The sequence below is a fragment of the Parambassis ranga genome, chromosome 20 (assembly GCF_900634625.1).
Source record: "Parambassis ranga chromosome 20, fParRan2.1, whole genome shotgun sequence".
In the NCBI taxonomy this organism is placed as follows: domain Eukaryota; kingdom Metazoa; phylum Chordata; class Actinopteri; family Ambassidae; genus Parambassis; species Parambassis ranga.
In genome coordinates this window covers 17781685-17853773 of record NC_041040.1, presented here as the reverse complement: position 1 = coordinate 17853773, position 72089 = coordinate 17781685, and the positions used below count along the sequence as shown (strand labels likewise).

At 39.7% G+C, this 72089-nt stretch overlaps 1 protein-coding gene and 1 non-coding gene across 2 annotated transcripts; both read right to left on the bottom strand.

Moving 5' to 3' along the window:
* Window positions 1-14318: 14318 nt before the first annotated feature.
* Window positions 14319-35590, bottom strand: LOC114452968 (cadherin-10-like). Its single transcript, XM_028432543.1, has 12 exons — window positions 35473-35590; window positions 30220-30560; window positions 24584-24878; window positions 22659-22778; window positions 21355-21522; window positions 21030-21211; window positions 20005-20258; window positions 19042-19178; window positions 18839-18960; window positions 18644-18752; window positions 17909-18160; window positions 14319-14809 (listed from the first exon to the last, which is right to left on the bottom strand). Exons 2-12 carry the CDS (start codon window positions 30427-30429, stop codon window positions 14319-14321), a joined length of 2340 nt encoding a protein of 779 aa, XP_028288344.1. The 5' UTR covers window positions 30430-30560; window positions 35473-35590.
* Window positions 35591-49372: 13782 nt separating this feature from the next.
* trnav-uac (transfer RNA valine (anticodon UAC)) lies at window positions 49373-49445 on the bottom strand. Its single transcript has one exon. It is a non-coding gene; the product is annotated as a tRNA-Val (tRNA).
* Window positions 49446-72089: the final 22644 nt, after the last annotated feature.

Sequence of the window (72089 nt, the reverse complement as noted above, 5' to 3'; positions counted from 1 at the left end):
AGTGTGCACAATATTTACATCCTGTATCGCAATGGAGGAAGTTGTGAATATTCTCAACAAACAACAGTTTGCATGCAAACTGTTTGATTAAATATCACATAACTTGTTGCCCAACTGAAACTATACAGTGCCTCTGATGTCATTTAAAAAAAAAAAAAAGCGAGGCTCAGCATAAACAAATGCTGCTCGTGTTGATGAAACAGTTTTTGACAGTCGCGAAAGCATTACCAGTGTGGGTATATATTCTTTGGGGATTATGGGAGGGGGAATCAACACAGCTGCAGTGAAGGTGGTGCTAACAGAAGCAGATGTTATTTGTTTTAATACTTACTCGGGAGGAGGGTGATGCTGCTGCTGCGGCAGGCGTCTTTGCCTCAGACTCTGTTTTATTACAGCACAGCCTTTATGTGTCTATTAATAAACCGTCTTGGTAAACATACATGTTACAATTTATCGTCTCTTTTCTTGATATGCAAACATATGTTGCCATGTTGATTCTGTTATGTTCTCAGTCGCAGTCACAACATGACAACACACACCGCTGTTCTCTAAATGTGCTAAGAGTGGGAGCTTTGTGTTGTCAAATACTACATCAAGGTATTTCCGACTGGAAAGCCTTCTGTTCTTTCTAGTGAAACAGCATAATTTGCATATGAGCATCAACATAATACATATACCCATCATTATGAAGAGGTATTCCCATGTTAGCATGCACTATTTCCCTTTTTAACAAGAAATTCCCTAATTTCCCTTAATTTGTAACACTGTGTTAATGCACATTTAGGTTCAAACAAGCGCTGGATTAGAACCTAGATTATCATCTAGGACAATTTACTATCTGATATAGGAGTATATTAGACTTAAAGAAGCTCATGTAAACACAATACACTACTGAGACCTTGGCCATAAACTCTTAGCATTCATAATCTATCCACGTTTGTCAGTTTGTGATGTGAATACACTGCTGGGTACATCTCATCTCCATGAATATAAAGGTGACCAGATTGCTCGTGTTCTGATTACTTGAAGAGATAACATATGCATTAAAGAAACATATCTGAAACCTAACCAAGGTCAGCCCTTAAATGTGCAGCATATAACGTGCTAAATTTAAAGGCTGCAGTGTAATATCTAACAAGCAATTCGATCCAGATAACAGGAACATGATGTATAGCATGTGCCAAGCGGCATCATCCGACTTATTTGTTGCACCACCTTTTTATATCCTATTTTCAATAAATCTTATATTGACAGCCTTATCATACAGCAACCTTAAACACACACACACACACACTTTTTTCTTGAAAGAGACACTTGAAGAAGAAGCACATCAGGAGCAAATATAACCCAGCGCTTGTAAACAGTAAACGAGGACAGCTCTCTCCCTCGCTCTGCAGAGATTCAGGTGGGGAGGCTCTATGCTGTTTCAAAAGTGCTGATCCTGATGTAATATTGACAGGCGCTGAGCCAGGAGAGGTCTTCGGGTCTGACACATTAAGGTCATATTACCTTCCTCCAGCCGTTCTGCCTCTCTGACTGAGCTGAGTGCTAAAGATAGCACGTTGCCAATAATACAGAGGCCCAAATGTTGGCGTGTTGATCATTAAAAATTCATGGAGCCTTAATGTTAAACATGACAAAGGACAATGGACCAATATAGGTTTGGCACATATGTGTCGGCAGAACAACCTCTCTGTCACTGTCGGATTGAAGGCTCAGTACAGTACACAACATCAATACTTAAGGCGTAATTGAAACGAAACAACAATGTTGATGTTGCTAAACAAATGTTATGATTTTTTTGTTTCATATCCTTTTAAAGTTGAACAAACTGTGTTATTGAAGCATCAGGGTAAAATTCAATATATCTTCTTGGCAGCATAAATAATGCATCACAGGCTCTTAGGGTAAAAAGGAGAGGAGGTTATAAATATGAAACATATGAGTTGTATTGACAAGACCTAGCCAACCTGGCACCCGTCATCAGCAAGATAGCTTCCTGTGAAACAACAGATAAATGTCCTCTATCATCTCTGCCCTTTATCGGACCTCTGGGGGTCGCATGTGTGCGTGTGTTTTGTCAAGGTGAAATCCGCTAGGCTTTTGCCAGAATACAACTTACCATGATCACCTTAGTGTAATTTCATTCTTTCTTTCCTTAAAAAATAAATAAAAATAAAATAAACAGCAACCACAGTATGTTTTGGGAATATTGAGTGATGGGCTTCATATGTTTTCCTTATCACAAAACGCCCTCTGTAATAACATTTATTGATTCTCTGGACAGTTTTACCCATGAGTCTTTTTTAATATAGTAAACAACATCAGCAGCCAAATGCAGACAACTATATATTTTTAATATCATATCATATATATATATATACATATATATATATATGTATATATATATATATATATATATATATATATATATATATATATTGTTTTAATTGGAAGGGAGAATTCAGGAGCTGCCACGGTGTTTGAACTGCCTTCAAGAGATAATTGTTACCTCAATCGATGACATTTCATTGCTCAGCCCAGACGATTCCAGTCACAGAAGCCGAGAACTGCTTTACTCAGGGGGGGACATGTAAAGCCAGATTAATGGTCCACAAACCAACTGTAGTTACAGAGCTCAGTGCCTATAACTCATCAGATAAATAAATAACTGCCTGTCTTATGAATCAGAAAATGCTAATAGGCACAGTGTAAATTGCGGACAGCAAGCTTGTCTGAAGACTGGAGTATTTCATTGAACGAAGGAATTCCTCATACGAACTGCAGGTATCTTCAATGTTGTCTGTGCTCTAACTGTATGACACTGAACTCCTATTTTTGACTGGCATGTTAAAGATGGGGGTTTGACATCACCATCACTGACATGCAATTTCCGTATCTTTCAGTGGGCATTTGTAGTTACTGTGGAGTGGCTGTAGTCATTTGTACGTCAAAGATGTGAAGTGATTCTTTTGTGTTTTCATGTCAACCATGTGACAAGGATACAGTTAGAGACAAATTACCCCCCCCCCCCCCCCCCCCAGTGAAAATATAATCCTTCTTAAGCATTATCCAAACTGTGTTTTCACAGACTTTCTAAACACATAGGTTGTATTCAGGAGTTAAAACATATTAGTCAATTAGAAATGATTTTACCTTGTACACAGAAGCACATTTATTTCCCAAAACACAAAAGTGATGATGTCAAAATAATTAGCTCCCTGATGCTAATGTGTGTCTTGAGGCATCTCTACGAAATCCAGGTCCATTCTTGAGGCATGGATCTTGGTCTTTAGTACACTCCACAGATTGTCAATCAGATTTAAGCACAGGCTTTGTGCCAGTCAGTAAAGTCAGTCAGTCTGCTTTATTCTTTCAAGACAAGATTCTATTTGGATTGCAGGTGTCTTTTCTGCAGAAGTGAAGTTTTTATTGGTCTGCAACCTCACAGTCCATTCCTGTGCCTGACTCAAGTGACTTCTGTGTCTTCTCTGACTCTTCAGTGTCTTGGCAGTTGCACTAGGGCTCTTTAGACATATCTCTTACCAATGCAGAGCCGTCTAAATGTTTCTCCTACCTCTGCCAGTCGTCTTCTACACAGTTTGACTCTCTTTGAACTTCTTGATAATACCTCTCATTCCAGTTCTTAAAACTTGGAAGTGCTTTGATGAACTTGTACATCCTTCTTCTGCTTTGTAGACAACAATACTTTTTTCTGATGTCTAACCTTATTTCTTTTCCCATGATACTTTCACAAGTGTTATATAAATTGGAACAGAATATAACTACAATATTACAATTATTTAGTGTTTATATGGTGCCTTGATTGTAACAAATGATTGAAATACAAAAATAAATGACATCAGTCACCAAAGAGTCTTGGACTGAACTGACTGATCCAAACACCTACACTATCTGCTTACTTTGCAGCATGCTACTGAATTTACTGCTCATCCCTGTCTCCTTTGCATGATCCTTTTAGAATGAAGATCTAAGTTGTTCTCACATTTAGTACACTTATCATGACTTTATAAGGTTACCAGTCTCATGAGCTGCAAATGGTGCTTTTTCCTATTTGTGATACCCCGCTGTCTCTCTTTTGTCGCTCTTCTGTCATTGCCAATTTCGTCATTGAATCCTCCCGCTGCTCTCTTGCCTTTCTCAAGCTGCTTTCTCGACATTATCCTGGCACTTAAACTTGCCACCTTTTCCTCTCTCTCTCTCTCTCCAAGAAAGCCGTCAGAAAAGAGAACATAGACTTGACATGGTATTTTCTAAATAGAAGGTGCATGGACTGAGTCTTGAGTCTGAGTATTCATATATTTGCACCATTTTATTGTAAAACTTTGAGGTCAAGGATGGATATTCATTAATATTCATTAGTACACAATATTAGAATAATGCCAGATACAAGCACTTGTTGACATGGACCATATGACTCTGCCATTGTGGGCTGTGCCAGCAGAGGTCGGGAGGCGGAGTACATGAGTGTGGTGGACAGCTTCATGGAGTGTTGCGGACAAAACCACCTGCAGCTGAATGTCACAAAGACAAAAGAGCTGGTGGTGGACTTCAGGAAGTACCAGACAGTCCCAGACCCGGTCAGCATCAAAGGTACCAACGTGGACATTGTGGACAGCTACAAATACCTGGGGGTCCACATTGACCGCATACTGGACTGGTCCACAAACACTAGGGATGTCCCGATCAGGTTTTTTTGCCTTTGATTTTGAGTATCATAGAAACATAGAATCATAGAAACTGACAGCAGAGATGGCACCAGAGGACTTGGCAAGAGAACTAGAATGGAGCGGTGCGTGCCGCCAGTGAGAAGGCAGAGAACTTCACTCGTACAAGGCGGACTCTCTCTGAGAGCAGGTTCTATACATGAGCATGTTTAGTGTTGTGGTGAATTGTGGCAAAGTGTTGAAACGGTGTTGTGCAGCTTCACAGCTCTCTGTGTTGCTGTAACGTCCAAGCCCTGCAGCGCTGTGACGCATCGTGGCGACGCAGACAGCGAGCTGACAGTGGTCTGCTTAGAACATCCCTTTAACGTTACACAATGAGTTAAAAAAATAAAAACTACCTGTTGATTTGACACATTTTAAGACAGAAGCTGTGGGCCATATAAAGTCCGACGGCCTTTATACGCTGCGACGCATGAGTGACGCCTTTTGTCATCCAGTCTCTTTGGCAGCGAGAGGGAGAGAGAGAGAGAAAGAGAGGAAAACAAACCAGCATGCAAATGTAATTTATCGCAGCCGAAAAACTTAACTTATCGTGCAATTAATTGATTTATTGTTTATCGCAACAGGCCTAGTCATAGCCACCCTGCACAGAAGGCGTTAACTTTGAGAGCCCTAATAAATATATATCCGAGTCCTGATCGGGAGGTAACATCTGATTCCGATCGAGTCTGAAATCACGTAATCGGGCCCGATTTCCGATCACGTGAGCGGATCGGGACATCCCTAACAAACACTGAGGCAATATACAAGAAGGGACAGAGTCGCCTGTATCTCCTAAGGAGACTCAGGTCCTTTAACGTCTGCCAGACCATGCTGCAGATGTTTTACCACTCTGTGGTCTCCAGCGTCATCTTTTATGCTGTAGTGTGCTGGGGCAGCAGGATGAAGACGGCCGACACCAACAGACTCAACAAGCTCATTAGAAAGGCTGGCTCGGTACTGGGAGTGGAGCTGGAGTCTGTGGTGGAGGTGATGGAGAGGAGGATTATGAGGAAACTCCTCAGTATTGAGGGGGTGCAGGGGGTGAGTACGTCTCACCCCCTGCATGACACACTGCTGTCCTACAGGAGCACATTCAGCGGTAGACTGAGACTACCGAGGAGCAGCACAGAATGACACAGGAGGTCCTTCCTGCCAGTGGCCATCAGACTGTATAACTACTCCCCTTCCTGTAGGGAGAAGAGCTAGATGATCATGTCAGGCATCACTGTCATTCCCTCCACTAGTCTATATTTATGTTTACTTAGCACCTTACATCTCCATATTTGTATCCATGCATCATATATTGTGCTCATACTGCGTACTGTACTCTGCTTTGGATTATAGTGACACTTATACTCTTATACTCTGTACTTAACTGCATTTAATGTAACTTGATACCTCTGGCACAAGAATTTGTTCGGGATTAATAAAGTTTTATCTTATCTTATGCAAACTGCAGTAGTTGGTTTCCCGAGTGGAGCAGTGAGTCACACTTGTGGGATGATCCATGATTTATTATTTTTGCTGTTGCTCATTTCTAAACATCACATATTAAATGTAAGTAAATATACACAGGACATTTTAATTTGTAAAGGCAGCTACATTTGCTTTCAGATTGTTTGACAAATAAGGCAATGTAGAGATGTCATGGTGGATTGTGAGCATTTTCTAGATTAAGGTGATTACTAGATCTTTTGACAAAATACCTTATTGTCTACTCAGAAAATATCATAACACACTTAAGGTATTGTCACATTGTGATGCACAAAGTACACGTTAGCATCCTTTTTTAACATGCATGATAAAATGTATAGATGTAAAGGTTCACCACGTCATCCTCCACCTCTTACCTCATATTGCTAACCACCTTGTGGTCCTCATACTGCCTCAGCCAACACAATGTGACACTACCCAGCATGTTACCAAAAAGGCCTGGACTAAGACTGCAGCCGCATGCAGTTCATCAGCCCATGATACCAATTGAAAGTTTTTCCAAACTCTTTCATCCATCTCTGGATTGTAACTTTTGACACGGGTAGACGCTGAACACCCCAAGGAACCTGCGTTCCGAAGCCGAACAAAAAGAAATGTCAGTGCATAAGCTTTGGGCTTTGTATCTCAACAAAGTCAAAGCTTTGAACCTTGCCTCTATCGTTTGCCAACCTTGGGATAAACTGTATCTTCACACCTGGGTAGAGTTTTCTCAAGATGATTTTGCTTGGGGTTTATCTTCAGTGATTGGAGCACATATGTATAACTGTCAACTGCTTTATGGCTAGTTAGTAAGAAGAGAGTGTTGTATTGTGGGATGTCTGTGTTGAGCTACAGGCAACCCACGGAGCATTTTATCTGGCTGTGCAACCTGGCCGGATGGCATTCTCTTGGCATGCCATCCTTGTGACTGGCCACTTGGCTCATAGCCCAGGGATATTTGGCTCACTGTGCATAGCAGAATCACCCCATCCCCCTAATTCCCTTCTTTACCTCTCTCTCTCTCTTTGACTCTCTTCCTCTCTCGCTCTCTCTCTCTGGCCTCTTGCCTAAGGACAACTGCAGTGCTTTGTGTGGCCTAGCGGGTCTCTGTATACTGGCTTCATGGCCATGGCTTGGTAGGAAGACAGTGCCATGATAGCTACAGACAACCACACAATTATACAACATAGCCAGTCAGTCACTGCAAGGTGGCTTTTTGCAATGCATGAGGCCCTATCAGCTGTGACTTACCAAGGCACGGGTGTAATTCAATTGTAGGGATGGCCTTGGGTGGTGCAGAATCAGGGGACATACAACAGCTTATTATCCACCTCTCTGACTGTCTATCAAATTGATAGCTCACTCTTAGTGGCATCTCATTGACATTGTGTTGAATGTCCTGTGTCTGCCCTGCTTAATTGAACACAGAATTACCCTATTTGGACACGCTTAGCAGAATGGAGCTTAACGAACGTAGAAAATAGAAGATGAGATCAGAGCTGACCTCTGGAACACACTCCATACACAAAAGCTAGAGGCTGCAGTCACAGAGATTATCTGAAGGGGGTGGAATGAACATTTTGTAATCTGTCAAATGCTGGCGATGCGAAATACACAAAATTAATGGGCACTCCTAATATGCTGTGTTCTTTGCAGAGACACTATATTTGTTGGGGGGAAATGAAAAAGCATAAGAAACTGTTGCTGTAATTTCAACACCCCTTACGTTGTATGTGTGGTGCTTTGTCATTGTTTGGTAACTGCACCATTCTCTTAATGAAGCGTGAATTCATGGAGGTATACGTTAGGTCACGAATGCTTTGATTCAAAACTGCACTCCACTGACAGTAGATATACATCACGCCTGACAAACAGCTGTCATCCATTAAAGCAATTGGAAATGTGCTTATTTGCTTTCTTGCTGAGAGTTAGATAAGATAATCAATACCACTCTCAAGTCTGTACAGTAACTACTGGAACTGCTGCCAAGAGGCTGTTGGCCAAGCAAAAGGCAGGGAAAGAAAGCCAGGCGGGCTGTGTAAAAAGGTAATCAAATCTGCCTCTGAACAACACTAAGGCTAATGAACTTAGTGTACAAATGATGTACACACACACATACAATGCTACTTTACTAGATGTTTTATCTATTGCCTTTTTATCCACTAAGTAACCATTCTGTGACATCACTCCATTGGGTTTTTTTAAAAGTACATTTCAGTCTGTGTCTGAGGCTTTGGCTGTGACCCCTAAGTCTGACTCAATTCCAGGCTAATCCTAATACAGGCAATGACAGTGAGCACAGGTAGAGGGCAGTAGCTGTGTAAGCATGGAGTGTAAGATCTCAGTAGGCACACACCTCGCTTAAAGTATGTCAATAAAGGTTCTAAGTCATAAAGGGCATTTTCATTCCAGAACTTGAAGCAGAAATGAACAGGACGGGACAGGAATGGGGGTTTATATGTGGTTTATAGGAACTCTGTGAAACTCACTTTACTATAGCTGGAAATGGCCCAATACTTACCTGAGTTGTTATACTGACTTTAATTAGTCTAATGTCAGGAGTCTTTTTTTTCTCAGCTCTTGAAGATGTAGGTTGAGTCTCCATATGTTAAATATACATATTTTGTGTGTAAACATAATGCAACATATACTTTGAATTTTAGGTTAGGTTTTTTAGAGTTTTTTTTTTTACAAATTAAATTCAACATCACTCATCACTCAGTGATGAGTGCATTTTTTGCTTTTCTAGATTTTGCCTGTTAGTGTTTTTAATCATATTTAGGTTATAGCTACTGTTAAGTAATATACAATTTAGTTTTTCTCATATCTCTATGTACATGTGTATCACTCATGCTTTGATTTTCATTGATTTCAATCACCACAAGAGAATATTGAGAAACCTGCGTAGTTATTAACATGGAAGAGTGGTCTCTACGGTTTCTATCAGAGTAGCATCTCTATCCTTCTTACAATCTGGAGAGGTTTGTTTAACCATAATGGGAATAATGGGGCGATTGAATGCGTAGATCATTGTCAGGATAGTAGTGCACTTATAAACAAACACTAGCCATCTAAAATCACATTGGAGCTGCTGTAGATGAGTGCATTTGTGGAGCAGTGGACTACATGTGGAAAGATCTCTGCTGCCCTCTGTTGACGGCATGCTGTCAAATGACACCAAACTTCCTAATATTTAGGCATCCTTTTTTCAGCATCTGAATTGCTGAATTGTAAATCTACACTTCTTCCTTTCATCTTCTTATCCCGCTTTATGCTATACTACAGAATCACAGGGATGGTGGGTGGAGGGTATTAGACCATATCTCAGCTGTCAATAGGTAAGAGACAGGTTGCACCCTTTACAGGTTGCCACTCTATTTTAGGGCTAGTTTAGACAAACAACATTCATGCTCACACTTACACCTATGGCTTATTTAGAGTCCCCCATGCACATCTTTGGTATGTGTGAGAAAGCCAGAGTACCCAGAGAAAACCCACATAGTCACAGTGACAGTCAGATTTGAACCAAGAACCGTCTTACTGTGAGGCACCACTGTGCAGCCCATCTACAGTTCTTCACTTTGTCTAAATGTATATAACGAAGTTCTAATTTCATAATGCTGCTTCATACATTTTAATGTAAACATTTAATAAGCTATACAGACTTGTGTGATAGATGGTAAATGGTGGATGTTTTGTAGCATGTACATGTTGTGAATTCATTCTTCCAGGAGATGGAGCCAAATACCAATTAAAGAAATCTGTAGGTTCCCATGGTAATGTAGTTTATTCTTAAGGCACACTGAAGTAGAGCATGTTCGATGATGGCTGAAAGCTACAAACTTCAGCCTTAGTTGGAGTGAAATGAACACCCAGTTCTTCATCTAGGTTGAGACTGGTTTATTACTCAGAAAATGGTTCCACCCTAATGCAGCTTTCAGTCGCCTTACTATCAAGCTGGAAGATGGCAGGCGCCATGTGCACCTGCTTTATGTAAAACCCGGCACTGCAATATTTCATTGGTGATGGGGAAAAAAAGCATCATTATGCATCATCTCAGGTGCTATATGTGTAATTGTATGCACGCATACACTTACCAACAACAAAGATGGCATTCACAATTTCTGAACAGCAATTGCATTTCCCCTAAGAAAATTATCCAGATGGGTTTGAAATATGCAACAATTTGTTTGGTCATTAAGATGCCTATTCAGAACTGCTTTTGCTTGTAATTATAACAAACTAGGCAGTATGCCATGTCACTGATGCATTCCCTTGCGCTCAGAAGTAATTTTCTTTTCCTAAGGGAAAAAAAAAGCTGTCTTCTGTGTCTGTGTGTATGTCTGTGTGTGTTTTTTTGTTTTAATGTTCAACACACGTCTGTAGCTACTAGCCAGTAGAGCACTGAAATAATTTTCAAACCTAGGAAAGATTGCAACCACTACAAAGAAAGAGCGGGATTTCTGTAGTCAGAAAAATGTGAATTTTTTTTTCCCCACACGAAAGCGCACGTCTCATAATAGAAGGTGTCTGAAACAAAGCAGGTGTCATCACATGTCAGGACCCCAGGATTCAGCTAAGCTTCACAGTATTCTGTTCTCCTCTCAAGGCCATGCCTGGCCATGCTGTGACTTCTCTGGCTCACAGGCATGTGACAGTCTGTCCTAAGGTGTGCAACCTGGCTAAAACCGACCTAATCCAGACACACAGGGATCAGACTTCAGATAAAGTGTTAGAAAGCCATGAAATGGCCTCGCAGGTGAATCTTAAGTGACCAAAAAAGAGAAATCTATAGCCTTTTCATTTCTGAAGTCCACCTACTATAGATTAACACATTGGTGTTTCAGTTGCTAATAGAAGAAAAATAAAATCTATTCTGCACTCAAATGGGTTTAGCTGAAGCTTTACAAGTAGTCAAATACGTTGTTATGTGATAAATGTATGTAAAAACCATTTCAAGCTAGGTTATTGCCAGTTTATCTGCATTGGATCTCTCTTTCTATCTTGTTCGTGGAAATGTTTTGCAAGTTTTAAATAGTCCAGGCAAAAGACAAGCAAAAAAGCCACAGGCGGTCCAGCGGTGCTGTCACATCTTGTCAGCGCACCAATATTTCACCTGCATTATTGATTGCAGTACTTTGCATCTTTTAAGTCTTTTCCTGCCACAATAGACCCATAAAAAACATCATACATTATGAATTGTGACACGAGGCCTGTTTCTTATACCAGCCTCGCAGGGGGCACAAAAACATCGCCAAAACTTGAAGTCTTGGAAGTTACAGCGTCAACCTGGGGTCGCCTGTGATCATCTGAGTGCAGCTGTGCGCAAACAATCTATGATGGAGTCTCAGCAAGTCACAGCTGAACTAGGGGGGGTTATGGATGTAAGCTTGAAAACCATCTGTGGGATGCTGCTAAATTTCACTATTTAAAGACTTAGAAAATAGCAGTCAAAAAATAGCATGTGATTAAAAAAAAGAAAAATCATGGCTACAGCGTGTCCATCACAGGAAGACATCAGAAATTCTTTTTTAATGGTCACCATATGATCTAATAAAGCTGCAGCAAGCCCACAGCTGGTTTATCATCGGGAGTTATCTGTCATGTATTATTCCATGTGACATGCAAATATCTTTCTGACATCAAATGGGATGTGTTCCACTTAAGCACTGATCATGCAGTCACATGTGAAGTATACAGTGGCTAAGAGAGACATTTCTCCTCCTCTCTCTCTTTCTCTTTCTCTGCTTAGAAAGCAGTGGAAGCACCCTGAGGAGAACAGATGCCCCCTTTCTGTGCTCAGGGCTCGGTGCAGGTCACTGTGGTCAAATTAGTGACAAGACATGAAACATAGTGGCGATGCAGTATGAATGAAATGATGGATGAATAATCACTTCTAATCCCTGCGCTGCAGGTCAAGTAAAGAACATTTCCTGTGATTCCTCCCACTGGACGGACTTTTTTCCCCCTTGTTTTTCAAACTAAGTCAGTGAATTTTGCTCTCAATTATGCCACATGTTCAGAGTTATACATTCCACCATAAGTTATTGTTAATTAAAGAGGAATGGCAGCTGTTCCACAACACTCATTTATCAGAACCATTGATCACTCATCTAGTACAGCATGAAGTAACAGGCTAAATACATGAATCAATATCAGTAGCTGAAAGATGATCAGTAAAGGAAAACACAATCATCTGTCCTGTATTCAGCAGGAAGGACCTCTGCAGAATGTGTACAGTCATTAAGGACATGGAGAAATACTGTTAAGGGTGTTGGGTAAACTTTTTTAAGTTGTATTGGCCTTCTTATCTCTTATTACACCAGATATTTCTCAAAGGGTTGCGAGAAAAAGCACCAGTTAAAAGCTCTCCTAATTATAGGGATGAGATTTATTGCGTGGCTGTTATATTGGACGCATTAGCTCGTACAGGTGTGCTTAATCACCACTTAACTTCATGAATTGTAATTTATAGTTCTTCAAATGTCACTTTCTCTTTAACCATGATGGATTACTCGTGCAGAGTTGAGACAAAGAGTTTAGACATTTCATTTTTTCCCCTCTGATATCTTCATATTCAGTTGCATTCAGTTCCTACACAGGAATTCGGCAATAAAAATGCAAACAGTTCCCCCCTCCCGTGCGGTACACATGTTGGCAATCACACATCCGAGGCAGGACAGCTGCTACATGTCTAGCACGGCAGCAGTGAAACCGGTAGGTGCTTAGATATGAAACCGTTTGCGCCAACGTGAGAAGGGCATTGATTTGCCACAGATGGTCACTAATCAGAAAGTAGTTTGAGATAACAGAACATTCACAGGGAAGTGTGAAAAATGGAGTTTGCAAACACAATAAAAGCATTTAGCCCAAAATCCTACATTTGCATTCAAGTTTCTATAGACTAAACTGACATAAGATACTTCAAACTTATTTGTTTCCTAGACCTTAAATATTGCTAGAAATGCAGATTAGTTTCTTGTTAAAATGTGTAAATAGCTTAATAAATATATAAATAAATCCCTTTCTGCATCCTGGACCTCTGATATTTGTCAGCACCTTTTACAAATCTGCTCAAATCTGACAGCTTGTCAATACTTGGACAGATTTATACCAAGACGGCTAACAAGAAACTTCCTTTTTGTGTGAAGTTTCTGTGTATTATAAAAATGTTTATAGAATAACAGATGAAGGTTTTATTGAACCACATTATGTGCATCAGAACAAACACACACACAGTCAAACTTATTTTGACAAAAGCAGGAAATGGAAAATACCATGTTTTGTTTTTTTACATCATTTTATTAAGAAAATAAGTATAAAAATATAAATATAAAACAATATGACTCAGCATTCAAACAGCATGAAATCAGTGTATGAACGGTTTCCTACAACATACACTTTCCATTACATGTTACACCTATATGATGAAATGAATTCACAGTTTGACAAATAAACTGCACCAACCATTCACATGAACATTGCTTGTCAAACAAAGATAGCAAATAGTATATAGGATGTCCATCATTTAAAAACACTTTGTACATTTACAGTATTTAATGGAGTTGGCTGGAGAAAGCCTGCTCGACTCCTTCCCTACACCCCAACCCCACCCCAACCCCCCCTGGTCCAAGTACCATGAAACATTGATAGTATACAATACTACTATCTCTCAGGTCAAATACAAAACACATTGTCCACACCATTGTTCACAAAAAATCCTAAAATTCAAAGGCATCTTTACTGATTATGAGCAAAAACAGTAAAACTTTTTGAGATTTATACTTTTATCTCCAGTAATGAGAAAACTCAAGTTCAAGTCTTCCATCAGCAACCGCGCTTTTGGGATTGCAGAGATTCTTGTTTGAGTGCACGTATGTTTGTGCATGTGTGCGTGCACTCACGTGTGTATGAGAATCAAATAGACAACTAGTTAACCAGCGAGCTAGCTAGCGAACCAGACAGATAAACAGATAGATAGCTTGATAGATAGGGAGACAGACGGTCAACTAGCTGGCTAGCTAACTAACTAGACAAACAGCTGTCTGGCTAGCTAGCTAGATAGACAGAAAGAAATGGAATTGAAAAAAGAGAGAGAGACTGCCATGGCTTGGTCTAGGTCTCTCTGTCAGGACTCTTTCCTATGTACATCTCTGCCAACTTTTTGAAATGTGGTCCCCAGTTGCTGAGGTAATCATAATCCTGGTCCCCCTCAGTGGCAGCAGACTCCAGTGAACTGAGGGATTCCGCCAGTGACCCACTGCCCTCATAAGCATACGTGGCCAGAGAGTCATAGGGTGGTGCTGTTGGATCAGAATCATTCTCCTGAAGCCTCCCGTTAATGAAGTCTCTGACGTCCGTGTTATCCTTTATAGGTGATGTCCTCCGAAAGGGAAACAGCATTTCGGGTATGATGTCCCTGCGTAGCTTGTTAGCATCCATCACCTCTGGGTTGCGCAGCGTGCCAATATCAAAGGCCTGAGTGTCCTCCTCTCCGCCCCCTTCATCGTTGTAGCTGACAACGTTGTCTCTGACATCCTCTTTGGAGATGATCAGAGGCTCCTTCTTCCTCTGTCTCCTCAGGGCAGCAAACAGCACAACGATCACTACACAGAAACAGTGGGAAAATGCAGAGAGAGAGAAAGCAGCAGCATAAGATGTGTGCCTCTTAACATGTGTCATGCATTAAAGAGCACAGGGGAGCAAAGGCACGAAGGGGAGACACATTTGCTACCAGTGACAAATCCCCAACACTGCCTCAGGCGTTCACCTCCTTTTTTATTAAAGATTCAGAGAAAAAAGCGTTTTCTTTCTTTTCTACTTGAATGGCACATTCACTGTGTAATATGCACGCTGGTTAGAGGATCCTTTTTGATATTCAACATCTCATCTCCTTCAGTAGTAAAAGACAATCAAGGGATTGCAGAGTGAGCATGTTTTCAGAGTGGCACTATGAGGTTGCAGTTTTTTTTGTTATTAAACCTACAATTCTTCAGAAACCATCTATTATTTAGAACACACGCAACTCCTCTCCACCACCTCTCCCTACTTTCCCCTTTTTTGTCTTCGCAGCAGGTTCAGTAGTTGCCTACTTGCCTCCCACCTGGGCGTTAATTACAACGCCTTCAACGCGGCCTGTGTAGAGGCGGGGTTGGCCGTTTTTTAAGGTTCTTCGCGGACATTTGTGACTGACCAGTGCCATGTTTTTAGACACTCACAGAGGGGCTGCAACAGGGAAGAATAGATATGGCGAGTGGTTCCAGCTCAGCGCCTGCCCAACCGGAGTCAAGCAGAGGTGAATGAGACAGTCTGTCAGGGGGTTTCAAGCGCGAAAAGCGTCAGATAATGAGCAGATGTCATGATATTTAGCCCAAGAGGAGAGCATGGAGTTTAACCTTCAGCACACTTGATATGTGAAAGGAGTTCTGCCCACCAGCAGAAAGAATCTGAAAAGTAGATTTAAAGTAAGCAGATGGAAGAAAACTAGATATGACTGAACTGCTTCATCAGTAAAGTCACTCAAGTTTTTTTTTAATTGGATTGCCCTCTGCAAAGATTTCTGCATTCACAGTATTCATTGAGCCATAAATGCTCCTGTCAAGCATGATGCTTGGCTGAACAAGGTAAGGTTCAGTAACAGTTGAAACTTATTACTTATTGATGCGCCCTTGACCACAAGCCCCAAACATTCTGCTTTTTTACTAGATAAAACGATAGGCACTGTTGATGTTTTACCCTGTACGCTGTTACATACTGCATCAAGATCAGGAAGACAGTTGAAGTGGTGCTTCAGCGTGTGGCGGAGATAATATATAAGTTTGATTATGTACCGAGGATTGCTTGTAACATGTTCTTGATTGGACCAGGCTTAATTACAAATGACCTCTCCTATAAAAACCTGTGTACACTGGTGCCATTTAAAGATTTCTGCGGTGTCCTTGATGCAGCATCAGTTTGTTCCAGTTCATAAATTTTCTGCAGTTTTATATACCGATCGTCTTATTGTACTGTATGTACAAAACAGCTGTGTCTCAGTTCAGGGTTTGTATCTAATTGTGAAATGGTAAAGGTAGTCCATAATGAAGGGTACAACAAGTGGTTTCTTCACAACCCATGCACAATGTGCCAGAATAGGCCTGATCCATATTCCAATTAGAGCCCCCTTGCTGTGCTAACCACTGCATCGCCCTGTCACCATGCATGTTTTAATGATTGCTTTTATATGTTGAGATTCTAAGCCTTTGTCAGCCACCGTGGGTAATACTGCCATCTTTTCAGCAAAATTTGTATTGGCTGCACTGAGTCATTTAGGTGATGTATTTGTTATAGACTTTGTGATAGCAGATATATTCACTGATTAATTAACTTCCCTCCATGTGAGCAATCAGCAAGAGCACTTGAGCAAACAAGTCACTCCGGTTCACGTAATTGACTTTTGTACTTGTAATTGACTTGTGAATGAGCTGCAGCATGCAGCACAATGTAAAACTAAGTTCTTGTGTTCCTCTGGTACCCTTATGAAAGCTATAAAGTAAGGTCTAAAATGCTGGAAGAACAGCTGAGGTCTCAGCAAAACCATGGTAACCATGGTGATGAAGGTCGATGAGGAGTGGATGGATAAACTAAAACACGTACACCTGGAAGCTGGTGCTTTATGTGACTTCAAGGTCAGGTAAATCTCTGTTTGGAAAATTCAATCCCACAGGAAGTGGCTCCGTTGATTCAAAAGAACTGACCTCTCACAATGTACCATCCCTGAACAATAATTCTATAGTCAAAGCTTAGCAGATAAACCTACTCGTCCGAGTAGAGTGCGATATAAAGTTTTATGTGCTTCATTGTGTGGCATTTACAGAGAACAAGAATTTCTGTTGAAATTCTGATATTTAAAAAATATATGATTATATTCAAAAACCACCTCATGTTTCATATTTTTCCAAAAATATAGCATTTGCAATGACAAGATACATAAAAGAATATGTAAATATGCAAATCCATTTGCATTTTTAACAGCTAAATAATCGCCTGTCAATGAAAGTTACACTGGTGTTTGTTTGCCACAGCAGGCTAGCAAGGTTCCACAAGGCCAACAAAAGGATAAAAATATATAATTACCACGAGTTCACACTTATGAATAACAAATGTGTGTGTCTCATTTGCAGCTTGTCAGTTAAAGATATTTGTTGAGCGCCATTTTTCCAAAGCACATGGCAACTGTTCATGCGACTTCCTGCTTGGTAGCCATATACAAGAAGAGAAAAAAAGGCAACACCAGTCCTGGTGTGCTCAGTCATTCAGCAAAGACACATAACCAGGGGTGTGATATGCTAGGACAACAAAAGGTATTTTCTGTGTAAATGTTACCAACCACATAAAAGTGACTCTCGGCTGCTTTCATTTTGCCAAAGTAACTCTCATAGTGTAAAAGGATATGGGGCCCTTATCTGAAGCATGTGGAGCTGCCATGTTTTTCTCCAATACCTACACCTGTTTGTTTCTGATTTGATCTTATTTACATTTTTTTATCTTTAAATAGTTACATAAAAAATATTAATGTTTTTATAATATATGTCTTTAAAACTGTGTCATACTGCACTTAAGGCATGAGTGTTGTCATTGGTTTGCCGAAGACAAGCAACAAGGTTTAAATATGCATGGGTGCACACCCATTGCACATGTACATGCTCGTACATCAGGGTACTTACTGAGGAGAATGATGACACAGAGCAGTATGGCCACCAGAGCTCCAGTTGTGAGACCATCTGAGAAGGGCAGGACCTCAGGGCTACATGACTGCATGTTTCCATGGCTGTCACAGGCGCACACACGCACAATCAGTGTGCTGGTGCTGCTCTGAATGGGGTAGTCATTGTCGGATATCACTACAGGCAGGAAGTACATGCTCATCTCGCGCCGGCTGAAACCCCCCCTCTTCGTCAGAATGTTGGCAGTGTTATCTGCAGAAAGATTGGGGGATAAAAGCTGATCAGTGATGACATGTTAGGTAGACAATCTTGCACGAAAACATTTGTAGTCATTATTTCCTGGTGTGTGTGTCCAAGGTATGCTTTACAAGGTCGTTCAGAGTTATTTGGTAATCCCAAAGAAGTCTTCATGTTGTAGATATAATTGCAAATCTAATTAAATTCCACGGTCTTTTTGTTAAAATCTAACTTTTTGGCCTGTGCTTCATTCTTTACTTTCTCTAAACTACTGTATTTCTAGTTTGAAAAAGCAACGTGGACATTTACCACATTATGTTTGACAGTGAATCATAACATTTGCTAACACAATACAGTCCAATGTAGGAAGACCTTGTGAAGGTTAATGTTCACAGTAGCTTTACCTTGCAGGAAGATACACAATTTTAAGCTTTAGAAAAAACAACATCATGACACACAATCCAAATCTAAAGTTTACTGAATATAGATACATCATACCTTCTCTGTCATCAATGGTGAAATTTGGGTTGTTGGCACTTATGCTGAAGACAAACTTGTGTCCAACAAGGGGTTCATCTGTGTCAACGGCACTTATCGTCTGAATCAGCTACAAAAATGAGAACGGAACAATGCATTAGAAAACAACTGTGATTCATGTCCTACCGCTCAGTGAGCACGATAAAATTCAAGCACCTGTCCCGCTTTGACGTTCTCACAGACGAACGTGTCATAGGACATAGCGAACTCAGGTGCATTGTCATTGACATCCAGCACCTTGATGAACACAGGAACTCTGGTTGTCTGTCGTGGATTATCTGCAACAGGCACGTTTATGATTAAATATGTATTCTCATGTTAAATAAGAAATATACAAAGTGTAAAGAAAAATAAATTACTTATTTCAGTGGCCACCACTGAGATGTTGTGCCATTTGGACATTTCTCTGTCCAGTGTTTTCAGTGTTGTGATTGTTCCATTCACAGAGTCAATGTTGAACAGCCTCTCCAGATCGGTGTGTCGATCAATGGAATATCTGCAGGAGCACAACATGAGTTAGTATTGATCGCAATATATTCATATAGTTTCTTACAGAATCATGTGTGTCATCTGGATGTAAAATGAACATATATTTACTTCTTTAATAAAAAAAAGAACAGAACAAGTGTTGTTCACAGTGCATTACTCCAAAAGAAAATGTACTCCATGCATTCTGTTGTCAAAAGATGATGCATCTTTCCTTGAGCCAGCTCATTTGTCATAGTCACCTTTCATTTCCAACTGAAATTTGAATATGCAACACAATACGCCATGCGGTATGGGCCAAGAGCGCCGTATCTCTGTGTCAGAGACGGGCAGGCGCCATATGTGTGGAACGGCGGCTGTTGTGTGAATCGATACAGCAAATTAGGCTCTTTCACTTTGACTTTGTGCAGTGGCCACAGAGGGCTTACATAATTCTGGGAAATAAACAGTGTCTGTATTCACTTCACAGGGCCGCCGTCCTCTTCCGTTGGGAAATCACCAGGAGGGACCCGTGAATAATATTCGTTTCTTCCCTCCTCACATCCCCCCCTCTTTTCCTCCACACTGACACATGGCTAGGCTGATGGATTAGATTGAGCCAAGTGGGCATCATCCTCACTCTATAAAACCAATAAGAGGAGCCTTTGTATTTCTACCATGTGTAGCTTGTTTTATATTGATTTTATACTAGTTTAATTAAAGCTGGTAGAATGAATTTAAACAATCAAATTACTACAATGAACCCATGAACTTTTTGCTTAACAGGACACTCATTGATTTCACTAAATAGTCATCACTTGGCAAAATTCACACCCTAAACATCTGGGGTATCATACTTGACCGCCTTGTTGTCGGCATCAGGGTCCCTGGCCGACACCACGCCGACGAAGCTGCCAGCAGCCGTGTCCTCGTGCACCTCGATGATGTAAGGGTTCCTAGTGAAGACAGGGGGCTCATCCACATCCTCTACTGTTACCTTGACCGTGGCGTAGTCTTTGAATTGCAAACCGTGGATGAATCTTGCATCTAAGTAGGTGTTTCTCACCTCCACTCTGAACTCGTAGTCCCGCTTACTTTCGTAATCCAGCGCCTGGAGATGAAAGAGCATCAGGCATCAAGCTGTTAAGACTTTTCCATTAAAATAATAATAATAAAAAAAAGCAGTCCGCCTCCAGGATTTTCATAGACAATTCATGGCATTTCATTTGTCCGCCCTTATCTTATTCATACTCTAAATTCTAAGTTACAAATCCAAGTGAGGAATACTGATCTGGAAGATCTTAGGGGAAAACTAAAAAGAGTTTCGAGCAAAAGACTCTTTTATATTATTCATTTTACAGGCTTAGGGTATCTGATTTTTTACACCACAGCTCAAAAATACATTCTGTCATATCTCTCTTACATGAAGAAACATTATCAGGGGGCCGTTTTAATCTAAAACTTCTTTCTGCCTTTCATCCAATGAAACGTTCTTAGAGATTGTATACCTAAAATTAGAATGTATTATAACATACCTTAACTTTCGACAACCTTAACCAGTTCAGTTCTGAAAACCTGACTATTCAAAACATGATTGGACAGCACGTATGATAGCAAGTTTTTAAATATCAACACCATAAAGGAAACTATAGAGCTTCATGTCTTTCATCCATCAAAAACAAATATTGCAGGTATTAACAGAAATGTTGATGAGATATTTGTCTCATGACAGCAAGGGTGATAATTACAGTTGTTGCCAAACATGACACTTATCATGAGGTGTTTTGTCTGATTGCACAACCCATCAGCTGTCACAGAATGGTTACATGACTGCTAACAGTATCAGATTATGCTAGGGTTGTGCATAAGGAACTCGAGGTACCTTTTTAATTATGATGACTCCCTCTTGCGTGGTTTGGTCTGTGATGATATTAAATATGTCATGACCACCAACGATGCTGTACTCCATCTCGGCATTGCGCCCCACGTCCGGGTCATCCGCCTTAATACGGCCAATGGAGCCTCCAACCTCCGTAGACTCCACAGTAGTCACTCGGAAGGAATCTGCACATGACAGCATGAGGCGGGTTCAGTAAACGAGAGGCTTGGCAGTGTGTTTGTGGTAAAGATTTGTCTTTAAGAAAAATTCACTTGTGTTTAAAAGTCTGTTACGGATCAATACAGTACACAGAGAAATGGTCTCTTACGGTTAGCAAAGCGTGGCGGACTGTCGTTTACATCTGACAGGGTGATGCTGACTGTAGTTGTTCCTGTAAGCCCACCCATCTGTCCGGCCATGTCTTTAGCCTGGATCACAACCTGGTAGTTCTCTTTGACCTCTCTGTCCATGCCGGGCAGGGCTGTCTTTATAGTGCCTGTGAAAAAACAAGATAAAATTGCATTGTTTCCACTACTCCTGCTGGTTTAAAGGACATTTTAAAGATTCATTTTGTTGAATGTATCTGTTTTAAAAATGTGAGATCAATTTTATCTCTTTAGCCAAGCCATGTCTTCTAGAAAATTATATTTATATGCCTCTAATTTGGTGTTAAAGAGAAATCAAATTGCTGCTGCTCAGTTGTGTTCCCTGTTACTACATTTATGTACTACAAGCATGCCAAAGGACATAGGTGGGTGTTAAAAGAGTCTGAATCTTGTGTTTGGTCTGCTTTCAAGATTTGTTATTGTGCAGTTGTGGTTTTGGTTAATTGTTGGTAAATTGCACGATGTCTCATGGCTCAAAGCCTAAGTCTTTGTGTCTCAGTACGTGATTGGTGCAGAATATTGAGGCAGAAACCTTTTAAGTTTAAGTGCTTATCAAGCTAGGCAGCATTGGTCACAAGTGGCAAACTCTGGGATTGTAAAATGAAGCCCATGTGTGGAAAATTGCAGTTCACCCGAGTCTCTATTGAGAAGTGACAAATGTACAGGGGCTGCTTCCTGCTTCTGCAACTGCCCATCTGACTGTGACACTGCCAACCTGGTGGTCAGAGCCTCCTACAGAGACTCCAAAAACTGACCAAACCCAAGCATTTTGATGCCTAAACCTAAACATACAGTGATGGGAAATTTGTAGAGAAAAAAGAGAAAAGGTAACACGACACTCTCTAAGGTAAAAGTATTTTCATCCACCCTTGCTCCCTTGTTTGTGGTCTTTGACAGACTTTATTGGTGGTGTCTGTAATACCTCACCTAAATTACCATATTATGTAGTTTTTGAGAGTCATTTAAAGGTTTGTCTTCAAAAGCTTTTTGTGAATCAGACAATGAACAGTTCATTAGTATGTAGCTTGTTGTTCTTACTTTCCTTGCTGAAACGCTGAAGGGTGCATTTTTTCATTAGCAGAAATGAGCAGTCTTACTCATGCATTCCTAAAGGAATCATCTTCAAAGCACAAAGAATGATATAAATCTATATTCTGCTTATTTACACCTTTTAGAGTTGTGCAGGAGATGTGTGTTGCATAGCATTAGACGCTGCGTCCAGGGCGTCCAGCTGAGACTGACTTACCATTTTCAGAATCCACAGAGAAGTAGGGTTGTCCCTGTAGGATGCTATATACAAGTTTGGCACTGTTCCCATATGTTTGATCATCAGCATCACTGGCAGTTACAGTGACAACAGATGTACCTGCAGAAAAAAAAAATAAAAAATATGCAATGTCAGTTTTAATTGACTCTCACACTGCGTAAAACTCCTCTCTTAAGACAAGATCAAGTAACACATTTTTGTCTAGTTTCCATTTTGGTGAAGGAAATTGCTTGCTTTGAAATCCTAACAGTAATATTTGGCAGTACAGTTGCTCATTCTGACATCTTTTAATACCAGCATTCATTTTTGTATTGCTAGCCAGCGATTAAACTCTAATTTTCATGTCAAACCTGTGACGGAAATTAAAAAAGCTGCAGTGCCAGGTAGCTGCTGCATGTGGCTAAACTGTGGTAAAAAAAAAGTGGTATGCAGAGTGTGGTTAGATCTCATGTGGCACCTGAGTGAAAATTAAAGCGTTGATTAAACCCCAGAGTTGGCTCCCTTTTAAATATCAGTGAGATGATACTGCTTCATTAAGACTTTAGGTGAAGATTTCTCTCACTTTAAGAGCTGTATCATTTCAACCAAGCTAAACCTGATATATCAGCAGTGCACCATATGTTTGAAGGTGTTGTTGTTGTCACTTTTCTACCCTTAGCTCATGCTATTCTACCAACGTTTTCCTGTTTTTCTCAAGCTGTCATACTGTTAAGCCTCTAAGCTCATAGACAGCATTTGTCCAGCTACCCACTTTAGAACCTTTATCTACTTATATGAAATGGTGTGTAAAATAACAGAGGTGTATGCCCTCGCACAGACACTGAGGTACTAAAACAAACAGAGCTTCCAGTTCCTCTCAGATAGCCTGTCATTGAGATCACTTCCATATTAAGTCCTGTGTAAGCCACCCATGCATTTCAATAACACCAAATTGCAAATACTGTCCTTGGCATTCAGGAGACCTCTGCCGTGTCCTGTTTGGGTCTGACTGTCTCCGTGCATACTAATGAACCCTTGAACATCTGTCCCACTTAGTCCCAGCACTGATAGTATAAAAGGGCTGCTGCTGATTTTTCATGGCTGGCTGGCTTGATTAACCAGTGTGTTCAGTATGAACATGTAAGTCAGTTTATTAGTCCGGAGATGAGCAGTGGTGACCCTGACCTGCCCTTTTCTTTTCTTTTTTTTTGTCTTTTTTCCCCTAGTAAGCATGAAGCTGTGGAATCTAAAAAAAAAAAAAAGAACACTGCATCATGAATTCCAAACAGACTATTGTTATTTGTCATATAGCCAATTGGGTTTTGATTTACCAATGATTGCTCCCTGTATTAATTTATAGTCGCATAATTGAGGATTGATTTCAAGTTGCATGGATTATTTTCACAAGCTTTGTTTATATTCATGCCAGCTGGTTTATTTGTATTAACTTGAATGGAATGAAGTGGAGCGCAATGAAGCAAATCCTTAATTGGAAAAGATTGTGACAATTTAAACTTTCAATATTTCTACTGCCTATTAAAATGGCAAATGGCATTTCTTATATGAATGTCAATGAGCCTGGCTGAACAAATAATAACAAACAAAAAAAACTGAAAATAACTTTGAAGACGTGAGAACAGCATCCGGCTGACTGATGAATGACACTGTCTGTTAACTGTATAATTACCTCAGTCTTTAAATAAATAAATAACGACTAATTTCCATATAGATTTGTGCGCCTGATTATTTTCCTAATTTGTTGTTTTAGGGTATGTGAATGTAAAACAGTTTCTCAAGCCCCAATGTGATACAATTATCAGGCCAATTTACAATAATATAAACAACAACAAAAAATGAAAAACACAGCCAAGAAGCTTAAAATAAACAGTTTTCTATTAGTGAAATCAAACCGAACTATAACTTACCGACTTCAGACATCTCGGGGACGCTGGCAAAGAAGATTTCCTTCACAAATTTGGGCGCGTTGTCGTTGATGTCGTGTATTTTTATGTTAAATTCGGTGTCAGGCTCCAGCTCCATGTTTGTGTTCCTGTCCAGAACCTTGGCGTGGAGCATGTACATAGATTTCTCTTCTCTGTCCAGCCTCTTGGTGGCGTGAATATCTCCAGATTTCTCGTCAATCAGGAACAGGGTGCCTGCCCCGTCTCCGGTCAAGACGTACTTCACGTTGCCGTCGCCTCTGTCCATGTTGGAGTGTAGCTGAAGAAAGAAAAAAATACAAGATTGTGCCAGAACTGTAGAAGTCTTGTTATGTCACATGGGGTTTTAATTAAGGGTTGTGCATAAACCGTCATGCATGTCAATCTGACAAGAACACACACAGCTTCAGCTTTCATTCATTTTGTGTAAACAACTGCAACTCTCCATGCCTATTTTTAGGTTATAATACACAGCAAATAAAATGTTATATTTATTAAGCTCTGGCATAAAAATGAAGCTAAATACTGCAGATTATTGTAATGGCCACTTGAGGCTGGCTCAAAAACTGAGTCAATCCCCATAAGATCCTCAACTTTGCAGCAGAAATAAACGTGTTTACAGCTTGGAACTGAAACTGATTTTAGCCTAACTCATTCCATCCTTATATGCAGTCCATAAGTAGAACAGTAATGTTCCATAAACACCTCTGAAAAGCCTTGGATCCCTAGTGCCAATTTACAATCTGTTTGCAGTGCTAATACAGCAGTATTAAAAGTATTTAGGAGTTATTGAGAGAACTGCGAGAAGAACTCCACATCTTATGCCCTGGTTGCCAATTTTATTTCTATCTTTGTGCTTCTCAATTAATTTACAGCTATCAAACAGCACTACAGAATTAAAGCTGTACTCCTTATTGTCCTCAAGCTCTTTCAGCTGTTTTTTCTCCCTGCATCTCTAAGCTGTGATAAAGATTTCTTCTTCACGCATGAACAGAGAGATTCTCCCAAATAACGAAATAAAGGTGTAAACCCACTGAGTAATCTGTTTCAATACAGAACAGCGCCTTGGCACCACAGTGTCAAAGTGTGACACACTCCCATTACTCCAGATCAAATTAGCTTTAGATTTTTCTTCCAGATTGCGTCTTTGAAAAATGAGAAAAAAACCTGACCTACAGCAACAATTGCTAAAATTAGTCACCTCTGACCTATCCATCACCTTGGAGCGTCTCTTAGTGTCACAGAGGAGTAATGGCAGCATACGGTGACAGACACTTGATTCAAGCTCATTACTGTACTGGATCTGTCAGCAGATATATTTAGAGCACTATCTCATGGGTTCACATTTTAAATGACAAGTAGTTAGGGACACAGAAAGTACGTCAGTAACTTATTAATATTAATGTCTTCATGCTGTGAGGAAAACTAATTATTTTTTTTCCCTCCCGCAGTTGGAAGAGTGATGTCAACAGTACAACTTTGGATGGAAATCAGAAATGTATTGCCAGAGTGGTAGCTATTCTCAGGCAGAATTAGAAAATGGGGACGCGTGTGAAAACAAGATGCTGTCAAGTTCAAATGAACAATATACAGTGTTTGGCACCACATTTGAAAATATTTTCATGCAGATGAACTCCATTATCCAAAGTCTATTAAAGAAAAAATATCAGTCTGCTTGAATTTCCACATATATTTGTGTTCTGGCAAGTCTGAATTGATTGTTTGCGAACGTGAACTGTAAGGCCAGCGAACCAAGGATTTAAGACGTGTTATGGATATGAAAGCTGCTCCTTCTATTGACTGTGTGAATGACGGGTTCATTTTTTTTGGCAAGCAGGAGAATGTTTGTACGGATTTTTTCTATTGAAATAAGCTCCCATATCTGGGATATGTGCAATTACTCCTCATGTATTTTCCAACAGTCACCTTTTCTCCACTTTGAAATTCATTGTTTACGTAGTGCTGCATCGCCTGTAGGAGACATTACATGCTCGCTATGCAGCACTGCGACACAAGAACACATTTCATTACTGATATTCAAAAAGTGTTCAAACACACCTCTCCTCTAACACACTAATAATTAGGTCAGCGCAAATTCAACCATTGCCCATTTTTTTTCTTTTTCTTCCCCCCCACAATCTTTTGATTATATTCTCCAAGAGTTTTTACGTGATTATTACCATATTTCTCTGACTTGCTTGTGGAAGCAAAAAACAACAACAAACAAAGCCATCAAAGGAGTCGATAGCTATGCAGCCATGGCGTCTACAAGATAATAGGAATTTTACAATCTTTGCAGAAGCCTATATTTTACATATTTCCCTTAGTCAAGATTGAAGCCTGCAAGCTCTTAAACCAACGCACTTGTGCCAGTTTATTGGCTGCCTCCATAACTTTGCCTGCCTAATAATATGGGTAAAAACATTTTCTCCCCACGGCCATATAGATTTCTGACTGAGTGGTATTCAAATAAGGAGGAATCTTGCACAAGTAAGCATGAAATAGCATGCCGTCTAAAAATAATAGTGCTCCTGTTCATTTATATTTGCAAGGCACGGTGCCAGGAATATGGAGGTTTAGGATGTACTGTGTACATTCAAGACATTCTGTTTAATGTACTTACTCTGTAAAGCAAACTGAAAGATTTTTATTGACATATGTCGAAGTGCATGTGGTGAAAAATGTTGTACAGCTTGAGAAAACAAGTGTCATTGATACTGTTGAGAAAGTGTGACACGCAAAAGTGTTTTCACCCAGTCCCCTAACAAAAATCAAATGTTAGCACTACCGCGCTATATTTGCAGAGATTTAGTGGCTCTCCTTTCAAGGCCTTGCAGCACAAACACAGCCTTTTCAAGGCCTTACAACAGAAGCACAGAAAGAGAGCCTTGATGAGTTAAATCGCCTTGCACAAACACTGAGGAATTGTCAGTAAAGCAGCGAAATCATTGGCAATTCTTGTCAGGTCTCTGGTAAGCATTGCTCGGTGCTGCAAAGAGGAGATAGGAAAATAGAGCGGAGAAAGGATACAGAATAATTACTCTTCCTCCTCTCTCCCTCTGTTTCTTAAGATGTAGGCAAATATTCTTTACTACAGGAGCACTGTACTGTAATGTACAATATGCAGGTTAAAGTTGCACCTTACAATATCTCCTGTTCGCTGCGTGCTTTTGCAAAATTCATTGTGTCAAGCACTGAACAAGGCCATGCAAAAAACCCCAAGGATACTTATTGTCACAATATTAACACAACAAAGTGAGCTACCTTGAATATTTAAATTCAGGGCAGCACATTTTGTTTACAAGGCACAAGACAATGCAGTGTACCAAGAGTTTAATAGGATTTAGTAGACTTCAAACGCTGCGCTCATATGCACCACAATCCAGAAGTTTGTGGGGTTGTATTGCTCAGCATTGCAAGTGTTCACACTTCACAGCCCCTGCTTAGGAAGTAGGGCACCACAGCTGCACACAGTGAGTGCTCACACTCATTAACATCCCCGTGAAAGTCAGTTAAAATTGGAGGGTTTTACACTTGCTTCTGTGCACTTGCACTGCATAGATTATATATATATATATATTTACAATCATAAAATGTACTTTTTTTTATTTACAGTGTTCATAATGAGCCAGGGTATGCGCTCAGAATCGCACATTTAATAATGAAGTTACTTGTCTTCATCATTCTGTGTGGTATCAGTCAGCACCATTCAGCATGGTAAGCCTCAAAGCAGCATGTCTTTTGAGCACCTCACTAAGCAGTAAGAGCTGCATGTGTTACATAGGGCAGACGCTGAGGTGCACCGCTTCCTTTTCAGCTAAGGAGCGTGCCATGAAAAGGAGTGAGACCGTTCTTTACATCATATTTGATTGCCATAATCAAGAAATCAACCTCAAGTGACAGTTTGTGAGTGTGTGTGGGTTGATTGGAGAGGTTTGATTGAATGTGAAATAAACAAGGTCTCCCACAGTTCTCTGCAAAGGCCATTAAGTGATCTTTATGTGGAAGACCGTCAGGGTTTGTTGGCTTTGTGCTGGCCATCCCTTTGGAGTCCCTTTGGATTTGCTTTTTCTTTCTTACCTTACTCTAATATAATTTAATTGGTCATAAATGGCCCGTAGTGCCCAAAAATGTTCTGTACCATTCTGTAATGATTAATTAAATAATCATTTCTGCTGTAAATATGTATTTTTAACATGGGTTGACTCACTTTTGGTGCCACCCTCAAGTGGCCACTTGAGGAACAGCATTTCCACCTTACACAACCCCAAAAAGTTGCCACCATTTTGACTTTGTAGCGCTTTGTGAGGGACCACCAAACTTAAGAAAATAGTCCTATGATAAAACACGATGTTTATCTATGCCACTAAGTGAAGTGTTGAAACTTGTGCACATGGTTCTGTCACCACCACACTATGAAAATGATGATGAAATTAGTGATCGCCACATTTTTTATTAATGGCAGCCCTGTTTCCTCCTCCTCTTCCTGCAATTTATTACAGCCTCATGTTTTTCTGACACTAATAGTGCATGATATCGGACGCAAAAAGAGTGGGAAACCGGTGAATGCGACCGCTGTCATGCCATTTGAAGTTTGTGTGCCAGAAAACATCAAAGTGCCAAGGAAAAAAAAGCCACATCTCACTAGTCGCCTGACATATCACTGGATGGCCCTGTTTATAGTTAGCATTTGCTTTGCTCCTTCATCACATAACACAGCAAGGTGAAATTTATTGGCCTTCCTGATTGATATGTTTTCATCCTCCCCCTTCTTTCTCTTTGCTTTTTTTTGCTCTTCCTTTCTCTTCACCATATCAGGATGATGGTTTCTGCAAAAAGAAGTTGTCATATCCCCCTACTCAACATCGCACAAGACACTTGTTTACTCCGGAGAATGAGGTGTGTGATGAAAGCCAGCTTCCTCAGAGAAAATTGGCTGTCGACAGTCACCTCATTTCCCTCCCTCGAGTTGATAACTGTAGCGTTCCCTCATCACACCTGTCTTTATAGTGCTAGCATGGGTTAGCTGACAGGAACTTCTCTGATCTGGGTGGGGAAGAGTAGTGCCATCCCCACAACTCTTTTTTTGTGACTCTTTGGGAAAAAGTGTAATTTCTTTATTTGGTCTCCAGGTCTTGTTACTGATTATTTGTACTTTCTATGTGTGTTATGCAGAACTATTGTTATGCTGTATTACATCTTTGCCCCTGAGGCATGGATTTCAGTTGGTAAGCAGTAGGTGTCACTGTCTGCTTATTTTACTTATGCTGGTGGTCATTTTAGATTATTACAGGCAGGGAATGCTGTTAATGTTCAATGCTAATATGGCCACACCTTGTTGTTTTGATATATTTTTAATAGGTTTTACCCATCAAATAGTCAGTGGAACACATAGTATGTTTTCAGTGAGCAAACAGTGTGATTAAAGGCACTGCTGAAGATGGGAAATGGGAGAGGGAGTTTGTTTGCACTTGTGTGTCTGCCTGATAGCTCCAGTTAACTGTGCCTGTAACAGCCAGATTCCTGGCAGCCCATTCATCTTCAGCCAATTACATCAAATGCTACTTCAACAAGCTAAACCTTTCTATAATTAGTCTGCAGACTGTGTTTGGACACGTTACCTTGCCGACATATTGATGGTCATTTCCTGTGTATTCCTCCAGCAGAAAGAATTGATTCCACATCCATCCACGTTTAGATCGCTGAAGAACCTTCCCATCACTCTCTGACATCCCAAACAGATTCCCAATATTCCTAGGCGTGAGAGGAAGGGCAGTACTGGGCCAGAGGATAGAGAGCATCAGGAGGAGTAAGACTTGATTGGTTATCATGGTATCCAATCAGCGGGTAATGTCCTGGATGACTTCTAAATTATGGCGATAAGCTTCTGAGAGGATGAACACTGGAAGGTAGTGTCATCAGAACAGACATTGTATTCCTTTCTGTGCTGTCCTGTAGATGCCTGGAAAAAGAGGAGACTGAAGTTAAAAAGCACATCATGTCCATCCGTTTAATTGTACTGCAAAAACAACAGCAGCTCGATGCACATTTACTGTATGCTGTGTGTTTCTTTAGGTTTGTTCTACACCAAGGCTCCAGCTGAAGGTTTTATATAATCAGCAGATACTGTACAGTAGGAATACCTTGTACAGTGCAGCACAAGACTCAAGGCTAAATTCAGCTGTAGCAAAAGTACAAAAAAAATCAAATCAAATAAGGAAAAACCATGTGAACATGTTTGTTTTAACACAACTAGAAACTTTTTCATCACATTCAATGATGGAATAGGACAAAGTGATTGCAGTCGAACTCATAAGACAAACTAGATGAATTAATAGGGTATAAAAGAAGGCATTCTGAGTGTGAACGTCTTACCAAAAAAATCAGCTAAGAGGTAACTCTAAATTAAAGGTAGGGTAGGAGATTTTGAAAACTCAGTGAGTCAGCCAGATTTCGAAAGTAAACACACGCCCCGTTCTCTCAGAGCTCACCATGTAATATTACTTATTATTAATATGGATGCACCCATTGAAAATGAGGTCATTCTGTTGGTATGTGAAGGTAGGGCAGGTATGATGGGAGGAGCTAAGCTACTTTCTGTCACTATAGCAAATACTGTATATTTATCCATCTATATATGTCAACTGCACTACATCACACATGCTAAAAAAGTAATGGAAACTCTCATTGTGTTAATTTGACTTATCCTATCTCCCTGTATTATTATAAAGGCCAGAGCTGCACTTGAGTAATTATAAGTTGCATTACTGATGATATGCAAACACCAATGATATGCTTCAAAGCACGTTAAGAGCAGCTTAATACAGGCGTCTGTGCTCTGGGAGCAGAGTCATCTCACACGAGCTGAAGACACTGCACCCCGGCACTCTGGTTTTATTTTTATGTTCTGCCTCACACCCGCACAGCTGCAGAGCAGCCACCACTAACATATGTAAAAATGGATTCTCTTGCTAAAGGGAGATATGTCTTTTTTCCATATCCTCCATCCAGTTCTTGGCCTGCTCTTCCTATATTTCACTTCATGTTTGCAGCCATTACTGATCTGTAATATCATAGATTTTGTTTTATTCCGTGTGAGTGAACATGTAGTGAATTTCCAAAAACTAGCCCCATGTGTCTGTCAAGCTTTGTGCCTTATGTGTGTTATTGGCAGCCTTCTTCCAATACTTCACTAATACTTCACTTCAGTGTCCCCACCAGGACCAGTACTGATAGGTAATTTGGTGCTTGCATGCATAATTTATGGTCCTTTGGAAGTTAATCCTAATAAATCTTTTCTCTCTTTCTGAAAGAAGCTATTTAGCAGGGTTCCTGTATAAAGGCTGTAGTAGCAGCATTCACCGTGTACCTCGGGGGGATGCTGAGTTGAAGGCACATGCGAGTTTAGCAGTTTCCTCTTGCTTTTGTTCGGAGCTCTCAAATAAGGACTGCAATGTCAGTGCAGTTATTCACAGGAACAAAAGCTCTGCTGCTACTGTCTGTGAACAAATTAGTATTATGGTTTCACTGATGGCAGTGAAGTGCCAAATACAAATGAATCTAATCCTTCAAATAGAAAATTCAAAACATTTAGCTAATGAGATCTGAATGTAAAACACGGCTCGTTCTGTTTACCCTTACTTTAACTCAATTGAATCTGATTAATCAGCAATTATTTTCAAATAAATCCTATGATCAGAATAATCTCTCAGCCGATCAAAGTGTCTTTTGATCAGGGCTTTAAAGGGCCTCAAAAGTAAAGCTGTGAGAACTGCATGCCTTGCTAGCAGCATTAGCATGAAAGTACCGACCCAAACCTTTCCAGAAGACTTTAACAACTGTGTACACAGATTTGTGTGCTAAAATAGATGAGATAAAAACATACATTTCTGACGAGTGCTACAATTTATTTGTTATTTTCCTGCTCGTATTGTGACATGAGTTTGACAAGTGCAATGCAAAAATCAGGAAATGCCGCCTTGCAATTAATCTAGTCTGATGCTTGTGATTGCATTTTCTAATTATCATTCCAGCCTGTCCTTGAGTCTTAATAGCATTCTGGATATTAATCTTTGATGTGGTGTGCCTATTAAGCATTAGACCAGTATTTTTTTTTTTTTTTTTTACAGAATTCTTCCAAACACTCCATTAAAAGGATGAGTGAGCGTGCTGAGTCCACGCCAGATCCTATAGACTCAGGCTGAATTATCTCAACTTACCCCCCCAGCCTATTAAATAGTGGAGTTTATTAGAAAAAGAGTTGTTTATGATTAGATTAAGTTGTAGGCAGCTTATGTGGATTGGCATTAAAAAAAAAAAAGCACGCAGATGTGAAAGGACAAATGTGTTAAATATGCTTTAAAGTGTTGTCTAGAGTTGTTATTCTTAATCTTGGCTAAGACACGTTCTGGCAACAGCTCTGCTGTGCTCCATTTCTGTAATCTACAAATTATACATTCTTGTTTTGCTGAATAAGAATATCTTTGATCAGATATAAACTAGCTGTTCATCAGGATATGCTTCCTAGAAAAGCACAGCTATACACATTAGTCAGTATGAAATCTTATGCATCCATATGCATTATGCATTGATTATTTCATTTTAAAAATGAAATCATCTATAAATCTGGTTGCTGTTACGTGCAAAATAAATTGATAATACTCCCTATACATGGGGGAATCTATCAACTGCCATTGTGTTGTCTGTTTTGCTGCAAATGCATGTGTCAGTTAAATATTAGATTACATTTTCCTATAAACATAAAGCATAAAATCAACTTTCTTAACCACAATATGTAGTTGTTTCTTCCTAATAAGATGCAAACACAATCTCCTAGAACTAGAAGAAATGAAGACATACACACTCATCTACATACATACACAGATGCAGCGTTACATAAGGCCGGGGACGACATAATTAAACAGCAACTATCCAAAACCTCCTACACAAATATCGACCCAGTTTGAAACTGCTGGCTTTCAAGCACCATTTACATTCTAGTCTTATGTTGTGTGATCAAAGGATTCAACAAGTGAATACACTGTATGAGAACTATAAATAAAGACACGCAGTAATTGGAATAGGAAGAAGAAAATAATAATAACATTAATCAGAGAGGTGGAGGTTACAAGGTCGTCAAATCCAGCGTCATGATTAGTTTGGTTGATCTTTTTTTTTCTACTTTAGTTTGTCCAGGGGCTGTTATTTACGATAAGGGGACGCGGTATTTCTGCAGCAACAAACGCTAACCTTTTATATGGTGAGGTGGGTGCTAGAAAAGCAGCGTGATTTGATTGGCAGTTTGAGTGGCTCCAGTGATTGCTTGCTGGTATTGACAGACCCAAGCACAGGCAGGGAGTATAAATCTAGAATGAGGGGCGTTGATGCACCAAGATGCGGCACCTGTGCGAGCCTCTCCACTTGGTGGAGCCCTAGACCTTCCCTTATAGTCGGCGGGCTTGGTCGGCTGCAGTCTTTGGCAAACCTCAGCAAGCTTTACTCATATTTTGAAATCCTCAAAGCAATTTTGTGATACAGTGCACACTTCCTTGTTGAAAAGCTACCTTCAAGGAGGTAGGGGGGGTGGTTTCTTGAAAAAGGGGGTATATTGACAGAAACATAAATCCACTCTACATGTATATTTTTGAAGTATATACTGTTTATGTAGTGATGCCTTTAGGATGGTGTGATAATAATGAAGTCTAGGAAGTACAACCAAACAACTAGAAGCAACACATTACATTCAAATTACTTTCATTATGGTGAAAAAGAAAAAGAACATTTCCTTCTTTTTACTGTTGGTTTTTTAAAGTAAATATTCATGTCTAATCCTTTGCAAATTCCTTTTCCTGTGTGTGTGGGAGAAGAGATTTCCACCTTTATTTATTTATTTATTTTCATTTTAACACTTCAAAGGTCACTTCATATCTGGCTATAATTCAGGGAGCGTGTTAGTGGCTAATTTGCACTAAACTATAATGGCGTTACATGAATGACCCGATGCCTGCTGCTAAACCCTAATATATCACTTTGGCCGACTGTAAATGCTTCTGTGTTTGTCAGGCATGAGAGGAAGGAGAGAGAGGGAGAGTCAGAGGCTGGATTAAGTTTGTGCTGTGGAGGATATGCACATGTACATCCACTGTAACACTGCCGGCTACGGTGCTCCAACACCTCGATAAAAAAAAAAAAATCTCCATGCGTTTTTCTTTTTTCTGAGATATTGATGGTACAGTGCCTCTCCATCAAATCTGCCCGTGGCACATCATAAGTATGATTCCTTCCCTCACTGCCTCCCAGCAGACAGACAGACACTCCTCACACAGCTCGGCTTAAACATTGGAACAGGTGCACATGCACAGATGCGCACACTTACATTTATATATGCTGCGTGTGTGCACTCTGACAGGTGCTGATAATAGCAGGATGCAGCACTTTATAATGAAGTTATTATTAGTCTGCCTTAAAGTTAGCACAGTGTGACAGGTGTCAGAAGCTGATTATTATACAAATTCAAGGGGCAGATGCTAAAACGACTAGCTGTTAAAAATATATATATATGTTCAGTTTAGGTTTTATTGTCAAAATTAAAAAAAAGACATGATTGTCTCTGAGTTTCTTTCATTTTCAAACACCCCTTGTGCATAAATAAATCATAAAGACAAATGCAAATCTGTGTTTGAATAAACACAAATCTAATCATTTTCCTAGTAGCTGCTAAAGTTGCCACACTTTTCTTTTTCCCCCTTAGAATATACACACTGCTGCATTAGTCTGACGTTGTCACAGAGCAAGGAGCAGATCATCCTCTCTGGAGTCTGGAGGCAGGCAAAATATAAAAATATCCCTAAACATTAATCAGAAAAAGCCCTTACCTTTGATTTTTTTTTTACAGCTTAGCATCCATCTGTGTCACTGAGTGCACGCTACTGTGTTCCTACTCCTTAGCAGTGCTAAGCGGCGGAGAATCTGACTCCTCACGGCAGTGCTTACATTCCAAGACTGACAACAGCACAGCTGGTGCGAATGTGTATGGGAGTGTGTGTGTGTGTATGAGAGAGAGCGAGCGAGCGAGTGAGAGAGAGAGAGAGAGAGTCTCCTGCTTGCTTTCCTCTCTCACTCCATGCTTCTCTCTTCCCTCCCTCGCTCCATTTCTCCTCCCTGCTCTCTGGCTTCTCTCCCCTCTCCTCCTCTACACTTTCTTTCTATCATCTCCTCTCTCTCTCTCTCTCTCTCTCTCTCCTTCCCTCCCTCTTTACTCCCCCCTCCCCATCTCTCCCCTCCTCTCTCTTTCTCTAGCAGTGCATCACTTCTGGCGGTGGATGTCACCGAGGCTGAAGCTGAGGCGACTCTGCCCCTGATTGGCTGCCATTCACAAGTTAGCGATAAAGAAAAGGGAGAGAGAGAAAGAGAGAGAGAGACGGGACGAAAAAAAAAAGCACAGGGAGGGGGAAAAAAGAGGGGAGGTGGGGAAGAGGAGAAAATAGTGCCCTTACATCCCAGTGAGCATCAGTTGACTGTGGAATAGAAGAACGGGGGAGGTTAGAGGCTGAAGAAGAGGGTGGACTCTGGGAAGGCACACACACACACTGAGGGGTTTTTTTCCTACTGTGAATGCATCCAGAAAGCTCCGTGCATAAGAGGCTGCACTGAAAGTGACTGCTCTGACGGATCGACTGCACCATGTTTGATGTCTAAAGCAATCGGCCCCATCTAATCTTCTTTCAATGACAGCGGAATGAAGGAGAAAAAGGCCATAACTTGTAAATCAGCCACGCAGCGGTGAGGGAGGGAGGGAGGGAGGGAAGGATAGGGGGGTTAAGTTGGGGTGGGGGATGGCGCATTTTGCCCTGTTCATCTTCATCTTCGTCGCTCCTCAAGCTGACTTGGCCAGCAGTATGTGGCAGGTGCACGTGCAGTCCTGGCTCTCTGTCATCTCTCCTCATTACATTCCCCATGTCGGATGCATATCAATACGTCACCATACAGTATGTGCTATTGAGTGTGATATAGCATTTTAATTCAACTGCAGACGGGGAATAATACATCATATGGTGTTTGATGCTGAGGGGTGAGACACAAAGAGGAGCATACATTATTATATGTCCATGTGTGTCCCAAACATGTACCTTGAGTGGATAAACGGTTGGAAGAAGTGACTTTGAAATGCATGGGATGTCAGTCAGGGCTGCGTTGATGATGAATAATTTAAGAAAAGCAGCAGTTTCAGTGGCCAAACTTATGCGAGCTCAAGTTTTATCTCCTAGTATCAGTGAGAATAGATTATCAGCTCAAACTCTGCAGCAGATAAATAAAAATGCAAACAGGCCAAACTAATTAACATCCAAACGAGCGGCGAGGTAGCCTCCCTCTGATACCAAGCCAAGTCCTCACACTTCATAATTCACTCCCTCGTTGTGCTCGTGGTGCAGAGAGATTAAGAAGTAGGTGTGTGTTTGTGTTTGTTCATGTGTGCGTGTGTTGACTTGTGTGTTGTATTTGTATGTATTGCTGGGAGGGAAGGAGAGGTGTGTCATATTTACTTATACCCATGTGTGTATGGGAATGAGGTGCATGCATGAGGCTGATGCGTGTGTGTGTTTGTGTGTGTGGTGTTTCTCGCTAACAAGCCACTAAAAAAGGAGGCTATTTTGTACATCTCTGCATAGAATTAGTATTAATTTCCTTGCTATTTACACCCGTGGGACGTTAATTACGCTGTTGTTACGCATCCCAAACAACTCTGCAAACATCATAGAACAAGAACAAGCATTGTACCCAACTGTTTCAAGAAATATAGAAACATCTTTTCACTTCCAAAGTTGCCCACTACCTTACATACACACATAATCCTCAAATCTCATGTTGATTTTTACAGGCCTTCTAGCAGCCAAACAATTTCCAAATTCCCATTTTTTTTCTTCCCCTACCCTGATTAGGACTCCATTACATTAAATCAAAGTTTTCCAGGCTGAGGAAACAGCTTCCTTAAGTAAGGGTGTCTCCTGATCCTCTCCCAATTCTCAGTGTCAGCTCCCATCAGCGTCACCAGCTTGTTGCACTTGCATTCACCTCCACAGTCCGAGCTGCTGCTGATTAGTTCTCTGATTTCCCCTACCTTTCCCAAAGGAACGCTCAAGTGCGGATGTCTTCCCACTGTTTGCTGTGCTAGCATAACAACTGCAGCTCCTGATAGGTTATTGATATAGCTCTCTGTATGGCAATGACAAGACCACATTAGCTGAGCACTGGAGACTAAAATCTCATCTCTGGTGCCGCTTTTAGTGGTCACATGATCGTTTAGCACGCTGCCTTCCGTTTCTCACAGCACACATGCTGTTTTTTTCTATTTAACAACAAGCAATAACAATCAATACTAATCCTAGGATCTCATTATTGCTTTGATCAGACATTTGTATCCCTGTTGAACTTAAACAAAATGAATCTGTGCTTGTTTGTGTTTGGTTTTGCCCAGACATCCATCACAAATATCTAAAAGTATAAGTCAGGGACTGCAGTTTTAATTCAGTATTGCAATCCAGCTCGTCAGCTACAAATATTGTAAATGCAAGGTAAAAAGATTTATACAAATAAACAGCTAATTTGTTTGAATAACACTGGCACTTGCAAGTCTGAGAGTGGTTTCAGATACAATTTACTGCAATAAGTGGAATTAAATAGCAGAAATTAGTATGTAAACAGCAGTGCTTTAACATTTGTGAAACTTTTAAAATCTTGCATAAATATGACCTCAAAACATCAGCCGATATTCACTCAAGTCCTGAATGTAGTGAAAGAGAGCCCAATCAAATGAAACAGAAATAGTTTGTGTGGTTGTTTATTTATTCAAGATCCAATAGTATATATATTTGTAAGTGTCAAAAATATATGAACCTGAGTGATTACACATTAGAGTCCATGTGTTCAGAGGTCTGTTGAATCAATACGTGTCAGTGAGTGTCCTGTTTTACTTTAAACAACAGTGATCTATCAAAGTCTGATCTTCTCAACATGTGTTTGTAGAAGTGTATAATGACATAATCAGGGGACCTCATACAAACAGCTGTTGTTGACACAACCATCTCTGAAAAGAGTCTGGACACCACAAATCCACAGACAGACAGATTATGCACAAATGAAGAAACCACTGTTAGCCTCCACAGTTGTGTTCACTCCAAAAAGAAGTCATGTGATAGAATGCAAGGTCACAAAGAAGCCCAGGGTAACCCGTAAACAGCTAAAGGCCTCTCTGTCATTGGTTAAAGTTAATGTTGATGAATGAAACAGTCATGGTGTGCATCCAAAAACAACACTGCAGCAGGTCTGCAGTTTGATAAAGATCATGTGGTCAAAGCAGAGGGCTGCTGGGAAAATACTTTGTGGACAGATGACACTGAAATAGAAGACCTTATGTTTATAGAGAGAATGACACTCGGTTCCAGTATAAGGGTGTGTGAAACATGGATCAGTGGTCCGAGGAAATGTTTAGTTGCTGTTGTTGTTGCACAAAAGGTCACAGCAGATACTGAAAGCAATGGTTGACATGCTCTTGCCACTCTCAGATATGTAATATTGGAATGTTTTCTGTTTCATTTGTCTGATTGAAGTCTCCACGCCTATGTGGAACGTGTTCGGCACAACATCTGTCCAAAACATTCTTATTTTCACATTCTCTACACATCACGGTGACGAGTCTCACCACAAACAACATGATCTCCTGGAAAGATGACCATGTTTCTTTTTTCTGGGCAGGCTAGGCTACGAATAAAGACAGGTGGTTTTTCTTAGACCACCTCACAGTATGAAATAACACCTGACATGATGACTTTCTCACCTATGACTGACTGAACCAGCATGCTTCAAGTCACACACAAAGAACATCAAGAATGTCATTCATTTTGAAATATATACTGTTCTATACAGTGCAGAGCTAGAGCAGGTGCAGCTGTGTATTCTGCTTCCTGAGTCCATGTGAATTGTTTTGCAGCAAGTTTTCTCAAAGCTGGAACTGAAGTGGGCAAATAATTCTACTAGTCTAAAACACATGCTGGTAGGAGATTATTTAGAACTGTGTTAAGTTTTCAGTTTGCTTATTTTTTGTAGAAAGGCTTCAGATTCCTGTTGAGTGCAGTGGGTGTCTGCTGCTTAATGACTGCAGGAGGAGAATATTCCAAGGAATATGGTTGCTTCAGTGGAAAGAAGAGAAGTAAATTAATAATGATGGCATTTGTTTGATAGATCTCCATCCTTTCAGAGGTTCTGTCGGGTTCTTGGTTATTACTACATTACAGATGTTTCTCTGAATGCAATCCTTGGATCAAAACAAAACAAAAAAACACAAAAGCAATACCTTACACCGTCATCTGATCTAACATTTTTCTGCAGTTTCTTAATGTAAGATGATAAAATGTGGAGTGCTGGGACACTCTTTAATCTTTGCAATAATTAAATCCTACGTGTACATATTTTATGTGTCACTCGAGAATGAAGGATGAGTACTGAGTCAGCTTGTGAAAGTCAACATCAAAGGTATGAGAGGTCTGCTGGTACCTGTAGCTGTCCCCTAAAATGATTTCATTACACTCACAAGGTTGGAAGATAGAGTCGGATCCATAATGACTGACATTCATTTACATACATTTCACAGATTAACTGCGGATGAAGCTCTTACCCAGACAGACTAACGCTGGTGTGAGAGTATACAGCAAAGGTTCAAGTCCTTGCTCAAGGACACTTTGACCATTTACATGGCTGTTAATGGACACATGTCAGCTGTCACAGACCCTAGGTGTTCCACACATGCTTTCCTTTTGTTGTTCAGAAGTCATCTAGACTGAAGATGTGAACATGATAAATGCAAAAAAAAGAGAAATAACTTCAGGTAGTTGTTTATTTTATTGATGTTTTAACTTCATTTTTCAGGCCTTTTCAGTACACAGACTTGTAAATGAGTATTTTTATATATAAAGCTTCACCACTTTCTCAGAATACTTCCTTCACGACTCATCAACATCATTTTTATCCAAAGTTATTCCTGTTGCATTGTCTGCTTCTGTAGATTCATCTCCTCCCAGTGATTTACCTCCACTTAGTTTGTTGTAATAGTCATTGTGAGTGTTGGCAGGTGGCTTTTTATTTGTGTGATCTGTGAAATTTGTGGATGATGGAAGGACTCTGTGTGGGTGGGCTCACACTTGTGGTTAGGTTTTCGAAAAACTACATTTTAGCTTTGGGACATATCTAAAATACACATTTTCAAGAGGTTGAACCACCAACTGACCAGCCGTGTCAGCAACCAAACCTGACCTGAAGAAGGTCACCACACACACACAGTATGTATGTTTCTTGGGAGGAGGCACCATGGGTCCCAAAAAAAAGAGCTTTAGCAAAAACACATACATCTGTGGTATTCTGCTATTTATTACTCCCTGCAGTTTCATTCTGTTTACTTAACAAAGTGTGTTGCATGTTACTTTTGGAAGAAACTTCCATCACTGGTGGGCACAAATCCCTTTTAATGTACAGTGACATTTGTGTGGAGTGTCAGAGTGGTGTGTAGGAAGAAGTGCTGGATGACGATTTCACAAGAAAAGCCCCGAGGATGCTCCTGTCCCAGCCAAGTGATGACACTTCACTCAGTCGGTGAACACTTACTTATGGAAGAGCTCAGCAGGCGATACATCTGCTTTTATTGACTAAATTGGCACTATCATAAAAATTTCACAGTCCACTACCCCCTTGTAGGCTTTCACCAGATTTTGTCGAGCAGTGTTCAGCTGTGGAAATGCATTTATGGTTAGATAAATAATTATGCAGAGTGTTCTTTTGAGGAATGGATATTTGTTTTGCAGCGTTTTTTTACTGTCACAAAAGTAAACATACATCAATAAACTGTTAAAGACAGCATAAAATAGTAAAAGAACCCAAACAAATTGGGGCAACAGTATTTCAGCTCTGCTTACCCACAGAGAAAATCAATGGTAAAGCTCCCATGTTTCTAGTTCATTGTGGCACCTGGTGTAAAACATCTTTATGTGGCATGAACGTCCCTTATGACAACCAAAGCGGAGCTAGGAAGGAAGATTACTCTCTGCTCCTATGAGTCATTCACAATTATGTTAATTATATATTTTAATTATGTATATATAGTATATTGTGATGTTGACTTTCAGCTGTGTACCAATGCATCTTTATATTTATTGTAATGCAGAGGCTGAATGCCATATTTCTTTGTTATCTGGCTTGGTGAACTCATCACCTTCAAATATATTGTATCTTCAAATATAAAAATCCTGGTGTTGAAATCATCCATCCATCATCTATTCACCCACTTCATCCTGCAGTGCAGGGTCACGGGGGGCTGGAGCCTATCCCAGCTATCTATGGGTGAGAGGCGGGATACACCCTGGACAGGTCACCAGTCCATCGCAGGGCTGTTGAAATCATCAGCCTTTGTAAATTACTAGTATTGCACTAGCTTGATCTTTCATGCGAAATGCAGCCACATTGTGGCTAGTTCTGGCTAGAGTTACTAGAAATGAGTTCTTGTCTCTAACTCTAACTCTCTAACAGTAACCAAACATTGTGATGTGCTACCATGGCAACTTGGTATCTACATATGACACATGGTTTATCGTCCATGTATTATCAACTTGAATATATATAGATTATATTTTTCATGAAGACGTGTTGAAAATGGCACCAAGTTGTCGCTCATAGTGCTGTGTAGTGATAGTAATTCATACATTACATATTCTTGTAGAGGTTTTGAGGGGTAGTTCAGATGACGTCTATATACAACATGGTATGCTGCACTGTCTGCAAAGCTGAACCGTTTCAACACCACTGAAGTGATATGATTGCATTCTGTGGTCTATTTAGTCGTCAGCTGCTTCTGCTGTTATTCAAGTGTTTGAGCACCTAAACTCACACAGGCAGGCGTCCAAGAAAACAGACAAAGATTATGCCATTGTCGTGACTCGTGTCATCTGCTACAGTACAACATGGGAGATGTTAGTGAGATAAGGAAAGCTTATGTGTTGCATTTGCAGCTTTACTGTGTGAAGTACTTGAGGATAATTCTTATTAAAAATCTTAAAAACCTTGAACATTTCTTTAATTTAATGTTTACCCCTGTAACTTTTCACAGCCTAAAAGCTGAAAAAGATCTGAAATAAATGTGTCTCTTTGTTAAAGGAGTACTCCAGTGATTTGGTATTCCACAAAAAAGGACTTGTAAGAGAAAGATTTATAGTAGAGTGGAGAAAATCAAAGAAGCAAAAGCAGAGATATTCTAAGATAAGCTTGTATTTCCGAGCATAGTTTATCCTAAAAACCACTCACTGCCTTCATTTCTCATATTACAACATGTCGATCTTGTTTCATAAGACCTTTTTAATGCCTAAATACAGACTTCTTTCAAACACTGCATGAATGGGATGTGTATAAGGTAAATATGGTGAAACCTACTTGTAGTTGACGGTGTGTGTCATGGTGCTTCATGTGAGGGCAGCTTTATCCTGTAGTGACTGGTGACTATGCAGCCGGATGCTCACCTTCCTCTATCCAAACTGTGTTTTGAGTCTTCTGTGGCTTTTTTCTTTATTGGATTTGTCGGTGTGTTGGGTAACATAACTGGATTTCATGTTGACCACAGACGGTGTTTTCTTCTTGGAAGATGTGCTGTTTCCACTCCAGACCATGTTATCCGGCAAAATGGACTCAAATTGTCGCAGCCGTAATTACTGCTTTTAAAGGGAAGGGTAAGAGGTGATTTGATTGGCCGGGACCGATACCAGCCACAAACACAACACCTCGTGGTAATGTATTGTTTCCAACAGAGCTGCTGTTACACCACAGACCTCTTGACTGCACTCTGAACTGCAAGCTGTGCACTGATGATTTTTGAAAATGGAATCTAAAGAGAGAGAAAGAGTGAGGATCCATTATCTTTTTTTTCTTCTTCACTGACCTGCTATTTTGTTCACCTTTTCAGTACTTTGAGTGTAAAAACCAGTCTTCATGTATAGGATGTTTATTCTGAAACAGACACGCATGTTTGAAAGTGGATGTTGGCTCAACAAACGCCATAATTTAATGTGCAACAATTGATGTTTGTGTTGTTTTTCCTCAAGTTTTCTTTAGATACTTTCAAACCTGCATGGATCCCTGGCTTCTAGCCAAGCTTCCTCATCCTCCTATTGTCCCTGCCTCTGGCTACCAGCATGAGGCAAAACACAAGGCCTGGTGCTTGCAGCCAAATGAGATGCTTATTCAGGAGATCGTCGTGGTCCAAAGACCAACCTGCATCTGACTTCCTGCCTGGTCATCTAGTTAGCAGAGATTGACATGTTTCGGGCACAGCAAAGCACCAAAATTGATTTGCAGGTGGTTTTCTTTTGGGACTTGCTACTAACATGCTGGGTAGAACCAATAGATAAGGTTTAGGTGCTAGTGAAAAGCAGTGTGATTTGTTGCCTGTGATAGATGTGATGGATGATTCATCTCCAAGTTCTCTAAAAAATGTTGTCCAAAGATGACTTCCTAGAAAATTGGTAGAAAGCAGCAGGTGCTTCAATATAGCATGCTATAGCTGCAGTAAGAAACCACAATACCACACATACTTGTATGACTTTACAGCTGTTATTTCTTCAGATCTTAATGATTTCATAAGCCAATTTTTGGGTGTGGCACATCACTGTCAGACACCAAAAAAAAACAAAAGACATCCAAATAGTATACAAGTGCAACAAATAATTGACCATGCAGAAGGGATTTAGGGCAAAAGTCAGAAACACACACAGCCTGAAGTGCCCTGAAAGGTCTTTATCACCAATCAGTCTGTGGTAGAGAGGCTGACTAACAATCCTCTGTGTTATCTGAGCGTCTGTACACGGTGCGTTTGAGTCACTGTAACAAACTGACACCTTTATGTTCACTGGGGATCTCACCTCCTGCTGCCTCCCTTCCTCCTTCACATCCATTATAAAACACATGCCAAGCACTGCGCCACATTCAGTAAACGTCAGCATGATGTATGGATAGTCCTACTCTCATATACTCTGATGTTTTCTGTGCATCGGTTGCAGTGAGGGAGCCGTCTCAACACAGCAGTAAATATTGATTTTCATCAAAACAACACCGGATTTAAAAGATGACACCAACCTTGATCCAGATTTTAACTATATTTTGTGTTTGATCATGTAACTATTATTAGTAAATGCAGTTTTTATAACAGATTAGTAGGGAGCAGGTTGTCATACCTGTTAAGGTTTCTGCCCCGGATACTTCCAGATACCTGGAGACTCCCTAATGGCCAGGTGAAACCAGTCAGACAGAGAGAAGCTGGTAAAAGCCTAGAACACACAACATGGATCATATTACATATCCTTTATAGCCTAGAGGGATCTTCAAGAAGAGCTAGAGGATGTGGCTAGGGAGGAAGTATGGCAAGGTCCTGGATAAACATTGAAAAAGTGGTCAGATCAATATCTGTATCGCATGCTTCCGGTTCATAAGAAACAAAACGACAGTAGTGGTTGAATATGTAGAATGATTGATAGAAGCGGTGTTTATGTATGCAAGCTGCTGTGCTTTTGTGCATAAGTGGAAGTAAAATCTCCCAGACAGGGTGGGATTTGTCAGCAGAAAAGCTTGTTAAAGTAGTAAGTAGATACAGAATCTACTCCTAAAGGCTAAAACTCTTGATTAGGGTTATTCTGTTTTTCTCATACATATGTGGACTTTGTCGATCTTTACACATGCAATCAGATGTTGTTGTTTCAGGGGTCATCGGTGACCTGTTGTCTTTTATCAGCATTGTCTTGCCATATGTATGGGCGTTGCTGCACACATTATAATATAGAAATCTGTTTTGGGCAGTTCTATAGGTAGTACTGTAGGAACCGGAATGTAACAGTGTCCAGTTGTGTGTGTACAATAAGGAATTTGACACTGTGTGTATTACGTCAACAAATGTGTGTCCACGTTTGTCCCAAGGTGTACTTCATGAGGTAAATCAGTATTTATCATTAAAAAACAGAGACCTTTTTGTCCCTCCCCTTGTTTGTATGTCTTCCGTGCTTTGAATAGATGAAATGGAGGACACTGCTTTCTCTCCTTTCAACATCGGGTGACCCACATATCATTTTATTTGTTATTATTCATCTAGTGGATTTCACGTTATGTAACTTCTTTTTGTTGAAAACTACAGTACGCGTGGACATGCTGCATGCAGCATATGTGGTGGGAGGCTATTATAAATAAGGCCATTCATCTCTTCTCCAAGCAACATTTTTTTTTGTTTTTTTTTTCATTTCACTCTGTTGGTATAAAATCATCCTCATAGCTGTTTCCTTGTTATATTTTCTACACCACTTGACATGAAACAGACATGTTATTATTTTATTTTTCTATGTATTTTCATTCTCTTGAGGATGACGTGGAAGCAGAGTTGCCATGGCACAGTTTAGACATCCAATCAGTATGGACTTATATATTGCATCCTTGCCCTCTATAGGAGAGACACAATAAAGACTCAAGTCATGCTACAATTGTCACAATCGCTACATACCTAGTACCCTTCAATAATAATAATAATAACAACCTGATCCATTGGTCTTGAACATATAGAAAAATACCAGCAAAAATGCTATTGTTCAGCACGTTGTCTCTGAGCTGGAACAACGTAGCTGTTCTGCATGCATGTATGCAGTAGAGCTATATCTGGACATAATGCAAAGAGAAAATGCAAAAGGAGGCCCAGGAATAGATACAATGGTAAGATTAGAATTTTAAATAGATTTCCGTGTTGTGAAATTGTTTGTGTACAATTTTATAAAGGCACACACACACACACACACACACACAGTCACACCTCCTTTTAGCAACCATAGATGCCATTATTGATGTCCAGGAAAAGATTGGTTGTGTTGTTTATGTTGATACAAGTGTATTGTACATAATGTATTTGCATTTCTTGTTGCACTAAACAAAGTGAAAATACATGACTGCCTAAATGACTAAATAAATGACTGCCTATTTATACCTACAGCAGATATTGAGCAACCTTTCATTCATCCATTCATTTGCAGTCAGTATATGTTCAATATTCACTTTCCTTTTACCTTCATATTCAGTGCTAAAACAGTATATGAACAGAGCCTTTGCTGCTATCTCTGTGTACAGCAGCCATCTTGGATTTTGAGGTCAAGGTTGATGAAGAATTTTTGAGTTTATACCAGGACTCCAGGATTCATCTTCCAAGTTCAAGCGGAACACACAGTTATTATCACATTTTACACAATATGTGTAATTATGAAACCTGATTCAATCATGTGGAATTTGATCTTCTGTGCATGTGAAGTACAAAGTTAGCCTTTGGTAGTAACAAATCATGATCTGACACTCCACCACGACTCCCCGCTTTACCGGTTGCAGTGGCCAACAGTCTACATCCTTTATTGAACTCTTCCTTTTCCCTAGTGTTCCTCCGACAGCTAGTAGAAGGTACCATGTAAAACTACTTTGAGAACAACTCAGGCACTGCAGTATACCTCCACTCCTCTTTCTGACAAGCAGTGACACGGTAACTGTCGATCTTTCCTCCCCCATTATGGAGGAGGTTTCACATTTCTCTACTCCAGGCTGCCAGCCTTTCCTTTCTGTCTTAGTATTTCTCTTTGAAACTTGCCATGCTCAGAGAAATCAAATCATGACGTATCGAACAGCACTGTTCTCAAACAGTGGCTTTTCTGACAACACTGCAGACAACTTTGGATGTCTGGTAGGGTGTATTGTTACTTATGGCTGCTGGCTGTTATCTAGCCTGGAAAAAAGGGTCATTCTGAAGACTACTCGAGTCTAAAAAATATGTTTACATTTCTGCATTTGGACTGCTCAAACTGACATAAAAAATAGCGTCTGATGACATAAGACAACAACAGGCCAGGTTTGTTTTATGAATCTTTAAGAAGTTTATTGTTAGAACTGAGTGATTTATTCAAAACCTTTTCATGTGCTCGCCACATTAACAAGAATCATTTGTTTCAGATGCTGAAGGAATAGCCTGGATCTCTAAAAGCAGGTCTGATCGTAGAGAATTTGTGATTAGGGGCAGGAAGTAGCACGATGCTTTAAAGGTGTGGATGTCTATCACTGGCTTCTGCTCGGCCCAGCGGGACCTGCATTGACAGTGGCTGCTGGATGGGTTTAACTCCACCAGCAGATGCTTTTCTGGCTCATGGGTATTCCTGCGGTATATACTCTGGAGGAAACGGGTATAAGCCTGAGTTACACGCCTGGCTGTTTTTTTTCTTTAAATGTTAGGATATATTACAGAATAGCGAATTCTCAAGGGCAATTTGTGGTGGTGATATTGTGCCTGGTGTGTTAGCACAGTTCATCATAATGATGCACAGTCTGGGAAAGTTATTTTGGAAAATGTATTCATTTCATTATAGCGTGGAGTTAAAAAGAAACCCTCGAGAACTTGGTGATTAAAAAGGGAGATGTAACAGAGATGAGAAAAAGAAGAAGGAACAAGGAAAAAAAAAGACTGACAGTTATTTACATCTGGTGTAAAAAGTGATGAAAATGAGCCCTTGTTGGCAAATAACAAGCACAAATAGAAAATATCATTACACGGCTGATGAAGAGATGTTACACTGAGGAGACGTTGAGATTTTCAGCATTCCAGACACAGATCAGTAACACAATGACAGCATTCACATGTACACATATGCTCGGGTTTGGACCATTAATATCATAGTGTTATGACTGAACTGATGAACCTGACGCTTAGCCAGTATAGATCAACCATGAGCATCACTGGCACTAAAAAGGTTTTATTGACACTTTAGCTTTACTTAAAGTCAGTTCACCAATGGTTCCATGTGTGCAGCTATCTTTAGATTGTTTTATTTTTTTAAGCTAGATGCTTGTGTTTTCTGTCAATAGCCTGCAGCTGGAATTTGTTGCCTTTCTGTTCTCAAGCACAGGCTTTCTAAAGACTTTGCAGCAATGTTTCTGCAGTTGCTTGACTTACAATGGTGTCGATGCTATGCTTTTTTTTGGGGACTGGATGTGGACATTTGTGTGGACCTTTGTGACAGCTGGTTTCTTCTGAGATTCAGAAGGACACACGGATGCAAATCTGTGGCCCACCATCGTGCATGGTTTAGATCAGTCAGTGCTGTGGGAGGAGGCAGGAGGTATGGGCGATGAGAGTAGTGCTCATTTGTATGGTGTTAGTAAAAGTGCCTTGTATGTCTGTCTTTTTCTACAAAGACTAACCTGGCCAGACACTATGCAAAAATTCTCTTCCTGAAACGGGTTTAGAATCCCTCTCCACTTGGTACAAACCTTATTCTACCTTCTGGAACTATTTATCTAAATGTGATGGAGTTTATGCTTCTTGTCTCATTGAAAAATATTTTGCAGAATTGCTAACATCTTGGACTCTTCTGTTGATATAGTCATGTTGTCACTTTGCTATATGTCACATGTTTTGTTTTCTCTGACTGGTTGTATGTCTATCTAAATGCATCCCTTCTGCATGTAGTGCTGTCTGGAAAGCCAACTCAAGTCTACAGGCTCATTCTTTGTATAGAATACAAAAATAATTAAGATACAAGAAGATAAAACTTTATTAATCACGAAGGAATTTCTTGAAAGTTATGCTGCATTGGCCGAGAAACGAACCCACACTCCCACGTGGCACAAGAATTCTACAACTGAACCACCAATGCTCACATTAAAGAATTAAAGGTTCTCTACTGGTTCCACTGGGGATTGAACCCAGGACCTTCTGCGTGTAAAGCAGATATGATAACCACTACACTATGGAACCTACATTTGGATGTCTGGGTCTGGCTTTACAAAGACGAAATGGCTAGAACATCCTTCCCTTTTAGAGATTCTGATTTGTTAGGTTAGGTTTACTCTTTGGTTTTGTGCAACAAACTGGCACGTCATCTCGACAGATTTGCTCATATGATATGTTTATGTAACACGACTAAAGGCCATTGAAGTGCATATGAACAGAATTGTCATGCTGGGCTCATTTTCATGTTACGGTTAGGGCTAAGGATGGGGTAGATGATTCCTTTAATGATATCAGCAGTTATCACAAGGGATTACTGGTTGTTCCACACACTTGCTACATGCTACTTTACTGAATCTGAAGGAAAATACAAAATGACAGGAAGCATTTTTCATTTTCAATGTTTCATGGTTTGATGAAGAAGGAAATGTAGCTTGCTGATGGAGATTCTGTTGTAGTGTTTTTTTTTATTATTATTATTTTAGTGACCTGCTAAGTTATCGTTTTTGTTATAAGGTGCTGCTTATTTTACAACCTCTTGAATACTCCGCTACACAAAGTATAGAAAAGAAAAGCTGACTTTTGTGAGTATTATTTGGAAGTCGTGACCCTTTTTGAGTGACACTAGTGGTGTGGGAGGGAAGCAATTCAGTCACTCACTTGACGTTTCTTTGTGGTAAACCCTGGCAATAAAATGGAGAGGTCGAATACTTCGGATATGCAGAAAAAAACAAGGTCAAATATAGAATCGGGAGTGAATCAAGTCTTTGATTTTTGTGTTATAACTCTTGAATTTTTGCTATTGCTAGGAGGTCAGTGGTCACACTGTGCCGAAAAACATTGACAAAACCAGTTCGCAAGATGGCATAATAAAATGCTGCCGGCTGATCTTATCTGAAGCTGACGGATTATTTGAAATTACAACCTATACCGAAACGGACAAATGTGTATCGACCCAAAGATATCTAAGAAATGAAAGTCAGGTAATAAGTGTATTGGATATAGACACCCCTTCCAACAGGTGTAACATTGATTGAAATGCATAGAAATCCATGAAATAGAGCAGAGCAGTGACTCGGAGCAATGCTAATTATAATCATGATCCACATAGGTCGCTGGATGATGGTGGTCTAGCAGCTGTTAAATGGGAATCACTGGAGATAATGTGGTTAAATCTGTCATAAACACACTCTGGTCAGAAGAAGATATTATTTATTTTGTGTTATTGTGCAACACCACGGGGGAGATAAAAAAAAAATACTCAATTGATGTGTAGATGTGTTTTTTATTTTTTGTTTGTTTGCTTTTAATAATCCACTTATATTGGATCTGTGAGTAAAGGTAAGGTATAGGTTGTGTGTTGTTCCAGATGAAAAGCTATTATCTTTTGTAGTGCCAAAGGAGTCACACGGTCCAGGTCAAAAGCAGCATTAAACATACATGTTATGACTAGAAATGTGAAATGTGAAGCTAACAAGCGTCTGAGCTGACAGTTAATGTTACTTCAGCATAAGCAAGGGAGCAAAGCCAGCTCTAAAAGTCCCTTTATTAAATAAAACGATGCACAATATGCTGCTGAACATACTTTTATTTCCTCTGAAAATTGGATGTACATGGAGGATCATGGAAATCCTGCTAGAGCGCTATACACCAAAGCTGTTCTACAGCTGGGCATCGTAAATAAAGGTAATAGACAAATCTGTATCAACTGTGAATAGCCTCACAAATGAACACATGTATGAAACAGATGTCCAATCTTTGAACATTTAAGGCTTCTTACGTCCAATCACCAAGATGACAAGCTCACATCTGCCACAGGCTTCCTTGTTGTTGTTTTTCTTCTGACAGCTTTCTGCCAGCAGTTTTCATTTTAAGTGTTTGCATGTTTTCAGTGGGCTTCAAGTCACAGTTCAGGTTGTTCTTAAGTTTGAATGATATGTACTGTACATGTGCGGACCAAAGTGGAAAGAATGAACATGAAAGACTGAAGTGTATACAGGAGATGCACTTTACACAACCATAGTCCTCCTCCTACGCTCTTTCTCTGTATACCTTCCATGATTCGCGTCAGTCGGATGTCTGAAATTCAACATAGTGAGACTTGGCAGGCTGTGCAACCTGCTACAATATGTTTGACCACAGATACCTCTCTACGAGATACGGATTCTTAGGAAATTACAAAATATATCCAACTTCTGACTTTTAATCATTTTAGGCACTCAATTTGCATACTACTTTAAGGTTACACTCATCGTGCACGGTAGTATTTTAAACACTTGAATCTGACTGTTGCTTAAGTTATACTTGACCAAGAAATCGGCTTTATTAACGTGAACGCTTGTCCACTAATTAACTAATTAATCCTTCAGCAGAGTTAGGGAGTTTATTAAAAAATGAATTAACAATAACAGGGCAGTAAGATCAGGGGACAGCCCTGTTTCCATATTGAATTCTGCTCATCAAGAGCTCCTTAGTGTGTAGTAAATCTCTCTTTGAGCTTAAATTATATTGCAATGAGCTCCATGCAGACTCAGAGTACAAGAGGACTCTTTTGAATAATTCAATGTGAACCTTTGGGACAGAGAGCAAAGACAATTCCTGTGCCAGTCGACAGCAATTTCCAACATTTTTCTTTTTCTTTTTTTTTTAAGCTATTAGTGCACAGAATAATAAGTAGAAGGGGAAAAGACATTTCTTGTTCCTATATAAATGGGTAAATCAACACTATACAAGCTAATCAACACCTTTGAAATCATAGCAAACATCATTTAATCCGATGTCAGGAAAGTCAATAGAAAATTAATAATGTTCAAAAGATGCCTATAAGAGCCTAATGATTGCACTAATTCAATCAGAGGGGCTTAATTAATTAAAGTAAGCTGTAGTGGTCTTTGTGTGGATTAAAAAAAATTGTTGAAGGTTGCCCTAAGGTTTTTATTAACTGTGTCTGCGTTCTACAGTATACACAAGGGGAATGTGACCGGGTGACCATTCATCATAGGTTCATTAGTCTGGTCCTGTTTATGTGTTTCTTAGTAACAAGTCTTTTTTCAGTGTCGTCTTAAAAGGAAGTGCTGTTTCATTGTTCAGTCCATATAATAAGATCCCTAGACAATAGGATCAAATACTGAAATCCACATATTATAATACTGCGCTGTAAGTCTACAACCACATATGTATGCATCTTCCCATCATACAGTAATAGTTTAACTATATTTTCTGTGTAAAAGCATTACAGAAAAAATCTGATCTTTGGCTGAATTTGCTAGGACGTCCACTCCTGTGAAGATTGACAGCTGTCTTGAATGTTTTCCACTTGTGAATAATCATTCTCACTGCAGAACGTTGAACTCCAAATAGTTTGAAATGGTTTTAGAAGTCACTTCAGAATGATGTGCAGCAACAGCTGCTTCTCTAACACCATCGTTTATGTCTTTCCCTCTAGTCATTGTGTTTTTATAGAGGTCTGTACACCTTACTGATGATCAATTCATCAAGGACTGATGATCAGCAGCACCTGCTGCAGCTCATTTAATGACATCTTATGAAAGCAGTAAGGACAGGAGTGGAATATAAATACGGCGTTTTGAATTTAACATTAAAGGCAAAAAATAAATGATTTAAGACTTGTTATTATTACACAGTTATCTGCCTCCAAACAGCCAGGCAACTTTAATCCAGCCAATTATCCACACAAAAACAAATTTTTTTAAGGTGATTAAAATGATTGTTTGAGCTGCTGGTGAGAACACAAATGTCCAGTTCAGTCCTACCAGACATTAACCACATTTGTTCGCATCAGGCGTGTTAATGATGCTGATGCTATTAAATGGTTTTATCTATGCCTGCTAGCTTGTATGTTTACTTCCCCTCCTGATGTCATAGAAGTCCAGCATGACCTGATCCAATATTTGTATTTTTTTGGACATATGGTACTACAAAATCTGCCACCATTCAGCTGCTTATAGGATATTCATTTTCTTCACCATGCAAATATATTTGTCTTCCGCTGGCCAACACCCTGCAATTATCAGCCTGTCAGAATCTGCCACTGCACACAATAACTGTTTTTTCCATTATAATTTGTTTCACACACTAAACAAATCACTTCTTTGTTTGGGGGCATGGAGTGACTGGGGCCATTTTATTTCAAACATCATGACAGTTTGTTTCCTTGTGAGTACAGCTCTTGTCAGGGGTCACAGGAAGTCACATTTGAAGACTGTGACATGAATGAAATCTTTATTCTGCTGCTCTTTTTTTACAGAAATTTTCAGTCAGCTCGATCACATAAAAAACAGTCCAAAAAAAAAGACTATTTGAAGGCATTGTCTCAGAACTTAAAACCCAGTCACTACTTAATCCACATTTGCAGTGGCAGCTCCCAACAATGTTTTAACAAGCGCAGTGGGATATTAAAAGTATCTGTTGGTTGTTTCTGATTAGCTGCCACTGAACCTTGACTGTAATCCCATAAGCTCAGCCTCACAGCACACAGGCTCCGGACAAGCCTACTGATGGGAGGAATTGCAGAGGAGTTGTTCTTCTAACTAGTTCTTCTAAATCCATCATACAAGGCTTATCGCACATAACCTTGGATGGAAAAATCCTTGGATGGCCTAGTTGTCTGGGTGACCGTGCCATAACCAAAACTTTACAGCATCACACTGTGACACAAACAACTAGCCGGTCAGCAGGGAAAGTTCTGCTTATGTGCAGAGAAGAAAGTATCAGCACGGTGGTCAAATACATTCATTAGCTATATGCTATGGAAGACAATTGGCTAACACTGCACAAATGCTAAAGCCCCTTAAATGATATGTAAATCTCATCACTCTGCTGACATTGAGCCTTTATGGATTTGAAGTGCAGATAATTCTTCTACATGTGTAAAAAAAAAAAAAAAAAAAAAACTGCCGCTGCTCCATCGACCTTTGCAGGAGGTGGCTGAGAATTATTACGCCTTTGCCCTCATTAATATTATATTATTAATATAATATTTTGTGTAATGGCACTTTCAAGGTACAAAAATAAGGAAGGAAAGGATTAACTGAGTTTAAACTGTGACCTGTTTCCTAACTGGACACCCATGAATTTATCCACAAATTTTGTTGTCATAATAAAGCAGGTGGACACATATTACAGTTTAATAAGTAAATCTTCATCTGTACCGATGCTGAGGCACACCTTTGTCAGTATTTACTGTGGTTGTGCAGTGGGTTTTATCATGGGCTTACACAGTTGTTGCACACTGCACAGAGTAGTTACACATCACCAACAGACATGGTATGATTCTTTATCAGTAGTATCATGTGTTAGGTGCAGGACTCATCTAGGATAGAATTTGGCAGAGATGCTTGTTGTAGATGGTAGAAGGATGCATTGTAAAACTATGCATACACACAACAATGTCACAGATTTAAGTTCACTTTACTCTCCTGGAAGTAGTTCTTGACTAGAAGAGTGTGCTTTGACTTGTTATGTTAGAAGAGAAAACAGTAACTGAGGCCCAGTGTTGCTGCAGACTGCTTTAGGTTTTACATCTCTGTGACCAAAGACCGAATAACACACTTCCAGTGTGTGCCATCCTTCCCAAGTCGTCCCCTATAGCATACTTCAGTCTGGATTGGAGGTGTCCTTTTCTGCAGAAGTGAAGTGCTTCTTGGTCTGTAACCTCACAGGTCATTCCTGTGCAGGACTCTAGTGACTGTCTTCTCTACCAGACTTTGCTAAATCCTTCACTAGTGTCTTTTAGTTGTTAGAACTCTCTTCCCAGAGAGACTACACTAGAGTCTAGAGTCTAGTGTGAGCCTAGAACTCTCTTCCCAGTTTCCTTTCCAGAACCTTCCAAAATCGTCTCCCTGTCTCTGCCAGTCTTCTTCTGCACCGTTTGACTCTCTTTCAACCACATGATAATACCTCTCACAGCAGTTCTTGAAACTTGGAACCACTTTGATTACCTTGCACATCCTTCTCAACATTTTTTTTTAAGTCTAAACCCATTTCTTTCACTTTTGACATGAAGTGTTGTTGTTATGCTATGTATGTACTGCAAGATACCAATGCTGACTTTTAAGTGCAAATCAGATTTTACACAGGGTCACTCAGTCAAAGCATAGACTACATAGCATCATTGATAACAGTGTACTATTTGTACTATGGTTAAACAAAGAGGACAGGGGGGCACACTATTTCTTCTGAACAGTGTTGAATTTAGACATCCTGGCACAGACCTTAGTTGATCAAAAAACAAGAAGCACAATATATTGCCTCCTGCTGTGTTACAACAATCCACTGCTAAAATACAAACTGGCTACAGCTACTCTAAAAAAAACAAAGCACTAAAGTTTCATATGCAGCCCTGATTAGGAAGCAAGGGAACACAGCTGATGATGGTGCTGAGGTGGAAATAAAATCAGAGCATCATAACATCCAATTTTAATTCTAACATTTTCATTATGATAAATCATCAGGTGCTATTTGTTGTTTGTTTTTTTTTTTAACATATTTTATATATATAGTACACATATGAATCGTACAGAATTTAACGTCCCCACTATTAAAAGTAGAAGCTATCTGCACACATTTCAGAGCAGGACTTGGTATGACCCTCAGATAGATTTGATTATGAGGAAAGAAAAAATGGCAGTCATCAATCATTGCAAGTCACTCTGTGGTGATTGGCATATCTATCCTCATTCTAGCTGTCTGTACCCATTAGTAGGCCACATTATATGGGGGCCCTAATGTGTTTACAGATGGTTATTCTATTTTCTGTGCTACGAAACTCCTCATGGGTTAAACCTGATTTTTCCTTCAACTGCCAATATGGCTTAACAGGTCATTAGGTGCTTCACTCTAAATGCAACACCAGTTTATTAAAGGGACACTTTTCTGTGTTTAATCTCCATATGTCAGACTTCTAATGTTAAGAATTGTAGCTCTTCTCAATCTGTGTCACAGAGGTGGGCCGTGAAAGCTTCCCGAACTTGTGATATCATCAGTGAGGATTTCAAACTAATGGAAAGCACCGCACCTCTTTTGCAGCCTCCTAAGGGAGCGAAGCAGTAGAAAGCAGTAGAGAGAGGAAAGGGTTATGTCAGCTAGGAAGATGTGCTGCAGCATGCCCAGAGATCTCTCTGAGTCAAGTTGGAGCAAGCTTGTCAGCTTGATTAGCACACTGGCAGATGGATCATCCATCCATCCATGTATGCAACAATGATGCTTCCTGCATGGTGGCTGTAATTATCAAAACTGTTCTACATCATGCTAGCTTAAGATTGATCATTACATTGATGACATTTTTTATATGCTGAGGAATGCAATATACAATACAAAATATACAATATAACAGAAATAACGTGTATAAAAAAGAACATTACTAAAAACTAGAAGAACACTCTACATAACATAATATTTGAACACAAAATTGTCTTCCAAAACGATTTTCTATGCTTTGACAACTAAACAAACACAGTTTTAACAAAAATTGTAGTTGTGAGTGTGTTTTCCCCAAATAGCTTTGGAAAAGAGGCTAATTGCTGGGAACACAATAATAATCCAATAATCCTGACTAATTTTTTCACCCCAACAATTAAATGTGCAAAAGGTGGACAATATGCATGCAAAAACACATGATTGTGTTCTTCCAGTACTTCTTGTATGTGAGCATATCCACCTTCGCTGGGTCTGACTGTGTATCAGGGAGGACAGCATCTGTACGGCAACACCTAAAAGGAAGTTTAACACAATCTAAGGAGTATAGGGGAGATGTGTGTGTGTGCGTGTGATAGAGACAGCACCTGTCTTGTACACACTCAAACACAATATGACTTTTTAATTGCAGGTCTGTGACCTGCAGGTCTTTGCTTTCTGATGGGCTCTCATTAACATCATTGCAGATTTCTAACTGAGGTCAGCCAAGACGGAGGTTCAATGCCTTTAAGTGATTTGATATTGTTAAACACGCAGGCAGTCATGTGTCTTCACCTTTCATGCTGTAAAAGGCTGAGAGCATCACAAGCTGCATAAACACTCCTTTAGTGGCGTACAATGAAATGCATCGATCCATACACTGGTAAAGGCAAAGCAGTTCAGCAGAGAAAAATAAAACACAGACATAATACTAACTGCAAGAATGCAGACATTTTTCTTCTTCTTTGGTTTCATTCAAGTACAATATTGTCACTGTAGAGTAATTCAATGAGATACGTTCTATAATTGCAATACGCTGTTGTGAAAATGTAAATCAAACCACATTAAATCAGCACTCGCTGACGAATGGTATTTATAAACCTCAGAGCAGTGTGAATTAAGAGTGTAATAAATATCACAGAGGGCTCGCTGTTTGCCCGCCGCCATAAAATAGTTGCACTTTGGGGGATTTCAGGAGAATCTAAAAATAAAATATCTTATCAAGGTGTATGCATAATTAATGATTGGTCATTTTACATGAGCCGGAGATATCTTTCTCCCTGCCCTTGCCAATCATCTTGTGTCACTACAGAGCGTTCAGGTTCTGACTCAATCCAATGCATCGGACTTGAGCGTGAGCAATATTATTACTGACGTTTTTGCAACAGGTTAGGGAAAAAATATATGTTGTATTTATTTAATTAAACTTATTTAATCTAATAATTTAGTTAAATTTTCCAAAAGTCACATAAATACAGTTAGGGAAAAAAGTGGGAAAAAAAGTTTGCCCACTAACACAGAAATTATCAATCTATAATTTCAATGGTAGGTTTATTTGAACAGAAAAATGCATTTCAAAAAGGTTATAAATTAATTTATATTTGAACCTCAATCAGCAGGATCTCTGGCTCCCAGGTGTATTTTATAAAGTAAGAAGCTGATATTGGGAGCCCTCAGCTCGTTACCTGTATAAAAGACACCTGTCCACAGAAGCTATCAATCAATCCAGATTCCAAACTCTTCACCATGGCCAAGACCAAAGAGCTTTCCAAGGATGTAAGGGACAAGACTGTGGACCTACGCAAGCCTGGAATGGACTACAAGACCGTCTCCAAGCAGCTGGGTGAGACGGTGACAACAGTTGGTGTGATTATTCACAAATGGAAGAAACATAAACTGCCAACCTCGGTCTGGAGCTCCATGCAAGATCTCACCTGGTGGAGTTTCAATGATAATGAACAGTGATCAGCCCAGAACTACTCGGGAGGAACCTGTCAATGATCTAATGGCAGCTGGGACCATAGTCACCAAGAAGACAGTTGGTAACACAGTACGTTGTGAAGGACTGAAATCCTGCAGAGCCCGCAAGGTCCCCCTGTGCAAAAAAAAAACAAAAAACAAACACAAAACACATGTACAGGCCCGTTTGAATTTTGGCACTGAACATCTAAATGATTTAGAGTAGGACAGGCTTAAAGTGTTTTGGTCACATGAGACCAAAATCCAGCTCTTTGGCATCAATTCAACTCTCTGTGTTTGGAGGAGGAGAAATGCTGCCTATGACTCAAAGAACATTGCCCCCACCGTCAAACACGGAGGTGGACACATCATGCTTTGGGGGTGTTTTTCTGCCAGGACAGGACAACTGCATCACATCAAATGGAGGACGAATGGGGCCTGTCAATTCTTCAAATCAAATCAAACCAAAACACGGCCAAGGCAACAAAGGATCAATCAAGAAGAAGCATATGAAGGTCTTGGAGTGGCCTAGTCAGTCTCCAGACCTTAATCCCACAGAAAATCTGTGGACGGAGCTGAAGGTTCAGGTCGCCAAACATCAGCCACCAAACATTAATGACTTGGAGAGGATCTGCAAACAGGAGTGGGACAAAATCCCCCACGAGATGTGTACAAACAAATTATAAGAAACGTCTGACACATCAAATTATTTTATTCATAAATGGATTTTTTGTTATTGTTCTGTCTCTCACTGTTCAAATAAAGCTATTTAAATTATAGACTGATCAACTGTGGGCAAACTTACAAAATCAGCAGGAGTTTAAATAAGTTTCCCTAGCTGTATGTAGCCATGAAGTGGTCCTGTAAAAAAAAATAAAAAAATAATATCTAAAATGAGTGATATTTTTTTTTCTACAAAAAGAGCAGGATTATTGACATAGTAATGATGGATAAGAATGTCCTCGTCAGAGCATCCATCTCCTTTTGCATGTATCTACATTCTGTCAGGGTATTGAATTCAGATGGGAAATTGGCCCAAGAATGAGGTAGTGATTGCTGACCACCCCATATGTTTCTTGTCATAGAAAACTTCAATAATCTAAAGAGCATCTGTCAAAAAATAATACAGTCAGCAGGAGCTGTCCTTTTCCATTTGTGAGCAACATAATGCTGCTATCTGAGAGCTGGCAGGAAGCAAATAGTATGACTCCTGCTTGTTTTGAATTTATGAATCTTTAAGTGATGCTCTGGGTCACGTCAGACATACTAATTGAAAAATACTTCCAGTGCAGTCAGTGTCTGGTTTTCTACAAATCTGCAGGGTTGCATCAAAACAGCGATAAGCATCAGTTCCTGTACAGAAATATGCCTGCACAGAAAAAGCCAATTTACTACTTTACAAAGTAAAAGCTCCAATAAAAGCAATCCACAATCCAATACACATATAAATGTATTATTTCCTTTATTACTTTACCAGCATATTAACAGTTGCCAACAATAAAACAAAAAGAGGTCCCAGTTGAAATACTGCTGCAGCAAAAATTAAAAGGCCAACTCTCAAATCTATTTTTTTGCCATTTACATGAGTAGTTTGATTGCTTACTATACTATTTTTTCTTTTTCTTTTTTTTTTTGCCCTCAGCGTCTTATCCGGTTGATATGGAATTACTGTGCACATTATCTGTATTATCACTACCTCGGGCACACACCGCTCTAAAGATGTGCAGACACACACGGTGCCTAAAGACAGAACCTCATCTGATTTTGTTCTTAATCACAGTATATTTTAATGGTGAATGTTACAGGTTATCTTGTTAATTATTTAAGTAGTGAATTAGTATTTAAACATAGTATCAAAATGAAATTAAAAGAATCCAATCTTTATTGTGGGAATTACTGCACATACAGTGCTGCTTACAAGTCATGTAAGAGTCTGCATGTCAGGGTTTGTGGATGAGAGGACACAGGCGCAAGCAGACAGAGACAATTTCTGTGGTGGTCCAACCGGGCAATGTAAGAAAAATCGAGTCTCTGAGCAAGGCTCGATAAGACAAAAACTAAAAAACACTAAACATAGAAAACTCTAATGTGAACCCAAAAAACAGCAATAACTAACTTAGAAACACAAGCAGAGACACTAGCATGACACACTGCTACTGACAGCCAGAAACACTGAAAAACCCCAAATCACCAAAGATTAATTCAAAGTCAGAAACATGGTGGTGGCAGTATCAGGGTTTAGAAAAAGAATGCTAAAAAGAAGAAGTTAAAAGTTTTGACCTTATTCTAACTGAATTGTTGTGCAAGCACCTGTAACAAGTAGTTCATGTGAGGAAATGGATCCATTAGCCTCATTGTCTCATTATGAGTAATGCCTTGATTAAATTTCTTTTAATTTGGCACATAGCTTTTTTTTGGTCAATTGTCAAAGTAATTTGACCTGGAAGCACACAACTGATGTACTTTAAGTTGTTTTGTGGTATAAAATATTTTTTATTAGGGTGTCCATATCGATTTTATCCAATACTGTGGGGGAAAGTTTCAAATGATGTGAGCCAAAGTATCCATTATAGATTAATTAACATGTCACCCCCTTTGTAATCTAAATCTAATTGACTCGTTAAAGAATAAATTGCATAAATTAATGGTCTGAAGAGTGCATGGATAAAAATAACAGATTATTTTACACTGCGTGTGTGTGTGTTTATAGGGAGAAGAGAAACTTTTGATGGAAACCACCTGCTGCTGATAACATGATTAAAAACTGCGATAGAGGTATGTCATCTTTCATCATTTCTTCTTCTGCAGCTATTTTTCAAACAAACCAGCCTTGATAAAGTTTGAGAAAGCATTTACTAATGTATATTTTTGTGCTGTCATGCTGGGTGGCCAATTTCCAATGTTTCACTCATTAGAACAGTGTATGTTTCAGAGTGCTTCATGCCTGTGTTCGAATCGGACATGATTAAAACGGGAGACATTGATTTTGTTAGCCTTCCCTCTTAATGAAAGCCAGCAGGATAATTGACAGTGTGCTCTCAGCATCACAGCATCTTCCACTTATGTATCCCCTATGGCTGAAAGATCCTCAATATTTAAATAAACATAAACGATGACCCGCTAAGAGGAAATCGACAGCACATGTCCTAAAATACAGTAATATATATTACGCTACTGGCCTGAAATGAATGGTCGCGCTAAAGAAAGCCATTATGCGGCCTACCATTAACAGTGCATCGTTTCAGAAATGAGCTGATCAGCACTTTTAGAAATGTAACTGCCGTTTCATAGAAGGATATGGATGGCCTTCGGTTTTCATTAGCATTCCTCAGTTACCAGGATCAATAACACATTAGAGTACAATGAAGCCAAAATATGAATTGAAGGGTTTGTTTTGATAACTTCGTAACTATAACACGCACACATTTACTGTGGATTCTTATACCGTGCAATTAAATTGATCATTTACTGATGGACTTGTCATCAAATTACAATCTGACTGCTGCAGACGGCGACTACACCAGCCGCCCCCGTCTCTGAACTGCTCCCCTTTCTTATGGATGACTCTTAGGTCCTCTGCACTGTCTTCTGTTGTAATAATAGCCAAAGTCCAGGATTCATTTTGATATAGAGTAGCTATAAACCCTCCACATGACACGTATTAAATGAAGAAGGACCTGTGGAAGCAGTCGACACGGACAGAGGGGAGACATTGTTCATTTACGCATCCTACTGTCTTTATGATGCAAGGCTTGTTCAACATCGATGTACTAAATAGCATCCTAACTTTTAGTGTCTGAATCTTGCAGTGTGGTACTACAGGATGCAATTTTATCAGCTTACAGTCCCTATTGTATCATATGACACTATCATATACCCATCAAACTTAGCATGACAGTATTATTTTCCTTTTGTAGAGCCTCCTTCCTCTATTATAGCATACATTTTGATATCTATAGTTCCCTTTTATAGATGAAATATTGCCAAATATCACTGGGTTTTATTTCCTCAGTTACATTAAGTGGTGTTCTAGTGGTGTGATCTAATAAGATCCAATTTTTTCTACATTACATCTCCAAAATATCTAGTCCGTATTTGCTTTGATCTTGTGTATATTTATCTACAATAATGCATGATAATGAGAAGGTAGGACTTTGAGCTGTGTTGTATAGGACTTAGTGTAAATACTTGTTCCAGCATAAATAAACATTGGCGCTTGTGGAGGAACTGTGTTTCGCAACAGAGAATCATACAGCAATTATAGAGTGGACCTCGACGCAAAATGATATCATTTGCATAAGAGCTTCCAGTGCCGTCTCCTGATGCCTGTTCTGCAGTGAAACAACCTGGGGTCTCCCAGTTGATTACAACGAGCCTGGCAGACACCGGCACAATGATTCGTGCAATCTTTCTCATCATTTACACTGGATTGCCTCCATTATACCTTTTTTTTTTTTTATAACTTTGACCACGATGTGCTGATCAAATGAGCTGTGTGGTAATAAAGGTGAAATAATATGCCTATCTGAATGTATCCAAAACTGAAATTATAATAATTGTATATGGCTCAGGGGGAAAAAATAGCTTTCTGTCTGTTTTTCCACAAAATAAACAAATGTCCTGTCAATATGACACAACCTTCAGCAGGCCGCACTTACACAAGACTGATGATACAATGAATCAGTATCGGCACTGATAACAACCTTGTTGGATTGAACGCCTTTACTCCGTAGACTGTAAATAAAGATGGATGATGTCAGCCACAAGTTTCCTGGAGATAAGTTTTTAAGGCGAGAGAGTCTCCACTGTCTCCATCTTGGTAGCACCCAATTTTAAGCTGTAATTTGATGTGACTGGATGAGGTATATATAACAAACATTACCCATTTACATGGCTTATCTGCAGAGAACAAGAGTTTAAAAAAAACAATGACAAGGTTATTTCTGCTGTAACGTATGGACGACGTATGTAACCCTTTCCACCCCACGGTCTTCTTTTGCATGCACCTAACAATAAAAGCCGTAAAACACTGCACTAACAATGTAAAAAATAATCATATTGCATATCAAAATAAACTGGAGAAACTCTACCACAAGCACATATAAGTCATATTCACAGAGATCAAACATAACTCCAACACCATGCACATCAGTTATCGATTAAAAAGTAAAGCTCTCATAGTTATTGCTAGCTCTCTGATATTTCGAGACACACAAACAAACAAAGTGTCATATCAAAGCTGAGACTTTACCAATTGACATATTATGAATATTAAGTAAATTTGTTGTGTACGGTCACAAACGGAGATCCAAGAGCAGGTCAGTTTACTCACTTTAATGGTGAACAAAAAACAACCACGAGGGCGAAGTGCAGCTCAGGTTCAGGGCGAGGAACAACCGGGAGGCGTGGCTGGGTGCTACGTTCACAGCAGTGAAGAACTGGCGCCGAGGAGAGGGAAGGCGGTGCTTAAATAGCCGGTGAAATGACAGGAAATGGGACCCAGGTGAGAAGAAGCCACAACTCCACCCAGCTGGACCATCGCACCTGGAGAGAGCAAAAACAAGCAAGAGATGAGCATAGAGGAGATGTCAGAGGAGCAACTCTCACCATGTTACAAAATTAGTGGCCGAAGAATATAAAAGTAAGGAAGTCTGGGAGGACTGACTACTGACTGATACTTTGTTTACTTATTTATTTCAGTCAAGTTACAAACTCTTTCAACTCAGTTATTATGAACAGGCCAACAACTCAATAGTTGTTGTGAAATAGCTGAGCAGAAATAAATAAATGAAGACTTGAGGCTTGCTCTCTGTGTGGAGACACAGAGCCAAGAAATCAAGATACACAATTAAAAAGCACTTATCTCATTGCCAAAACAAAACTAAAAAAAAAAACTAAAAATAAAACTCTGCCCTATTTGTGGCTGCATCATCCCCGCATTTCTCCATCTATTTTTTTTCTACAAAACTCCCCCCTCTGTACCTCCAGCTCCTCCCCTGCTGTTCCATCACTACTACATCAGACTGAGAGTCATAGATCACCAGAGACTCCACAATCATTTATATGCAAATCGGATGCCATCTATTAGCCTTTTACAGAATCAGTTTAGATTATTGGAGAAAACAGAGCAATGCCTGCACCTGATCTTCTTTTATAGTCGTCCCCAAACTGGAGCTGTATTGTCATGAAAACCTATTTTAGAAACCACCTGGAGATGTTTTAAGAGATTTACCCACTCCTGTGATACAAACCTGATAACACACACATGCACACACACACTGGCACCATTGTAGCAGTATAGACTTTTTTAGGGGAAAACATCCCCTAAAATAAAAAAGAAAATACTAAGATGTATTTAAACATTTGGTCACACAGTCCCTGTTCAGAATAACAGACTCCCTGAGTTACATTGCTATAAACTACAAACAAAAAATAGCCTTTACTCTGGAATATTATTGGCACGTAGTACACGGTTATTGTTGTGCTTGCAGATATATTTGGCTCATATTTTCCTGCACTAAGCGCTAATATTTTTCTCTTGTTACAAATGATGGCTAGTTTGGATAAAGGCGTGAGAGAGAGAGGGGTAGAGAGAGTAATGGGTTAGGGTGCCGCATCTCTGCTAATTAAATGTGAGTGGATGAGAGAAATGCTTTAATTTTTCAAAGGTGACATGCAACCGGGAACATTATGTGCCAGCTATCAACATACATAACAGGTAGGTAAGCATCAGCTGGCAGGTTTTCTAATGAAGGGCTGCTTGGAACACTGCTATGTTGTCTCCATCTGCTGTCAGATCATCTGGCCAAACATGTCAAAGCATTCACACCCGTCGCTGTTGTCCCCACCACTGATGTTCCCCGTCATCATTTCATGTCAGTACTGTGGCCTCCTCAATTTTTTTTATGTTCAATTACCGAGACACTGGAAAGGAGGTGGTGACAGGGCATTAAATATTCATGGTAAACATATAAAAATATATATAAATTAGCATATTTGTCAGAATTCTTTCAGTAAGTTGTTATACTATATACTATATAGCCACTTTTGCTTTAACTGTCACAGTAAGAATTTTAAATATTTGCATTAAAAACCAAATCATGGCTCCTAAAAACTATGGTTCACACGGTAACTGTTACTTCTTTTAATTTATTCCTGAATCAATATTGTGACCATCGAACTGAATCAATCATTTATGATTGATTCAACCCAGTGGTCATTAATGATTGATTCAACCCCAATGTTCACTGGATAAATCAGCGTCCAGAGCGTCTGAGCATGTGCACCATCACTGTTAAATAAAACATCAACTGTATGTTTTCATTATGGCTCAGAAAGAAAAAAAAAAGCGACCAGTCAATTTACAACATGTTACATGGCATCACGGGGAGGTAAGCAGCTGCAGCCACCCACAAGAAGTAAACATGAAAGCATGAAAGCAGTGTCAGAGCTGGTGCACAAAATACATGCACTCAGATCACTTAATTTACATCTCTTTACATCTGTGTCTCATTGCTGAAAAGACTTGTGTTGGCTCTTTTTAAATGTTTTTTTATTGCCTGTCTAGGCAGAGCCGGAGAGCACTGGGGGTTTTAGCCTTAGTGTAAATGCAGTTCCTTTTTTATGTATAAAAGATGAATTGAAGCATAATATCTATATCTTATAAAATATCTGTGGTAGTTCTGCCCACACAGTGCTTCTAGGTTTGGGTTAGAAAGAAAATGTGTTGCCTAACCTGCCAACAGACTTTGGAAAAATATTGTTAAGTAATACGTTGTTGCTAAAAAAGAAATTAGTTTTACAAAAACCCAAGCAGAGGCACTCAGTTGGGGTAGTGTATGTGCTAACGGACAGAATATGAAATTGTGTTGTATGTTTTCACACAGTAACAAAACACTGTCACAGCTGCTTTCACTCTATGATACATCCACGTCAGAGCGACTGGCTTTGCTTGTTCCTCCTTTGGGGATCATTAAGTTTGTATCAGTACTCACCTGTCCATGTGTGGTCCAGTGTAATGTTAACCATCAAAAATGAACGCTACAGACAGCAACTTCATCAGCTGTCCCTGCCCAGTACCAAAAAAAGAATGAGGGCAGACAGACAAAGGTATATTTATGTGTAAAAATACTCTTCAGCTTGGAAACTGCAACTGTCTGTGATAGCTCACCTTTCTCGGGTGAAAAGCACAGTATCAGTGTCAGTACTGTCATTAGCATTAAGTACTGTCAGAGCTGTCAGATGTTCCCGGGATAATTAACGACGTTATCGCTGTAGTGCACAACTCTCTCCAGCTTCGTGGAGACCCTGCTGCTATCTGATGCTGCAGCTACAGTTGCTACAACGTTAAAAAAAGAGAGACAATTTAGCATCACTGCATACATTAACATGCTGTAACATTCCAACAGCTGCACTGTGACAGCTCACCTATGAGTAAAGTAGTCTGCAAATCATGCTCTTACATTCAGGTCAATCCTGTCTCCATCTCTCTCTTTTTGAAGTCGCGCTTATGGATCATTATTACAAAAAACGGGTCCCTGTATGTTGACATATCGTCACCACCCAATGTCCTGCAACACGTCCATGTTTGGTAAACAACTCCCTCACCACAAAACCTTGCTTTAACTGCTGCATCAGCATCTTCTTGACTTTATGAAAAAAGACCGATGGTATGACGTTAGCCCCGCCTGTTGCTGTGTGGCCTCTTAGCATCTTTCTGTTCTCCAAGTGTACTCGAGTAATCAGACTTGAGAGTGTTTTCCTTGTTCTTTGCACATCAGGGCAGGTTTTGTCCTTACTGAACTCAATCAAAGATATTAATTGAAAACAAGATGCAGTGTCCAACGTTCTTGCAACTTTCTTTAAGCAAGTTTTTCTGTTCACGACCGAACAACAAGTAAAGCTATGCTTCCCCACCATTGACAGTAAGAATATGAGTGCTTGCCTTCTGATCTGTATCATTATTTTTACCACCCAAATAATATCTTGTGTGTAGCACCATGCTGATATTTAGGGGTATATTGTGAGTAGTTTAAATCTATATCAAAAAATGAAAATCTTACATTTTATCGGGAACCCAGGCCTCTGCCCCGTCTTGGACTCTCATCATGGCGGCCAGTCACTCCCGGGGAATCCGGAAATTCTGGCCGACCTGCCGGGTTCCCGCTGCTGGGAACCGTGGACTATAGCATAGCATTCCAGCAGTCTCTGATAGTACTTACCTGTGGATGACTGCCTTGGATTCTAGGTGGCCCATGTCGATACCTTTGCCCCCGGTGGCCCCCCAGATGGGGGGTGGGGCAGCATAAGTTGAATATTAGGCTTTGAGAGACATATAAGCATGCAAAAAAAAGCACAGCCTTGTTTGTTTACACACAATGTTCTAATAATACAACGCCTTTAAATCTTTCATAAACACTGAAGACACGCTGCCTAATATCTAATGAGCAGCCCCATTCAGAGTGTTGTATTATGACTCTTCCTACGGCATTTGAGGTCGACAGTACTCAGTTGTTGCCCATGTGATGCAGCAGTTTGTCATCCTCCTTGGGCAGAAGCAAAGAAAAAAAAAGAAAAAAACAGCAATGTTATTTTTCAACTTGAATTATCTGTGCTACTGGTGCATGGTGCAGTCTCAATGATTCATTTTAAAAATTCAATTTTGCAGCTTAAACACTATCTGAGTGTAATGGGGACAGGAATATTAAGCATTGCCAAATTAAAACTATCCATAACACTGATTAAAAGCACCGCTCCGAACACACGCACACACACACACACACTCAGGCACACGTTGCGTAAATGCACTCTCAGACACAAAAGAACAGCAAACGTTTCTATTGTGCAGTGCTGACATCTTTATTTTAGATTCTCAAAGCAAAAAGCCATTAGAGTCCAACGTCAAGGGACATACTTAGTGTCACATTCAAGGCTGGGTTTGTGTTCTTAATGGCTGGTTATTCAGAAAACTCACACTGTTTACTGTGCTTTTTTTTGTAGTTTTATGTATGTCAAGATGCCCATGCACAGAAATGCTTGTTTATATGAACATCATATAATTGAGTTATTTATAAATGAATATAACGGATAACTGCCTGTGATCTTTTTATGTACATACATTATGCACACTTAATTCATTTGCAGCTCAGCATTGCATTGAGCTGTCTCCGTCTTATAAGTATGTTGTCAAGCGGACATGGCTGGAAAACATGGCACACGATAGTAAATGGTCTACTTTGATTTCCTCCTATTTCTCAGTGTGTTACCTCACTTGGTCGCGGCCATTTGTCCAAATACGTTGGAACATTTACAAACTCTATAGTTGTTTGAAAAATGAGCGAATAAATCACTTGTGAGTATGGCTCATTGAACAGATCCTTGGCAATTTGAAAAACAGTCTGTGTCCTCTCCTGTTTGCTGACTTTGATGAATTTCTGCTACATCAAGCAGCTCAAATTCAGACTGATGTGTTATTGATATATTTTATGGCTTGGTATGTCTGAGGATGATATATTTACCAGATGTAGAAAATCTGTGATAAATCCGGGAACTGTTTAATTGTTGTCGGGTTTTGTGAGGTGTTAATGTTTAATGATTTTCTCTACATTTGTCATTGTTAAAAATAATTAGCCTTCTGAACCACAAGTTCTGTTTCATTATTAGTCACAGAGGGCTAATTTTTCACTGTAATAAAGTCCTGCACCTCTAAGAAAACAACACAAACTGAAACACACCTTTCAGCAATGCAAGACAGGTCAGAAGTTGAACTAGCAAAGCCCAACAGCGTTACAATAATATGAAATAATATTATACTATACTATTGATTTAAAAGGCACTTACAGGTGTTAACAGTGGGAGCCAATACCTACGTGTAATTTGATAGCCTCTACGAGCCAGTTTTTCCAACACGGCCTCATCAAAGAACCCACATTTGATATAACATCTGCCAAAAATAACATATATTTATGTTAACAGAACATATGGACATGCTGCCCAACATATTATAATGTTTATGCTCATGAAACATATGATTGTATTGCACAACATCATTCCATAATGAGACCGATACACATGCAAAAGTCTGTCAGAAGGCAATGTCTGCGTCTACACTCCGAGCCAGCCTTAGTTCCTCCGAGATGAAACCTTTCCTACTGAGTCTTTTTTTTCAGATAACATATATGACCCATACATTGCACAGTAATCCACCCTTCACATATATTGACATCAGCTTCCAAAGCATTAATTCATGTAGGATGGCAAAAAGGTCAATGAACAGATGAAGCCTTTTGAAAACAGCATTGTATAAATTAGAAAAAGCAAGTGATATTGTGCCATCAGCAGCTTCTCTTAAGGGTTTCTTGGCTGCAGATGTACATTATTCAGTATATTTTGGCCGCCAGTCTGCTTTGCTTTCCTTTCACAAGTCCTCCCACATGGACTTCATTCAAATAAAGCGGCGTAGAATCTGACTTTGCAGTATTCATCCTATTGTTTTAAGGCTAATGGTTCAGAGGATGGAGGCCAATCTCTGCGTGTTTGATCAGGCCTCCTGTGCTGTTTTGCACGCCTGACCACGCACCTTGTTAAATCATAACCTCAGCCTTTTTTTTTTATCTGCTTACACACGGCAACATGAAGCCAGCTGGACCAGACTTTCTGACCAAAGTAGGCCGTAATGCTAATTAAACAGGATGGTACCTCGTGTTTGAAGGTGATGACTCTGCTTTGAAGGATTATTTCTTTAACCACTCATACCAGATCGTGTGCATAAAATTCTAAAAGCTCACTGAGCTTTAAAAACCATCATAGTCTGAATGATCTTATATGTTTATTTTAATAGTAAATGATCTTGAGAAAAAAAAACTCGTATTCTCTCTCATTATAGCTACACAGATGACTGTATTCATGCAAGTTTATGAATAAATAATGGGACCCTGTAGCTATCAAAAGACCACCAGGCTGGATGCTGAATGACATTCATTTTGTATGCTAGTCAATTATTACACATTGATTTAATATTTGAAAGGGCAACTTAAAGTAAAGTATTCCTAATGACTGTCTGTCTCTGGTTTCACTTTTTTTTATTATTATTTTTTCATTTGTACATTTATTCAGAATCCTCCGGGACAGTGGATAGAATCCATACTGGAACATAATGTGCTGTATAAAGTAAGATTTTCTATTCTGCACTTTTGAACATGAAGAAAACAGACAATGGTTCTAAGTCAAGAGCAGCTTAGCTAACCTTTGCTCCTGACTGTGGTGAACCACATTTCACTGGCTTTTAGCATGATTATGTTGTGTACTGTTGTGAGGTCTTAATGTTAAAAGTGCAGGGAACGTGATTTTTATATTAAACTAACCAACTCCATGTAACTTGTAACTCATTTAATGGTATTATATAGGTGTGTGGGTATTCACAGAGGCACAATTTAAAGCTTAAGAAATTGATAAAAATGTTGTTTCAAGTGATGTGTAAGGAGCAATTGTCAGGCGTGAAGTGCCTGGCAGACTTGAGGTAATGGCTAGATTCTATTTTATGCTATATATTGTGCAAGGTTTTAAAGGGATTTTTTCAACCTGACTAAAATGCAAAGCAACATTATTTGAAAGAGAGTGATGTGCTTTATTCACTTCATGAAATGTTGATTGATTGATATTTCAGTCGGTATTTCTCTGGAGGCAGGTCCCCATCACAATGGTGGCCAAAAAAATGGCAACTGTGGAACGGAATGTTTTTTTTCACATTAGGTGAGCTGGATGCACATTTTTTATATATGTGATTATTACCTACCCCAAAACTCTGTTTCAATATATATATAATATATATATATATATATATATATATATATATAATTTTATTCAAAAAAACCACTCCCCCAAACCTACCTCTGAATGCTGACTTTTGCACATGTATTGCTCCCATGATCTGATATCACTGGACAATACCATCCTGTTTATATCTGGGGGACATAAAATTAACCCAATCTGGCATTTTTGTTTTTATATCCCATCCTGGTAGATGGGCACTTTATATTTCCAATAAGGTTTTTCTTCAGATATTGTGTAGCAGTTTGTTTTGAGAAAATAATTAAATGATAATGAAAATAATGATTAGCTGTAGGACTAAATCAAAGTAAACTATATCTCCTGAAAATAAAAGCCAAAAGTAATTTGTTGCAGCAGCTATCCAGCTGTGGCGCACCGTGGCCCGAGCTGTTTTAATCTTTCAGGTTTTCCCATGGATTACATTTGTGTCGGACCTGCACGTCTTGTTGATCCATGTTATCGGGGTAGTAATAAACTCCCTTAAACAGCCCACCGCAGGACTGTAAATTGAGAGACAACACAGAGAAAGAAAGAAAAAAAAACACTGGGTAATCTACTAAGGAGTCCTGTATTTGTTCCCACAGTCACGGTGTGCTGGGGAACTGCTGGCGTCCACGGTGTGAGTGGGAGAGATGAGTACTGGTGGCGGGAGGTCACTTTTTTCTGCTGCCCACCTTGGCACGAAACTAG

Coding starts and splice junctions, on each gene's coding strand:
- LOC114452968 (XM_028432543.1), bottom strand. CDS start 30,429: ATGATAACCAATCAAGTCTTACTCCTCCTGATGCTCTCTATCCTCTGG. Junction 18,753..18,838: donor AGAACGTCAAAGCGGGACAG/GTGCTTGAATTT, acceptor TCATTTTTGTAG/CTGATTCAGACGATAAGTGC. Junction 18,161..18,643: donor CACCATTGATGACAGAGAAG/GTATGATGTATC, acceptor ATCTTTCTGCAG/ATAACACTGCCAACATTCTG.